This window comes from Mirounga leonina, unplaced genomic scaffold (genome assembly GCF_011800145.1).
Source record: "Mirounga leonina isolate KUSES-001 unplaced genomic scaffold, KU_Mleo_1.0 Mir_115, whole genome shotgun sequence".
NCBI lineage: Eukaryota > Metazoa > Chordata > Mammalia > Carnivora > Phocidae > Mirounga > Mirounga leonina.
Genome location: NW_023270268.1, coordinates 36148921 through 36214603, shown reverse-complemented (window position 1 = coordinate 36214603; position 65683 = coordinate 36148921). Strand labels below are relative to the sequence as shown.

At 41.3% G+C, this 65683-nt stretch overlaps 1 protein-coding gene across 1 annotated transcript; it reads right to left on the bottom strand.

The window, feature by feature from the left end:
* Positions 1-9967: 9967 nt before the first annotated feature.
* Positions 9968-35771, bottom strand: TRIM42 (tripartite motif containing 42). Its single transcript, XM_034989372.1, has 5 exons — positions 34696-35771; positions 30292-30989; positions 25199-26022; positions 22070-22294; positions 9968-10054 (listed from the first exon to the last, which is right to left on the bottom strand). The coding sequence occupies exons 1-5, from the start codon at positions 35034-35036 to the stop codon at positions 9968-9970; spliced, it is 2175 nt and encodes a 724-aa protein (XP_034845263.1). The 5' UTR covers positions 35037-35771.
* Positions 35772-65683: the final 29912 nt, after the last annotated feature.

Genomic DNA, 65683 nt, shown 5'->3' with positions numbered 1-65683 from the left:
ATATATATATATATATATATATATATATATATATATATATATATATAATAAAAGGTGATACTCCAGCATTCATTTTGCTTCTTGTATTTGAATAATACTATTATATTTTAATAACTTTAAAATATTTTAAATAAACTGACTTCTGATGATCAAAGAAGTAAATTCTCTTTCAATAGTAGGGGAAAAGCATAGAGGTGCAGAAACAGATTACTCATAATCCCACTACCTAGAGGCTTATGGAACAAATGTTGGTGTTTTGACTCTGACTTACACAAATATCATTGCTGAGTCTGTGATAATGGAGTATCATCCCCTGGTGGAAGCTTCCTGAATTGCAGGTTATGCAGGTGATCAGTCATTTCAAAGGAAGAAATGAAGGAAAGGGAGTGATAGATTTGTTTACTTTTATTTCAAGACCAAAGCCTTTGGAAGATTAAGTAAGAGGAATGGGATGGGGGGCGGTGGAGGCAGGTGGGGGAGGAGGGAAGAAGCACAGGCTTGGGATCAGAGGAGGAAAACAGATGTGATGGAGAGGGCTTTGAAAGAGTTTCATTCATTCAGCTCTCTTGCTGTAAGGCATCTGTGCGTGTTATTGTTGTTAAATTTCCTCATGTTTTTATTGGCTAAATCATTGTAGTTGAAGATAGCTTAAACCTGCTATTTTGATTGAGTAGCAGTTGGGAGCCAACTGAAACATAGGCTCCCCAAATTTGAAAATCTGGCAAAATGAATCTTTTTATCTAACTTCAGTTTCCGTGACTTTAAGAGAGCAAGATAAAAGAAAAAAACAAAAAACAAAAAACAAAGACAAACAAATCCAACCTAAACCTTCTCCTTGTGTGTAAGAGGCTTGGTGTGGAGAACTGGCAAGTGGCTCTGAGCAGAAACCATGACCCAGGGACCCTGGAAATGGATTTATTTGCAGGAGCTAAATAAAGGGGCCCTTGGTTGTGGCATGATTCTCTTCTGTTTAAATTGTGCTCGGAAAGGTTTCTACTTTAATTATATTAGTTGCCACAGGAGGCCAACTGCTCAGGCATTGCCTAGGCAACCCTCTGTCATGGATGCCGACATGGACTGGGGGCCAGGGAAGGGCAGCTGGACCACAGCAGGGATTTCTGACCTTGTCAAGTTTGAGGGTCTCCCTAAACGTCAAAATATTTCTGGTACCTCCACAGGTTGGTGCTTGTGCTTGGAGTAACTCTCTGTATTTTGTATTTGTTCATTGCTGCGGCAGCTTCCTATGTTTGGAAAATGCTAGCTTGTGCGTGGGATAGGTGCTGTTATTTTCTCAGGCTGCAAACAGTGCTTGGTGTACACCCCCATTCCTGAAGTTCCTTAGTTGCTCTGCGGCCCAGCGTGGCAGCATGGTGACAGGTCTCCCAACACTGCTCTGGGAAAGTATGGAGACCCTCTCGCTTTTTTTTTTTTAAGATTTTATTTATTTGTCAGAGAGAGAGAGAGAGAGCACAAGCAGGGGGAGTGGCAGGCAGAGGGGGAAGCAGGCTCCCCACTGAGCTAGGAGTCTGATGAAGGACTTGATCCCAGGACCCTGAGATCATGACCTGAGCCAAAGGCAGATGCTTAACTGATTGAGCCACCCAGGCGCCCCGAGACTCTCTCACTCTTATCTCAATGCAAAATAAATCAGCTCAGAGATAGGCAAGTGCTCCAGATTCAGGGCCTCGGAACTTGTGGCCTATGGGCTCCTGCAGGATGGGGCATGTTGCTGGATTTGGGGCTTCTTGACTTCACTGAAATCCTGTGCAAAATCTCATGTATTTTGTACTTTTCGCCAGAGTGTGTCATTTCTGCAGATTCTCAAAAAGAGCCCAGTAATTTGGAAAAAGTTCAGAACAGCTCTGCCTTAAAAGAGGCAGCCTGCATCAAGACACAGCTGAATGGAACAATGGCAATAGTGTGGATTATCATTACAATTGTAGCAACAAATCTCAATTGCTGAGCATCTGCCACAGGCCAGGCACTGTGCTTGAGACTGGGGGGATATATTCTCATTTTCCACCCCTGTAGTCTTCACGACCATCCTTCCCAGTGGGAGTTAATATCCCCTTTTACATAGTGAAGTCCTGGGGCCCAGAGAGTGTAAATACCTGGACAGAGTCCTATAGAAACAGAGTGGCAAAAACAGGATTTGGGCCCAGGTCTGGTTGCCTCCATGCTGGTGCTCTCTTGGGGCTTCACCCTGGGAAGGTGACAAATGAGGTGTCCTCCTGGAAAACCTGCAAATGAATCAGGGGCTTCACTTTCCCTTTCTGGTTGTTCCTGGAGAGCTGGGGGCAGGGGGAAGACTTTGTTTTCATAATTAGAGTTGATCCATTGAGAAAATCCAGTCTTCACAGGTGAAGCCTGAGGTGAGGTCCCTCCAATCTCACAGGTAGATTCTCACCTTTAAACCCACAGAGACATTGGGCTGGTGCCAAGAGAAGCTGGCTTAGTTCTCTAAACCATAGCCATTCACTTTTACCCACATAAGACCTGCAGCTTTTTTTTAAACTGGGAAACAAACACTTTAGTTAGGGACATTGAATGTCTGGTACTTGGATATAAGTGGCCTTTCTGTTACTATTCTTTGTGGGGAGATGGGCACCAAAAGCCTCTAGTGATGTGAGGCAACAAGGCAAGGGAACGGTCTGTGTGGACCTTGTCAGAGGATCTTGGTTGGTGTCCCTGGGCCTAGGCGAGGACTTGGGTCCCTAATCCAATGTCTCTGTTCCCCGTGCCACCTGGCAAACTCCATGGCACCCTCCATGCCACTGTGTGCTTCTTCCACTGGGAGCCTTCCTTGACTCCCTGAAGCATCCTGGGCCCTCTTCCTCCCACCCTGCCCTGCATGCTGGGACCCTTTCCACATGGTTTGGATCCTGAGGGTGGGGCAGTGTCTCCTTTAACTCTGTGTCTCCAACACTTAGCAAGGACTTAAGAAGGTACTGTGAGGAAGGCACAGATAAGCCCCAATCCAATACTAATAAAGGGTAAAGGGAGGGCATATTGTAAATGGCAGAACCTCTACTCCCAATTAGCTTACGTCACAAGGAAGGATTTGGGAAAACAGGAATGGATCCTGATCCAGACCCAGGAACATCACCAAACCCCTCTTTACCTCTCACCTCCGCTTCTCTTGCCTTTCAGCTTCATCCTTAGATAGGCACTCCATGAGATAGGGCCCAGGGTGAAGGCAGCACAGAACTGTCACCCATCACAGCCTCCAAGTCAAGGGCTGCATTCCACCTCAATCTCTCTGTGCCACTTACAAGCTGTGTGTCCCCAGGCAAGTTACTTAACCCCTCTGGGCCTCATTTCCCTTACCAGTAAAGTGGAGATCGTAACAGTGCCTATCTCAAAGGGCTTTTGTGAGAATTACATAGCCAGTACATGTAACCTGCTTTGTATAGTGCCTGTAATATTGTCATAAATGTTAGCTATTGCTACTATAATTACTATTATTATTCATTTCCAGCCCAACAACCTATATATGCTTCTCATTAGCCATAGGATAAACTCAAAATCTGTTTTTCATCAACTCCTATAATTTGCCTCAAATCCCCCTCCAGGCTTATCACTCTTGAAGAGGAAAAACACGCGCCTGTGTATTATTTCTCCTTTACTCTTAACACTGCTGCCACACTTCACTTCACTTCTGACACTTCTGACACCACATATGTGGGGGCATATCCCATACCAAGCAATTCTCTGGGACGCTGGCTGGTGTGCTATCACTCACTTCAATTCTGACATGATCTACCTAGAGTCAGCGTCAGGTCCCACAATGTAAGGGCTCTGTCCCTCAAGACTGCCCCATTTCAGACATCACTCACATATCCTAGGCCACCTGTACATCTGACCTACTGGCTACAAATCAGGGTTCCTACAGTGCCTCCTTGGGTTCAGTCATTTGCTAGGATAGCTCACAGGACTCAGGAAAACACATGTGGATCTCTTTATTATATAATAAAGGATATGATAAAAGGTACGGAAGAAGAGCCAGGTGAAGAGGTATCTAGGGCAAGTTCTGGGAGGGTCCCAAGCACAGGAGCTTCTGTTTCCATGGAGCTGGGGTGTGCCATGCTCCCAGCATGTGGACGTCTCCACCAGCCCAGAAGCTCCTTGAACCCCAATACTGTTGGGATTTTTATGGAGGCTTCATCACATAGGCATGATCAATTATTAACTCCATTCCAGCCCTTCTCCTCTCTCTGGAGAACGAAGGGTGGGACTGAAAATTCTAAGCTTCTACTCATAGTTTCGTCTTTCTGGTGACCAACCCCCATCCAGAAGCCCACTGAATTACCTCATTTGAACCAAAGATACTTCTATCAGCCAGCAAATTCCAAGAGATTTAGGAGCTCTGTGTCAGGAACCAGGGTCAAAGGCCAAATATTAGAACAAAAGGTGCTCTTTTCACTTAGGAAACTATAAGGGTTTAGGAGCCCTGTGTCAGGAACCAGAAGCAGAGACCAATATGTATTTCTCATTGTTTTACATTCATGCATCTGACATACTAGCCTGGCTTCTGCATCTTTATTGCTGTTCCCCTACCTACTATGCCTACTTTTCGTTCTCTGCTTCTTCAATTACCTTCAATTTTCATGACCCCAGGGATGTCATGAAGGGCTCTACTCCTGTGAAATCTAGCCTGGACACCAAAGCCCCATCGGGGCAGGACTTCATTTTCTTCTACCATTTCGTGTGTGGAAACCCATGGAGGGCAGAGCTGGCTCTATTTGCTCCCTGTGCCCAGGGCCAGGTGGGTGCAGCACTTGGTCAGTTTTTCTTGAGTGAATTTATTGTCTGCTTTAGTGATCAGAGGGAAACTTCCCACATCTGGCTTTATCAAGATGAAATACTCCCTTAATTCTGATTTTCTTGGAAGGAAACAAAATCAAAGAAATAAATCCTGAAACTGCTACAGGTTTATACAGAAAGCATTATTTCTGAGCTAAATGATTTTTTTCCTGAAGGAAAATTTAGAAATTGTAGCTCCTGATGGAATTAAAGGAATGGAGATTAAGTCATGCTATATTCACAGCATCTGAAGAACTCTGTTTTGGACCCTGTTTGGCTAACTTCTGCAACTTGGTATAAAAAATTCAAGCATCTGGGCCCACTTCAGCTTTGCAATAACATGTGTCCCTTGGTCTTCTCCCCAAATTGCATTTTTTCCTAGTTTCAGTCAATTATTTGCCTTGGAATGTATTAGCTTTTCTGAGAACTTCTACAAAACCCAATTCTTCTGGTCATTTGCTGGCAAAGAAACCCTTTGATTTCAAACCAAAATGTCCTCAGATCATTTGGAGACTAGGGTGGCAGGGAACTACCTCACCTTACCCTCTTCCATCTTGTCTCCCCTTCCCTTCCCTCCCTTCCCCCCAATGTCCTACCTACCGTCAGAGATATTAAAGTGTTCTCTCAAAACTATGCCTATTTGATCTTCTAGTCCTTCAGCCCTCAAGGCAAGTCCCTATTAGTTCAGGAAGTTTTCCCTGACCTCAGAATGGAAGATGTGTTGCAGAGGCAATGAATGTCAAATGTGTGTGTGTGTGTGTGCATGCACATGCACACATGTGTCCCTACAAGTGTATGTGTGTATACTAGTGTGTGTGCATGAACATGTGTGTCCGTGCAAATGTATGTGTGTTTTTGTGTGTGTAAAGCATACATATATGTGTGTGCCTGTGTATGTTGATGTATATGTGCATATATGCTTGTGTGTGAGTCTGTGTGTGTGTGTGTCATAGCTGAGTCTGTGGGGCTGAGTGCTGGTGATGGCTTGTACTAGGAAGACATGACAGTAGGCAAAATAGGGACACTTGCATGTAGGAGCGCTCCTACCATGTTGATATTCATGTTATCGCTCTGTTTTCTGCATATACCTTCTTATTTACTTTGGAGTAGGGCAACTGTTGAAATAATATCAACAATTTAAATGATATCAACATTTCCCCACATACCCTTTCTTTTATCTCTCAAAACAAAAAGGGGGAAATACATATATGGCAAACTCAGAGTTTAACAACTCAAACCAGTGAGTGCTTTCTGTGCACCTATTATGTCTAGTTCCCCATTCATCCCTGTCTTCTTGCTCTTTTGCACACTGTCCTCATGGTAACCTTTTCTTTGGCCTGTGTCTTCCCAGTATCCCTTTCCTGTCATCAGTCCTCCAGTCTGTTTACCAGTTCCCATGTTCAATTCTCTCTGTTAAAAGGAGTGGTACGATTTCTGTTTTCCAGCAAACCCAACTGACACACACCCAACTGCTACTATTTAACTCCGTTCACTTGTCCTTCAAGATCTTCACTCATTTAATGCAGAATTCTGATATTTTCCAAAGTTTGTCCAATCTCCCCTGCCTGGATCTGTCATCCTCCCAGTGCTTAATCCAGAATCTTGGGTACCGTCCTTGATTCCTCTCTCCTGCTCACTCACACCCGCCATTGGTTAGAAAGGGCAATGATTCCACCTTGAATCTGTCTCCCAGCCCAGGTATCCAAGCTTGTGCTAACAGTCCTCTTGTCTTTTCCCTTGGCCCCCCACAACTCATTTCCCACCCAGAACCAAAAGTAATACAACTGAAGGATAAATAGGGTTGTCACATTGCCTAGCTTAACATCTTTCAACAGCCTCCTGAGGCACATGCCCTCTGTGATGACCCACACATCCTGACAAGGCCACTTTCCTGTCCTTCTCTCCTCCTCCTTCTTTCCTGCACACCAGCCTCCCCCAGCTGTGTTCCTGTTTCTTAAACATGCCAAGCCCTTTCCTGCTTCAGGACCTTGGCATCTACTGCCCTTCTATCTGGAATGCTTTTCTCCTCTGCTTGTCACATGGCTGGCTCTTCCCCATTCTTAAGGAAACAGCTTTAAATTCACCTCCTGGGAAGCCCTTCACTGACACACTTTGTCTTAATCTGTGAGGGTGGCTATAACAAAGTGTTATAGACTGGGTGACTTATAAATAACAGAAATTTATTTCTCGTAGTTCTAGATGCTGGAAGTCCAAGATCAGGGTGCCAGCATGGTCAGGATCTAGGGAGGGCCCTCTTGTGGGCTTCAGACTGCTGGCTTCTTGTATCCTCATGTGATAGAAAGAGAGAGAGCTAGCTCTCTGGCTTTTTCTTATAAGGGCACTAATACTCTTCACGAGGGCTCCACCCTCATGACCTAATCACTTCCTGAGGCCCCACCTCCAAATCTGATCACCTTGGGATGAACATTTCAACATACGAATTTGGTGGGAGGGGCACAAACATTCAGTCCATTGCACCCTCTTTAGAGTTGATGCCTCCTAGCTCCATACTCCTTTCCTTCCTGACACTTGTCATCATTTCCAGTCACCTACATCTCTATATCTTTACTTTATCTGCCTCCTTCATTAGACTGTAAAATACATGGGGCAGGGCCCATGTCTGTTGAATTCACCACTGTGTTCCCACACCTTGCACCCAGGCCTCAGTACAGATGTGCTAAATGAATGAATAAATCTAGAGTGGACATCAAAAGAAGAAAAGAAAAAAAGGGGAAAAAAAGGAGAGGCATACATAAGCCATTATTTATTTAGCTAGAGACTGTACCAGCATGCTACAAGCTGTTTTAGAGTAGACATGGCCACTCATTATCTGTTCCTGTAGCCATAGACTCTTCTCTGAAGAAAGACTGATAGGGGTGTTGAAATACGTAGACATACAGAGAGATTATACCTCAACACAGTGGCATATATTTGTGAATTTCTTGCTTCTACTTGGCATACATACATTTATGTATATGTACTACTGTGCACATACATATTTGCATCTTATAAAACCTCATCCTCTTTAACAGCATTTTCCACTTTGTACCATGCTGTCACCTACATTGCTCATTTGAAACTGACAACAATCCTAAGAGTCAAGAAGAGGAGCATTATTCTCATTTTATTAAAGATCATCTGTAAAATCGCATATCAAACCACATCATTGGATAGATGAAGAAGCTGACACCCAGAGTGGGAGAGGGACTTCCTCAGGGTCACACAGCAAGTTAGTGAAGAGCTGCTGTTAAAACCAGATCTTGCCTCCTTCTTTATACCTTGGGATGGGTCCTGGGAGGGGGGACTCAGCATGATGTGCCTGGGGTTCTATGCCATTAAGAAATCGTATCTTGCATTTGATAGAATCCTACTGGTTAGGTGGGCCTCAGAGAATGCAGCCAACTGTTGTGGTCACTGAAGGCAAGGCTATGTGTTCTCCAGAGGGGCAAGATCAGGGTGCTACAGCTTATCTGAATCTGGCCATACTTACTTGTGCTGTGTGTAGGTGTGATCATTGCAATGCAATATTCATACCACTCTATTTTTGTTAGTTTAATTTCATTTTAGTGTATCAGTAGTAAAATCCCTGCTGGCATGTCATTTAATTTGCTCCCTGTGCTAATGATGATTCTGAAGCCTTTTACAGAAATGATTATATGGTAATGCCAAATCTGATGGTGGATTCAAGCCATCATTTACAGTAATAGGATCATAACGAAGCTCCCCAGGGAATTTCTTCTTGTAATACTGTTGGGGAGTGGAGCAGGAATCTGCTCAACTTCATCTCACATTATTAGAAGATCCTCAATGGGGACCTCTCATGGGAAAATGTGTTTTCTGGCTTTGACGCTGAGGCTCAGGGCAAAATAAAGGGTTGTAAAGCGGTGGCCCTATGGGTGAAGCTAGGTGGGGTAGCCATACCTGCCAGCAGGGTAATTCATGAGAAGGATGGGATTAGAGAAGATGGAGACCAGTGACTGCCTGTCTCTTTCCATGCCCACTCCCACTTCCCTGTGTGGACACTTGTCATGCAGATTGACACGTAGGGAGGTTCAGAGGAGGGTCATTCCCTGTGCTTGCCTTCCAGCAGAACTCCCTCCCTCCCTGGTACTGATGTGCAGTGTGAGTCTCACCAAGCCAGGTACTGAGGACAGAATGAATGAGATCCCGTCTCTGCCCTACAGACTGGGGACAAATGCGAGCACCTGAGTTTCAAGGGCTGGACTAGATGTCTCTTTGGGGGCTGGGAGTGGGGGAGGAAAGTTTTAGTGAGGACCCAGGGGAGGAGGGAGATGTCATCCCGACCTAGAGAATCAGCAACGGCTTCCCAGAAGCGGTTGAACTGGGTCTTAAGCACTGGTGGTGTTTTCCTGGCAGAAATGGGGTAGGGTTCAGGAGAAGGTCATTCCAGGTAGATGGGGCCTTGTTAGGCCAGAAACTCTGAGGATTTCCTATTGTCTGAAGGGCCAGGCCAAGTTTTGTGATGAGGCTGGAGCTGCCATGTGACTCTGCCATTCTTTCTTGCCTTGCTTCAAAGGACCATTGAGGAGCCTCCAACCAGGCATTCCACAGTTCCTCCTTTGCTCTGGGGACCAGCAGGAGTATGGAGAGGAGGGAGTGCTCTCATTCTTTATGGCTCAGAGGCAGACCTCAGACCATGGGGTAAAGTTATGGGAAGGCAAGTTCAGGCTCCAAAGTTAGAAAGAGCATTCTAACAACATTGGTTGCTTACTGTTAAAATAGACTACATGGTGAGGTAAGGAGCTCCCCACCAAACAGTGACTTACCCAAACACCGAAAGCTAGTTAGACTAGGGTCAGAATGCACACCTAGAGGGCCTGACTGCAAAGAGAGTGACCTTTTTACTACCCAGAGGTCTGGTGGCTGCCATGTACAAAACACTACAGAATTCTGAACCTAAGGTTAGGCCTGAGCTAATGGAGGTGTAGAGACTTGCTGTTTTACATCTTAGTTCCAAAATAATGAGCAAACAGTAAGCCATGACATCAGGCATTTCCTTTTATTAGCTCTTAGAAGACTCAGAGATCCTGGGAACATCGTCTGCAACCTCACTGAAGAATGTGGTGAGAAAAATACATATATGTGTGTGTGTATATGTCTATCTGTGGTACATCGCTGAAGTTGCTGCCTGCTCTGCGGGAGCTCAGAAGCGCTTCTGGAGGGCAGTCTGGATGTTCTTCAGCAGGCCCCACTTAGCTCGGGTCTTCCCACGCTCATCTGGCGTTACCACCTGCAATCAGAAGCAGAGAGCCATGGCACCAGCCACAGGGGAAACAGTAGCTTCCAGTAGCATGGCCACTGCCATGCACCAGACCCTCACACATCATCTCATTAACTCCTCATGATGGCCACACAAAGCAGGTGCCACTGACCCCCTTATATGAATGAGGACACTGAAGCTCAGAAGGACCAGGTAACTTCTTGCTTTTCTAAAGTCGTACTCCTAAAATGTGGTGAGACTGGGATTTCATAGACCAGTTTCCACTTCCTCTAAGGAACCGAATTTAACTGAGAGTTGTGACCTCAGGTGGGCTTCACCATAGAGCAGCCCTCCAGGGTATCCCCCAGCACCTGGAAATTGCTTCTATCATAGCTGTTATCATTTGTAAATTCCATTAATGTGTTTGGCTCTTAACAGACTGAGCACCTTGACTGGGTTGTAGGGGAAGTGATAGTCTTTCATCTCTGTAATTCCAACATTGGTTAAGGTAAAGAGAAGGTTCTTAGAGAAGTGGATGAAAGGTAAATAGAACCACAATCTGTAAATCTGCCAATTGCCTCTCTCTGATGCTTCACACTATCTTTGATCGCACTGAGCTGTCAGAGCTACCTGGAAAGGGAAAACTGCAGTGAGCAAGTCTCCTACAAATCTAACCAACTCAGCTTACACGTGGATCTCCCTGCTTTACCTCAAAGGTGCTGGGTTTCTCCATGCTTCTGGTCTGGAAGCATTCCTGTTCCTTTCCAGTACACATTTACTGAAGAGGCGTTTAGGGAGTGAGGCTGAGATCCAGGGATGAGGGATAGCCCACTGGAATAGTGGGCTCTGTCTAGACAGATCAGGACTCATGAGGCAGATGGGTGGGGTTGCGGTTTGGGTGGTGAAGAGTGATGTTTGTACAATGTCCCTATATACAAAGCTTTTAACTTTTTATATTTGTATTCAAAGGGAAAAGGCAAAAAAAGAAATAGACACTTATTAAATTATGCCCTTTATTTTTTTTTGCATGTGTGTTTTAAGTTACATTTTGTGATAGATTCTTTTAATTATTTTTTATTTTTTTAATTTAATTTTATTATGTTATGTTAATTACATCATTAGTTTTTGATGTGGGGTTCCATGATTCATTGTTTGCGTATAACACCCAGTGCTCCATTCAATATGTGCCCTCTTTAATACTCATCACCAGGCTAACCCATACCCCCACTCCCCCTCCCTTCTAGAACCCTCAGTTTGTTTCTCAGAGTCCATAGTCTCTCATGGTTCATCTCCCCCTCTGATTTCCCCCGCTTCATTTTTCCCTTCCTACTATCTTCTTCTTCTTCTTTTTTTAACATATAATGTATTATTTGTTTCAGAGGTACAGGTCTGTGATTCATCAGTCTTAACACAATTCACAGTGCTCACTATAGCATATACCCTCCCCCATGTCCATCACCCAGCCACCCCATCCCTCCCACCCCCCACCGCTCCAGCAACCCTCAGTTTGTTTCCTGAGATTAAGAATTCCTCATATCAGTGAGGTCATATGATACATATCTTTCTCTGATTGACTTATTTCGCTTAGCATAATACCCTCTAGTTCTGTCCATGTCTTTGCAAATGGCAAGATTTCGTTTTTTGTTTTTTGTTTTTTTTTGATGGCTGCATAATATTCCATTGTATATATATACCACATCTTCTTTATCCATTCATCTGTTGATGGACATCTTGGCTCTTTCCATGGTTTGGCTATTGTGGACATTGCTGCTATAAACATCGGGGTGCACGTACCCCTTTGGATCACTACATTTGTATCTTTGGGGTAAATACCCAGTAGTGCAATTGCTGGGTCATATGGTAGCTCTATTTTCAACTTTTTGAGGAACCTCCATACTGTTTTCCAGAGTGGCTGCCCCAGCTTGCATTCCCACTAACAATGTAGGAGGGTTCCCCTTTCTCCGCATCCCCACCAACATCTGTCATTTCCTGACTTGTTCATTTTAGCCATTCTGACTGGTGTGAGGTGGTATCTCATTGAGGTTTTGATTTGGATTTCCCTGATGCCAAGCGATGTTGAGCACTTTTTCATGTGTCTGTTGGCCGTTTGGATGTCTTCTTTGGAAAAATGTCTGTTCATGTCTTCTGCCCATTTCTTGATTGGATTATTTGTTCTTTGGGTGTTGAGTTTGATGAGTTCTTTATAGATTTTGGATACTAGCCCTTTATCTGATATGTCATTTGCAAATATCTTCTCTCATTCTGTCGGGTGTCTTTTGGTTTTGTTGACTGTTTCTTTTGCTGTGCAAAAGCTTTTTATCTTGATGAAGTCCCAATAGTTCATTTTTGCCCTTGCTTCCCTTGCCTTTGGTGATGTTTCTAGGAAGAAGTTGCTGTGGCTGAGGTCGAAGAGGTTGCTGCCTGTGTTCTTCTCAAGGATTTTGATGGACTCCTGTCTCACATTTAGGTCTTTCAACCATTTGGAGTCTATTTTTGTGTGTGGTGTAAGGAAATGGTCCAGTTTCATTCTTCTGCATGTGGCTGTCCAAATTTCCCAGCACCATTTGTTGAAGAGACTGTCTTTTTTCCATTGGACATTCTTTCCTGCTTTGTCAAAGATTAGTTGACCATAGAGTTGAGGGTCCATTTCTGGGCTGTCTATTCTGTTCCACTGATCTATGTGTCTGTTTTTGTGCCAGTACCATACTGTCTTGATGATGCCAGGTTTATAATAGAGCTGGAAGTCCGGAATTGTGATGTCGCCAGCTTTGCTTTTCTTTTTCAACATTCCTCTGGCTATGCGGGGTCTTTTCTGGTTCCATACAAATTTTAGGATTATTTGTTCCATTTCTTTGAAAAAAGTGGATGGTATTTTGATGGGGATTGCATTGAATGTGTAGATTGCTCTAGGTAGCATTGACATCTTCACAATATTTGTTCTTCCAATCCATGAGCATGGAACGCTTTTCCATTTCTTTGTGTCTTCCTCAATTTCTTTCATGAGTATTTTATAGTTTTCTGAGTACAGATTCTTTGCCTCTTTGGTTAGATTTATTCCTAGGTATCTTATGGTTTTGGGTACAATTGTAAATGGGATCGACTCCTTAATTTCTCTTTCTTCTGTCTTGTTGTTGGTGTATAGGAATGCCACTGACTTCTGTGCATTGATTTTATATCCTGCCACTTTACTGAATTCCTGTATGAGTTCTAGCAGTTTTGGGGTGGAGTCTTTTGGGTTTTCCACATAAAGTATCCTATCATCTGCAAAGAGTGAGAGTTTGACTTCTTTGCTGATTTGGATGCCTTTTATTTCTTTTTGTTGTCTGATTGTGCCCTTTATTTTTACCAAATTTTTTTAATTTTAAAGAAAACAGGGCTTTGTGCAAGGTAATGACCATATTATATACATGATACTTAGATTACCCATTGCTGGATAAAAATGGAGGTAACACAGAGAGACAGCCTTGGTAAAGATAGTAGATATAGTATAAGATATACACATCGAATTATCAAGGGTGATAATGAAGGGATAACAGTGTTGTGATGGGGTTGGGAATTGACTCATAAAACATAGGGGATTTGAATTTTGCTGTAAAGTAGTCAGGGTCTCCAGAGATAGACTATGTGTGATGTGTGAGTGGGGCAATGAGTATTGGGACATGTTTATGAACAAGGGGATGAGATGAAACAGGACAAAAGAAATAGAGAACAGAACTTGAGATACTAAAGAAATTGAAATGATAGCTGACATTCTTCCCTGCCCAAAATGCTCAGATGGTTTTCCAAATGAATTCTAACCAACTTTTAGGAAAGAGTTGTTCTAGAAAACAGGAAAAGAGCAAAAGCTTCCTACCTAATTTTATTAAGCTAATAAACTATTGATTTCAAAGCTAGATAAAAACAATATAAGCAAAACATTATAGGGCCAGTTCACTTATGACCGTAGATACAATAATGCAAAATAAAATATGAGCTAACTAAAACCAAGTATGTTAAATAATCACATCATGGTCACATAGGGTTTGTTACATTAATGCAAGTCAAGCTTAACATCAGAGAATCAATGTAATTCATTTCATGAAGGCCTAAAGGAGAAGAATCATATGATTGTTTCAAATAATACAAAAAATGCCTAAGATTGTACAGCTCTCAGAAATTTAGAAGTAGAAGGAAATTTCCTTAATGAGAATTATACGTCACAAAAACTAAATACAAAATCATCATAGCTCAATGGAAAAGCATTAAGATCAGGAATAAGACAAAGATATCAAGTATTTCAGCTTCTATTTTCTGTAGGACTCATGCCCCTAGCCAAAGGTATAGGGAAAGAAAAGACATAGAGTTCAAGGATTGTAAGAAAAAGCTAAAACTATTCACTATTCATAAATGATAGGGTCATAGCCTGGAAAAACAAGCAAAATCAGCAGATAAACTCTAAGAATAATAAGAGAGTTTATCAAGATTGCTGGAATCTGGGGCACCTGGGTGGTTTAGTCAGTTATGCGTCTGCCTTCGGCTCGGGTCATGATCCCAGGGTCTTGGGATCGAGTCCTGCGTTGGGCTCCCTGTTAGCAGGGAGTCTGCTTCTCTTCTCTCTCTGTCCCTGACCCTGCTCATGCTCTCTCTCTCTCTCTATCTCAAATAAATAAATAAAATCTTAAAAAAAGATTGCTGGAATCAAGATTAACCTCCAAACACCAATAGTTTTTATTCTAAACCAGCAATATGTTAGAAAATACAATCAAATATAAGATAATATTCATAATATCTACAAAGTCTGCAAACTATTTAGTTTAACCAGGAACGTGTAGTACCTCTATGAGAAGAATTTAAAAGCCCAAGTAAAGCACATTGAAGACGATTTGAATAAATGTCAGACCTATTACAAAAATATCAAATGCCTCCAAATTAATTTAGAGACTCAATACCTTTGTAATCAAATTCTTTTCTGGATTTTTTCTTTCTTCTTTCTTTCTTTCTTTTTCTTTCTTCCTTTTTTTTTTTTTTTTTAGGAATTCAATTTACTTACCCCAAAATTTATATGAAGGAACAAATTCCTATGATTAAATAAACCTTAAAAAAGAAAGAAGGGTAACGGGCAGACTTACCCTAGCAGTTCATCAAGACAGAGCACAAAGCTGAGATTAAACAATAAAACCAGTGTGGTATTGATATAGAAAGACAAATTTCCCTACAGGAGGCTGTAGAGAGCTCAGAGCCCAAAATACATGGCACTTTAATATAAGATGGCAGTGGCACCTTTACTGTATACGAATGGAGAAGACATTGCTTGGTGGATGCCATTGCAAAAACTGGTTCACTAGATGGTCAAAAAAAGTGCATCCCTATCTAGCACTACACACAAAGTTGGGCTCTGGATGGATGAAACTTCTAAATTTGCTAGTAATACTAAAGTTAATAAAAGAATTATGTGGAAGATTACCTTTGTGACCTAAGCCTATGGAAGAACTTTCTTTTTTTTTAATCTGTTTTCTTTCTTTCTTTCTTTCTTTTTTTTTTAAGATTTTATTTATTTATTTGAGACAGAGAGAATGAGAGAGACAGAGAGCACATGAGAGGGGGGAGGGTCAGAGGGAGAAGCAGGCTCCCTGCCGAGCAGGGAGCCGGATGCGGGACTCGATCCCAGGACTCCAGGATCATGACCTGAGCCGAAGGCAGTCGCTTAACCAACTGAGCCACCCAGGCGCCCTGGAAGAACTTTCTTAAACAAAACTTCAAAAGGTCAAACCAGAAGGGAAAAATAATTGATGACTTTGATCATATGAAAATGGAAGTTTTCTGCTGTTTCATGAAATACACTATGAACAAAGTTAATAGACAAATGTCAGAACAGAGAAGATATTAACAATGTCTAAAACCATTATCTGGAATATATCGGCACACACTGAAATTCACCTAGAAAATGAAAAATGCAATAGAAAAATGGGCAAAGGATATTTCGCAGGCTATTTACAGAAGAGGAAATCTTGAAAACTAAGAAGCATATGAAATGAAATTTCAAACAATAAGGAGACAGCACTTTGTACCTTTTGGATTAGCAAAATAGTAGAAAGCTGGATCGTGCCACATACAGGTGGGCTAGGATATAGGTGCCCTTGTTCATTCTTTATGGACCCATACATGCATGCATTGAAATCAAGTGTGCATGTACTCTATGACCCAGCAATTTCACTCCTGGTATATATCTGGTAAGGGCTGAATTGTGTCCTCCCAAAATTTATACCTTGAAGTCCTATCCCCAGTACTTCAGCATGTGCCTATACAGCTGACCCTTGAACAATGCAGGGGTTAGGGGTGCTGACCCCCTGCACAGTTGAAAATCCATGTATAACTTTCTAATGCCCCCAAACTTAACTACTAGTAGCCTACTGCCGACCAGAAGTCTTACTGATAACATAAATTGTCAGTTAACACATATCATATATTTATTATATACTATATTCTTACAATAAAGACAGAGCAAAGAAAATGTTAATAAGAACATCATAGAAGAGAAAAGACAGTCCTGCACTGTAAAAAATCAGTGTATAAGTGGACCCACACAGTTTGAAACTGTGTTGTGCAAGGGCCAACTGTATTTGGAGAGAGGACCTTTAAAGAGGTGATTAAGTTAAAATGGGGTTATTGGGGAAGGCCCTAATCCAATCTGACTGGTGTCCTTATAAAAGGAGGAAATTTGGACACACAGAGACCTGCCAGAGGTGCCCTTGCACAGAGAAAAGTCCACGTGAGGACACAGGAAAAAGTCAGGTGTCTGCAAGACAAGGAGAGAGGCCTCCGAAGAAACCAGACCTGTCAAAAATGTGATTTGGGATTTCTGGCTTCCAGAACTGTGAGAAAATAAATTTCTGTTGTTTAAGCCACCCAATCTGTAGCATTTTGGTATGGCAGCCCTAGAAAACAAATACAATGTTCCAGAGAAATTCTCACGCCCCCATCCTGCCCACAAAATGTCAGGAATGAATATTGTTCACTGAGGCACTATTGGAGGTCACCTGGGTGTCCATCCTGGCTGAGTGGACAGGTAACATGTGGTGCCCAAATGAGGCGGCATCAGGAGTAAGGGCCTAAATGTGCATAACGACATGGCTAGAGCATAAAAACACAGTATTCAGAGAGAAATGGTGAGAAACAAAGTAGGATATGTGGCACAATACTGTTTGTGCAAATTACCAACACATTCAAAATTGTACATACCATGTGAAGAACTCATAAAAGTAATGAGATACACATAAAATGTGTTAGAATGGATGTCTGGGAAGGAATGGTCACTAAAAGGAATACATATGGAGACAAGAAAAGGTCCTTGCATAAACCAATGTTGAAAATGGACCATGAACTGAAGTGTATTGATTAACTCAACCCTCTGTGTACGAGGTTAAAAATAAAAGGTCTGGCTTGACCTAAATTATCCTCACTCCAGGGCTCAAGTCTATCTGCAGAGCAAGTAGGGAAAGACTAATGGGATTCTGTTGGCATGAAGGATCAAGGAGCTCTTTGGCGAAGAATAAATCCTAAGGAGATAGAGAGAGTACAAACCCATTTTTATTTCATTTCAGGGCAGGGAGTCGCTGTGAGTATGTGGGTAGTGTGAGGTAGGTTTGGGGCAGTTACTCTGAGTGTGGGATAGTGTTGGTCACTCTGATTGCCCTGCAACCCCACCTCCTGAAGATGTGGATCTCAGCCTAGACAGGAGGTCTGAAGTAGGGACCAAGGTAAAACCAGAAGGTAAGATGCCCAGAAGGTCGGGCAGCCTGACTCTGTGCCTGGAGTTCCAGCCTGGGCAGGAAGGGAGCAGCACTGCAGAGACTCGGAGTAGCTGACAGGGCTGTCTCCTGAGCACATGGGAGACACACCAGGGGTGACCCCCAGTACAGACTGAGAAGGAATTTGAGAGGGTGAATGGGGGCAAGGGTGGGCACATTTCCTAAAGAGCTATCAGGAAAGACCCAGAACAGTAGCAGTTTGTGACTATTGTTGGGCCTGAATTTTTACTTCCAAATGTGATGTAACAGGGGACATCTGGTTTACAGACTGTGGTAGGCAGAGTAATGGCCCCCAAAGATGTCCACGTCATGACGCTGGGAACCTGTGAACATGTTATGTTACACAGCAAAAGGGAATTAAGGTTCCTAGTCAGCTGGCTTTAAGACAAAGATTATGTTGAATCATCAGGTGGGTCCAATGTAATCACAAGAGTCCTCCAAAGTGGAAGAGAGGGGCGGAAGAGAGCCAGGGAGTGTGAGAAGGTATGAGGTGTCTGTGTGTGTGTGTGTGGTGTGTGTGTATGAGGGACTCAGCCTAATGTTTCTGGCTTGGAAAATGCAGGAAGGGGCCATGAGCCCAGGAAGGCGGGCAGCTGCTAGCAGTTGGAAAAGGCAAGAGAATAAACTTCTTCCAGAGTCTCCAGAAGGAACACAGCCCTGCTCACACCTTGATTTTACTCAGTGACACCCATTTTGGAGTTCTGACCTCCAGAATTATAAGGTTATAAGAAAATGTGTATTGTTTAAACTGCTAATTTGTTACTGCAGTAATAGGAAACCAGTGCATAGATGGAAAGTTCCATTTGTCATGGGAAGACTTCCTGGCAGTTAGCAGAGATTTAAAGTCTGAGGGGACAAAGTAAAGAGGCTATTGTCAGAAATGAAATGGGGATGGTGGTCAGGAGGGACCCTGGGGACTAGTGGAAGAGCAGGAGAAGAAACAGGCTAAAGGATATATGACTTGTCTAAAAACACATTTCTTCATTCCTTCAAAACTATCAGGCTCTTGGATGTTAGAGGCTGTTGGTGGAGGGCTGTGGGCTGAGAGGAGTGAAGAAGACCAGCAGGACACCTGCCCTCCTGGGGCTTACAGCCTAGTGGAGTTGGGGCTAGGTACACCAGGCCAAGCAATGCTCAATCTTGCCTCTCAAAAAAAAAAAAAAAAAAAAATCCCACTCTCACTGCTGTTGGCTTGGACAACATTCTCCCAGCATGAGATGCCAGGTCACCAGGGTGGGGCCCAACAGCCCAGACTTAGCTGAATCTGACTGTGGTGTAGGGGACAAAGAGCTCCAGTTTGGATGACACCTAGGTTCCCACTCAACTCCTCCTTCAAGTTACATGAGGGCCGACACTTTCCCTTCCTGAGACTCAGTTTCCTTATCTGTAAAATAGAGGCAATAACTCCCCTCCTTCAGTGGTTGGTAGATCAGTGATAACGAATAGACAGTGTCTGACATCGAGTTGGCCTTCAATAAATGGGACCTTTAAAAAGCATTCAAGTTGGGCGCCTGGGTGGCTCAGTTGGTTAAGTGACTGCCTTCGGCTCAGGTCATGATCCTGGAGTCCCGGGATCGAGTCCCGCGTCGGGCTCCCTGCTCGGCGGGGAGTCAGCTTCTCCCTCTGACCCTCCCCCCTCTCATGTGCTCTCTCTCATTCTCTCTCTTTCAAATAAATAAATAAAATCTTAAAAAAAAAAAAGCATTCAAGTTAATTTTCATGATTCACATATTATACTTCGAATAAAATCCCTTAAAAATCAGCAAGTCACAGACTATGAAAATCAAATATGAAAGGTGTTATTTCACTTCCTTTTCAAAAGTACATATGATGGAAATATTGTATTTTGGATAAGAAATGATTCGGCTACCTCATTATAGCATTTTAAATGAAACCTTTCAGGAATACCTGCATAGAACTGATGCCAAAGGAAAAGTATTTCGATTTTATAGGAAAGAACTGAAGTCATAACTTTTATGAAGCTTTATAAATGTCATTCAAACACACCATCTTATTTTCATTTGCTATTGAAGCCTTTACTTATGCAAATCATGACAAAAGTTAAGGAAGCCAGTGTTTCCCCTTGAATGCTAATATAATCACAAAGAGGGAGGAAGAATTACTTCTGAAGGAAAAATCTATATTGCAGCTCTGCGAGTCAGATAAAAATGAAGCTTCCAGAAAACCTCATTAATTAGTGCTCTGCTCATTTAGAAATTGTGTTAAAAAGCAAAGAAACTGGAATGGGTTTCCTTCCCATATAGGAAGTACAAATTAATTGCATAAACACAATTTCAGGGGGAATGTTATTTCTTGACTGATTGCATAAAACACTCAGTTTTCAGACATCTTATGGTACTTTGTGATTATTAATTTTATTCATCAATTTATTTCTTCACTCTTTAATTTAGACATTCATTCATATACTCATTTGTTTGGTCATATTTTCAGTCATGTATTCATTCAATAACCATTAAGAACCCGAGATATGCACAGTGCTGTGGTAAGCATTGTGGGAGAAAGAGAGATGAATTAGACATGAAGTTTGTTTTCAGGGAGTTTGGAGCTCAAGATGAAGGACAAAACATCTACCTAAGAAGGGCCAACATGTTTCAGTCTCTCCACCTCTGTCCTTGACCCTAGCATGGAAAAATGACAGGAGATACATTTAAAAAAAATTAGTAAGAGCATTGAGTGCCCTTCATGTTCGAGACATTTTTGAGGAATTTCTAAAAAATTAGAAGGAAGATAGATAGAACTAGAGGAAGGAAGAATCCATAGTCAAAAGGACATGCTGCAAAATATGGTAGCAGCTGTGGGTGTTCCATGCTTGGGAGAGAAGGGTACCAACAAGAATTGGGCTCTGAGCCACCTGCCTGATAGGGGAATGGGCAGGGTAGAGAAGGAGGAGCAGCAAGGCTGACTTTCTCATCCCACTTCCTTCCCAGGGAAGTGGCTGACCTCTGTGGGAGTGGGAAGGGGTGCGTGTGGGTACTGACTCCAGAAGGAGTCCAGATGGACTAGAGACCGTCCACCTACAGCAGACTTGCTACTGGTACACTGGCCAACAGCACAATCCTGCCCCCACCCTGCCTCCTGCTTCCCTTCATCACTAGGGGTAGCAACCAATCAGGGAAGATTCTCTTCTGCAAACACTGGACCTGAGACAAAGGGAGTGTTGCTAGTCAGATTGTGTTGGTCACACAGACATTGGGCCAAGACAATCCAAAACCACAAGCAAGCTGAATTTAGCAGAGGAGATACTACAAACTAGGTGAAAGTAGAATAGATTCAGACAGAAGCAGACATAGAAGCGCGGGCAGAGGGAGGACTGAGACAGAGACAGAGAGACAGAGAGAGGAAGGGAGAGGAACTGATAGTTTTCTAGTTCCCTTGGGGATCAGATGTATATCCTGGCTGGAAGTGGTCTCATGAGACTCCTCTCTCTCTGTACCATAAATCTTCCTTTTCAAAAGCTGAAATGAATGGGCTTACTATCTTTACTCTAAAGAATCCCTGATTAAGCCATAAATCTACTCTTATCCCAAAAAACATCATCATGGTTATACAGTAAGATAGCTATGGGAAGTCTTGATATTTTTCTTCCTTTTCTCATTTGAGTATCAATAAAATTATATTCATGAATGTATATCCCCTGGGGATATAAAGAAGAGTCAGCCTTGCATCACCAAGAAGATAGGAATAATCCTGTCCCTTCTTTTTGGGAGTCCATTCTGACATGCTCAGTGGCTATTCCTTGGCTTTCAGATAAACAGCAGATAAAAATTTTTAGTATAACTATGTCTAGAATATTGCATGGGACATACTTATACTAAAAATTGTTTTCTGTATGTGTCCTGTGTTTATGTTTGTTAAATCTGGCACTATACACTTGCTTTGAGTCACCACCAGGGCTAATAATGAGTTCTTTTTTTTTGTCCTTCTCACGCCACAATTATCTGTTTAATAGACCCTGAGCTCCTTGAAGGCAAGGATTATGTCTTATTTTCCTCTAAATCTCTACATCCTAAAAGAATGCCTGGCCCAAATGTTTTTTGAATCAAACTGAACTAACAATTTTCAGGCCTCATTTGCCAAGTTGGTTAAGGCCAGCAGCCTTCTCTCTGACCTGAGTTAACAAGTTTTCTGGGATTAGAGGGGGCAGCCACACAGTAGGTTCTGTGATCTCGTGATCGTCCTAACAGAGCTGCATCAGAGCTTATAAAGAAAGTCTGTCTGAGAAAAATGTGCACAGTACCTTGCAGATGTCACTCCATTGCCCAGGACCATTGTCATTGATGGCTCTAACTTTAAACAGATACTCAGTGTTGGGGGTCAGGTTGTGCAGCTCCAAACTCTGCTGCATTATATCCCGAATTTGCCCACAAAGCTCTGTCCGCACATTGTTAGGAGGGGTAGTAATGAGTTCATAAAATTCCATCTCAAAAGAATCCACGTCTTCTGTTGGGCATGTCCAGTAAACCTATGAAGCAATGAACATGTGGGTGTGATATCAATATACACCATTCAGCTTTCTTTCCCATAAAGATTTGTGTCATTAACTATCAGTGGGGTGAGTTTAAGCTGACCCCATCTCCTCCAGCTGCTGAGGACTTTGACGTAGACTATGTGCAACAGTCTTGAAAGGCTACCTGATAAGGCCTGACATGATGCTTGTGATGCATTTCAAGAACAGAAGAATGCTTCTCTGGGTTCTATTACCACCAGCCAACATTGGCGGTGACCACTGGTCTACTGACACAACTAAGTAAGGTAGCTGCCATTTATTGAACACCTTCTATGCATCAGATTCTGTGTCTGACATTGCCTAACTCACCTAGTCTTCACAACTCCCTGGAAGGGAGATTTTATTATCCCATTTTACAGCTGAGGCTCAGGAAGGTTACATTAAGCAAATTCTAATAGAACCACAGACTACTAGAAGATGAAAAGTGTATCTATTCCAACCCTCTATTTTACACACAAAGAAGTAGAGTACCAGAGAGGTGAAAAGACTTACCCAAGTCATGGAGAATATATGTTCACACTCAAAACATAAAATATCAACTTTTGGAAAGAGATATACTAACAAGTGTCAATTAGCAGACTGTGCTTTGCATATATTTTATACTGATTATATTGTGTTCTTTAAGTTTTAATAAATTCAAATGTCATTATGTTTATAAAATTAATTTATAATTACTCATAAGTGCATAAATTTTTGTGACTTTATATAATTTGTAGTTATTTTTATATATTTATACTTTTAAAACCTTTTATAAATTTATATAATTCATCAGTGAAAATTAACTTATTTTTTTCTGATTATCAAAACTAACATACTCATTGTAAAAGACTTGGAAAATACAGAAAAAATATAAGGGATGAAAATAAATACCACTTATGATTCCAAAATTCAGTTAATAATTAATTTCTTTCCAATTTTGGAACATACACAGACATGGAGATATATATAATTTGGGTTATATTGCTTTGATTCCTACTTTCTTTCACTTGTTATATTTTACATATTTCCCTATATTATGAAAAACTTAGTAAAGCACAATTTTAATAACTGTCCCATAAGTGATTTAATCCTTCTATAGTTGAACGTTTAGGTTGTTTCTAATTTTACACCCTAATAAATAATGATGCAGTGAAGACTTTTGGGGCATGAATCTTCATTTGAGTTTTTAATCATTTCTCTGGGAAAGATTTCTAGAAATAAAATTGAGTTTTTAGAAAAAACTCCTTAGGATTTTTCAGATACATAATGACAAGTTATAATACTAACTTTGAGAATGTTTTTTATGCCAAAAGCCTAAAGAGGACTGTCAACCATCATTTGTGAGAAAAGTCAACACAGATTTCATCTTGGGCATTACTGAGCACTATGTTTCCCATGTGAATTCCATTCCATGATCCTAATGGGGATCAATAATATCTTCAAATCAAATACCATATTTGGCAGTAGGTTTAGGTGTCCCTCTCTTGACAGGCAATGTCTTAACTAGGTTTTCCTGTGTAGGCCCCTTTCTTGGGCTCATCCAGGGACCACTAACCGGTGGTGTGCGGTGACTGTTTTCCAAGCCCAAGTATGGAGAAGATATCACTAGTTCTTCCCTTCCAGAGCAAGAAACTGCCAAACTCCTAAGCAGTCTAAGTTGCATGGAGAGACCTAAGGCCATCACTGAGCTAATGTCACGTACACTGCAGGCTTTGCTGATCTAGGATCATTTGGAAATGAAGGTTCAGCTGTTTAGTTGTGGACATCTCTTCTGTGAAGGGCAGAGATACTTTGCTGTGTCTGAGAGCCCATGGGAAGGTATATTCTACTTTGCAATGTAAGGTCATTCTTGCTGGCAATGATAGACTCTAAAACATAGATTATGACGTCTCAGGAGAACAGCAAAGTAAAGCTTGGTCAGAGTCTGGTTTTCATTTTCTTGTTTTTTAGACCCTTGATATAAAAGTGCATTTTAACAAGACTTCCAGGTGCACATTAATGTTTGAGAATCAATGGTTTCAACTTTAAGAATGCTAAAAGTCTTTGGGAGTGTTGTCAGATTATGGGGGCAAAAGATGAGTTCTGCCACACGAAAGCAGGCCATGGGCTGGCCTGGGAGATGTCCCCGTAGGGAATCCTAAGAGAGGCAAGATTTGCTCTAATAGAGTATCTAATCGCAAGTTAATCTGTTTCTCTCCCTGAACCTTAATAACACATTCTATAAACAGTTCAATTTATGTTCAGCTGGATTTGAAAGGAATGTTGAGGGAAAGGTCATGTTAGGCCAAGAAGGTCAAGGAGGAGTCATGTCCCCTGAAGTCAGATGATGGCAGTGGTAGAGGTCTGTGAGAGAACCACACCCCCCAAATTTGAATCTCAGGAGATAAGAATTGGGATTCCATTGGGGATTTTCCTTCCATTCTTTCCAAATCATGGAGAGTATGGATAATTTCTTTAGGAAAGGTAGCAATTTAGAGGAATCACAGCTAATAGATAATGGAGCCTGTATTTACAATTTGATTTTCTGTGTTCTCTCTATTGTTACAGGCTTTCCCCTGGGAAATATTACACCCTCCAAGCAGTCTCTTCCAATTACTTTGTTTCCCAAATTTGGGTTGCTCTTGAAACGGGGTTGGGGCTTTCAGATATATTTTTGACTATAAGTTAAATATGTTGTTTGGTTTAAGCCAATCTTAGGGTACTTAAGATTTTAGGAACTTATCCCTTTTGAATGGGCTGACCATGAAGAATCCAGAGGAACAGATTTGAGCGACTGGACCCTAGAGCTCAAAGAGGTACATGCAACCTTTCCTGACTACCCACCTCCATTCCGTACCTCACACCCCCTTGTCTTTGCCATGGGCCCAGAGCCTTTCTTACCTTGGCAGCTCTAGGATACACCAGAGTCTGGTAGATAACAATTGGGCCTGGGGTCTTCACAGTACCATCATTGAATGAGTACCAATTGTGGAAGCTGCTGCTGTTCTGCAGAGACTGGTTGTCTGCCCCTGCACTCCAGTAAGTATAGAGGCCATCTGTGGGTTTGGCAGGTGTGGCGGACTGGGCTCGCCCATAGGCTTCCAGACCCATTTTGGCCTTCTCACCACCGGTGGTGTTGAAGGACAACAAGGAGGAGCTTCGCTGGTATATCTGCTGGTTGCCGAAGCTGTGAGTGCTGAAAGTGACCTTCCTGGCAATCATCAGTTCTGAGTGCATGGGATAGGGGGAGGGCAGGGAGTCCCCTGAGGAGCATACCTTCTTGGGTCCTGTGGGGAAGAGCTCGTGGATAGCACTGGAGAGCTCAGCAAAGTCCAAGGGCATGCAGTGCAAGGAGTGTAGCCGGAGCTGTGGGTCAGGCCTATAGGTGCTCTGGATGCCGTCTTCAATCTGGTCCACCAGAATCTTGGCGGACTGCAGAAATGCCACCTGGCCTGTCTCTTTCAGGGCTTCCTTGGAGTAGGCAATCAGGCCATCCATTTCATTCACTTTCATGGTTGTGACATACACGTATTTTTCAATCTCCTTCTGCCTGGACACCTCCAGATTCTCTATTTGCTCCATGATGGACTTCTCCTTCTCCTGTAGAATGCTGCGCAGCTTGAGAAATCCATTTCGGATCTCTTTTCGCTTCACCTCCTTGTCAGCTTTAAAGCTGTTTTTTAAAATGTTGAACTCCATTAGGTCATTATCAATCTCATAGCGGACTGCAAAACAACCAGGTTAGTTACTTTGGTTAAAATTTTCATCTCCCCAGATGTTAAAGCCAGTAGAAGACTGGAGCAAATTCTTTTGGACCCCATGGAAGTGGGCGGAGAAGGAGGGAAGGCACTTGTAGTTGAACTGAAATAGGCTAGAACAGGTTTATGAGGTGCATCTGGCCTCCCTCAGGAATTCCCTCTCGGCCTCCTTGTCTAATACTTCCCTCAGGAATAACAGCCTTTCTTTCCTGGCATAGTTATATCTGTGGTAGTCTCTGTGGCCCTGGGTTGAAATTGAAAGTTCAAGACCACCCTTGATATGAGTTTTTACCAGACTTCACTTGTCAGCACGTTGGACTTAAGAAGAGGTGATGTCACAAAGTGACTGGTTTTCCCTGTGTGAAAGAACTGAATTTTCTAAGAACTAAATTTCTGATGACTTCTAAATGCTGCCTTGCCTCATTCACCAAAAACCTAATCCTAGACAACAGGAAATCAGCTGGGCTCCCTCTCTTGCCTTTCTCCCATTTCGTTCCAAGAAAGAGTCTGCTGTTGCACTTCAAGGAGAACTCAATTTGTCCTGTATCCTCTTAAGTGGTTTTTGGATTATAAGTTCACTCAGTCATTCAACAAACATTTACTGAACACCTGTTACAAGTCATATGCCTTCCAAGGTACTAGGGATGCATATATGAATATGAAAGGGCACCGACAATCAAGGCACTCATAAATCCAGTGATACTACAATATAGAGAATACTATGAAAGAAAGTATGTGGCACATCTCTGTGAAATGAGCAGCTTTGTTGGCTTTACAGTGATTTAGGCATCAGGCAGTGACAACTATGTGAAGACATGTCAACCTTCTGTGGCCTAGTCTAAAGATAAGATCCTCCCCTGAATGGTCAACTTTGCAGTGAATTGATGGGCTATAACTCTCACCAAATTTCACTCATGAGTAGGGGTGGCCCAGAATTTTTTGTACTTGGTTCTTAACATAGTCCTGGGTACACAGTAAGCTGGACCTCTGTGGGTGGTGGCTATTGTAACAATGATGTGCATTTGAGTAAGAGAAACCCAAGAGTCCTGTTGGACCATGAGAACAGGGACTGTGGCTGTCTTGGTTATCACTATGACTAGGGTGTGTAGAAGGGCTTGAGAGGTATTTATTGAGTGAAAGCCAATCTGTTCTATTTTCTAACATCTTTGGGGTAAATGCCACTCTCTGGCCTATTTTGTGAAGCCGCTGTTTCCTCTGCCCACCTCCTCCCTCATACTGGCACAGAAACAATGCCAATGGGGGCTGAATAGGAAACAATCAGGGTGATTGCAGAGGTGCTGAGAAGTGCTCCCCACTCTCCCCTGACTCAAACCCCACTGTGGCTTATGGCAGTTGAAATTCCACTTTATTCATTAATTTCTTTGACTATTCAATAGTTACTCACTGATTGCCAAAGACACTTGCATAAGGAATTCCTTGCTTTATTAAGGATTACATTTATGTAAAGTCCTGAGAGATAGGATAAAAATTCCTTAGATGAGGGGGAAAGAGGCAGCACCAGGAGAAGAGAAAGAGGAAGCCAGAAGCATCCCTCCCCCTGTCTTATAAATATGGCAACTTTGCAAGAGCTAGTCTTAGAGCAAAGTTAAATCAACATCTTTTTCAGGCAGTACACTTAAAAGTAGCTCTCGTTTATTAAACATTTATTATGGACCAGATCTAGATGATACACATATTATGGATCACATTTCTGTATTATCATATATAACACTTATCTTCCTATGAGGAAGATATTGTTCCCATTTATAGATGAGGAAGCTCAGGCTCAGAGAGGTTAAGTTATTGTCCAATGACAGCAAGTAAATAGGAGAAACCAAGGCCTGTCTCTAATTCTATTTGTCTAACTCCAAAGCCTATGTTCTTAATTGCTCCAACTGTGGTTCTCAGCCCTCTGTGAGCATCAGAATCTTCTGGGTAACTTTAAAGAAAACTCCTCTCTTGGCCTCACTTGCTGAGATTCTGAATTGGCCTGAGTTAGGACTCAGTAATCCAGATGAGGCAGTTTGTAGCTGCGTTTAGAATCTAATCCAAGGGATCTTCTGGGGATCTTGTTAAAAATGCAGATTCCCATGAAATTGGTATGGCTAGGGCCTGATTCTGCATGCCCAGGCTCCTGGGTGGTGCCATTGTTGCTGGTCCTAGTTAGCAAAGCTCTGCATGTGGTTCCAATGTGTAGCTGGAATCAACACCACAGATTCAATCAATTGACCCAAACTTGATCTTCCCTCCAGGGCCCAGAGTTTCTCAGTGTATTGTCAGACCATCTGCTTTTGAATTACCTGAAGATCTGTTTAAAATGCAGATTTATGGCACCTTCCTCAAAAGTGAATTGAATCCTTAAGAGCAAGTTTGAAACCTAGTTAAAAAAGTTTGGGGGTGGTGGTGGTTCCCTTAGCAAGGATGGATAGGGCTAAATTCTTTACCTACGTATAAATGGATATGCCTTGAAGGTGACCCCTGTCCCCTTCCAATTTCTGGGCTGTCTGGAATTTGTACTGGTGTCCCCTTACATTGAATTGAATTTCATTGTCTGACTTCTAGGTGCCCTGGACTCTGAGAAAACTATCTTAGATTTCTCCTCTGTTAAAAACCCAGGCTTCCTGTGGTTACCTGGGGGCCACAGCAGACTGTAGGCAGCAGTCCCTTCCCTATGCTGAGGCCCCAGAGAATCCAGCTGAGCCCAGGCAGTGAGTCTACCTTAAGAAAACCCTCTAGAACCAAAGGGGCTACCATTTCTTTGGCAATATGGCTCCTATAGAGTTTCTTTAATATAGCGATTTCCTTGGTGGTGGTTCTAAAACTGAATAAATATCAATTGATAAACAATGTTTCCTAGTAGAAGCAATTGAGAAGTGAAGGTATTTCTGAAATATGCAAGCTAGTGAGAGGTCCTAGGTGACAGAGTTAGTAAAGCCCATCTCTGACCCATCTGTATGTCCAACAGGACCTTTGTGTGCAGCTCAGAGAAAAACTGCCTCCCACTCATATGTTTAGGCATGTTTACACATGGACACTGAAATATCCAACAAAGGGAAAGGCTGGGGTGATCTGGTGCACTTTGGTCACTTGACTGTCATCCAGTCCTTAAGGAAGTAGACCACAGGTGGTGATGGTGGTGGTTTCTGTTGCTTTTCAATCTTTCAATCTTTAGATTCTGGTCACTGTTTAGCATAGAGTAGGTTGTCAAATGAATGTTATGGATTTAACATGGGTGTTGGAGTCAGATAGTCCAGGTCTGCCCATTTACTAGCTGCCTTGTGCCAATGACTTCTTAGAATCTCTGTTGTCTTATTCATGGAAGGAATTTTAATGCCTGTACTGTAGGATGATTGAGAAAATTAGGCCTGGGCATAGTATGCTTCTATTCAAGGAAGCTATTCCCAGGGGCAAAGAGCCCTAAAAGGATGCCTGAGATCCTCATGTCTAATCAGGTAGATCCACACCCAGAAATTATGGGTGTCTTTGCTGAGCTCTGCAAAATATTGTTGTACCGCATTCCAGCATGGAAACTAGGGTCAGTTACCCTTATACAAACTACCTATTTTATAGGTAAGCCAATATAAGTAACCCTGAGCAGGCATGCAGAAGGAAAACCAGCTGTTGACCAGAATGTTATTGGCTATTTCTGAGTATTTCTGTTATTATGTGTTTGCTACCAGTTCATTTACTTTGCTGTTTACAAGTTTTGGGAAAACACTGTTGAGGAAAATTTAAAGTAGAAATGATTTCAACATTGACTTAATTCTTTCCTTCTGCAAATTGGGAAAATACCAAAGACATCCAACTTTAGTGACAACTTTAGAAAGGTTCACAGATACTAGAAGATCAAATTTACCACTTTTCAAAGGAGGAAACGAGGTCCAAGGTCATGAAGATTGTAACCAAGATTATAGAATCTTTCTGGGTTGATTACGTGCCAGATACTTCTTTGCATGCTACACTTAGAGTAACCCATTTAGTCCTCACAAAGGAGTTACTATTACTATGCCCATTTTACAGATGAAAAAACCAAGGCACAGGGAGGTTAAGAGGCTGGTGGTGGTTGCCAGGCGTGCACACCAGGTCAATGCCTTGCAGCCTAGCAAAGTGTTTCTCAGTGCTTGGATTGCCCCACCAGCTGGGGGAGGCTCTCACCAAACAGACTGCCCAGAGCCATTTTGCCTAACAGTTCCTGAACTAGAAGTTACTGTGCAGGAGGGGGAAGGGGACCAGGACCTGCTTTGAACTTGGCGATGGCGCTGAAGAGCGCGGCGGCCCTTTCAGAGCAGGCGTCGATGAGGCTGATGGTCTCGTGGCCGTTGTGGAAAGCCGTCTTGCAGAAGGTGCAGAGCAGCTGGTTGTCATGGCGGCAGTACTCAATGATGCGGCTGGACGGGTGGTGGATGCAGATCTTCTCATCCTGGTCCTCGGTGCTGGTGTCCACGAAGACGTGGTCCTGCATGGCCACGTCCGAGTGGAAGGTCTTGAGGCAGTCGTTACACAGGTTGAGACGGCAGGTGATGCAGCGCTTGTAGGCGATGCGCCGGTTGCGGCAGACCTGGCAGACGATGGGCCCGGAGGAGCGGTCGAAGCGCCACTTGAGGTAGCCGTGCTGCTGCATGTAGCGCTTGGTGAGGCGCCCGCGCAGGTAGTTCTCGGGCAGCTGCATCTTGTGGCTGTAGGGCATGCAGTGCGAGCGGTTGCACACGGGGCAGATGAGGATGAAGAAGTTCTCGGTGACCTCGGCGTGCTTTTGCAGCTGTCGCAGGCACTTCTCGCACAGGCTGTGGTTGCAGGGCAGCATGAACGAGTGCAGGCGCAGCCGGCTGCACATGGGGCACGAGAGATGGTCCACCAGGTTGCTGTTCGCGGGCGTCGCCTTCACCTCATCCACCTGGGTGTCGCTGCTTCCGATGCGCAGTGCGGTCTTGGAGCTGGAAGGAGAAGCGGACATGGGGAGGGCTTCAGGAGGCAGGCTTCAGAGCTCACCCCGTTTCCGGCTTCTGAAAGAACTAGGGGTTCACCGCCAGGCAGGCCAGTGTGATGGTGGGGAGCATGGGCTCCGTGCGGGGGCACCTGGGTTCTAAACCTGCCTCCGCTATTCTTTCAGCTGGGCGACCTCGGGTCAGTTAACCTCTCTCTGCCTTTTTCCTCGCCATAAAATTAGTAGTCACATTATAGAGTTTCTTGAGGGGATTAAAATTACATTTCATACCTACAAAGCTTGAGAGCAGGCCCTGGAACACAGGAAGCAGTGGACACTGCATGTTGTGAGTTTTTGAGCAAGAGAAAGCAGAAGAGACTGGCCTGGCACCATCAGCTGGGCCTTGGTGTTGGGGTGATGTTGGCTGGGTGACGTTGCCCATCAATAATGTCACAGAATACCAACACCCCACAAAGCCCTTCTGAGACTGTGATGGAGCAAAGCAGAAATAAGACCACTTCATCCTGTTTGAATGCAGGCCAAACAAGAATATCATCCAGACCACAAAAATGACCAAACCTGGCTTCTCCTGTTTAGTGGGAGTGTACTGCTTTTTCACCAGTTGCAACGTTGGGCACCCAGTGTGCTTCCCATCTTGTAGACAAGATTTTTATCTGGTTATCCACTAGGAGAGCTACCCCCACTTCCTCACCTAAAATGAGGTTAAATCCCATAATAACTTGCTGAGGCCTTCTCACCGAGACACTTCACTCTTAACCATGGTGTATGTTCTCACTTGTCGCAATGATTCGGTAAATCCAGTCTTGTCCACCTACAGGTGTGTTCTTGGTGAGTTTTGCTTGGCAGGCATTGACGTCATCACTATTTTTGTATGTAAAATGGATGGGTAACGTGTCCTTCCGAGGACACTAGGAGTTCAGTCCCTGAGCCAAGTCTAGAACCCGAGTGCTCCAACCAGCAGACCAATAGGTAAGAGTTAAGGGTCTTAGGCTCTAGGGGCGGATTGCTCATGGTGGAGTACACCCTTTAGAGCTGCACCTTCGAAATGAGTTTCTTAACCTCTCCCATTCTCAGTTTCCTCATCTGTAATCCAAAGCTCAAAGCTCACAATCCTATGTCTTTCATGAGAATTTTACAAAGTCTACATGAGGTAATCCATGATGAAGTGCTTAACTGCTGGCACGTAGTAAGGACTCAGTAAATGTGGCCACTGCAATTACTCCCCTCTGGTACTAGCCAGCTAATGTCCACAGTAGAGGACAACAATGGTCAAGTCCAGAAGTGTGTGCTTCTACTGTTCGTGTGTGAGTGTGTATGTGTGTGTGTGCGCCTCTGTATGTGTTGATTCTTTGTCTAATAGCTGAGGCTGATTTCATATATTTAATTCTAAGAACCATGGATGAAATAGAAGCATACTTATAAAATTCAAGTGCATGTTCTAAGAGGCTATAATCTAAGAGGGCAAAAGCAGTTTCTGAAAATAAATAAGTTAGCTGTGGGGATAAAAATGGAAGCAGATACACAATAAGAGACAGGAATAGTCACAACTCTTCTGTTCACATTAGTGATATTTGGGTGTTGATCTTGGCATTGTGGATGTATTCTTTTCTGCTTCTGGCTTCTTGTAGTCCCTATATGCCCCTATCTACTTCCCCATCTCAGCCAGGGACCTATATCTTAGAGCCCAGGTAGTCAAAGGTGCTGCCCAAGAATACTGGAAGTATGAAGGGAGTGGCCCTGTGGTGACAGAGGGTGCCTCTGTGGGGACTCAGGCTCCTGGGAAGCTCATCCCTTAGGGATTTGGAAGCTGGGTCCTAGGCCTGCTGACCACAATGTTCTTGGCTCCATTCCCTCTCTGCTTTCTCAGTCTTGTGCCTGGGCCCTGCAAGGAATCACTGGACGTACAGTCAGTTGTACATGTGGTAGCTGGATGAACCTCTCTAGTTCAAGAAGGTGGGATTCTGAGGATCATGGTGTAATATAAAGGGAGACAGCGTGAGAAATCAGGAAGAAGGAGGGAGGGAGGGTGATGCTGGCGGAAGAGAGAGAGAGCAGGGAGGCAGTGATTCAGAAACCAGGAGATAGGCCAGTTGGAAGATAAACCTCAGTGTACCCACAGCCCACCTCCTGACCTCGCAGTAGCATCTCTGACCATCCTCGGAAAGCCTCAGGCTTGGACCTGGGCATTCAGTGGCCATGGTTCCATACCCAAATAGCCACCAAACCCAGCAGCCTTGCCTTCTTGCTAAGATATCAGGCCTCTCCTATTCTGCACAGCCCCCTCCTTCCAATTTAGGGCTATTCTCCCAGTACCTGAGTTCTCACTGTGTCACATGGCAGGTCTCCCAACTTCCCTTCGGTTCCTTCCAGGCCATCTGTACTTTAGAATCACCTGGGGGGGCTTTTACAATTCTGATGCCCAGGTGATACCCAGACCAATGAAATCAGAATGTCTGGGGATGAGGACCTTTGTAAAGATCCCCAGGTGATTCTAATGTAAAGCAAAGTTTGGGAGCTACTGACCTAAGGCATCTTCCCAAAGCACCAAAGTCATCTCTCCTCTGTTGAAATGTGGTCAGTGACTCTCCATTGTGGATATGCAGAAAATGGGGCAGTTGAGTCAGGAGAGAAGAATGTGGATGTTACTTTCTGCACCTGAGAACTGGGCTTTTATCCAAGACCCCTGGGTTCTCTATTCATGCAAACACCACGAGAGGTCCATGAATGGAGAGTAACCTACTAAGTGCTGAACTGCAAAGTGGATCCTATTCTTCTCCTGAATTCACTGAATCTTTGCTCACGGAATTGTTTTTCCAGCCTTGAAAAGCTTTAAACCTGCCTCTCATTTTCTGCCTCTCCAATGCTGCCATCTTGTAGTTCTGATCTTTGATCTTTTCTCATCTAAGAAGTCTGCCTTTGCTGCTTGAGACGCCCCTCAAATGTGACATAAAAGGACTGTCTCTGTCAGAACAGGAAGAGAACATGCAGGACTCGACACAGGTTAATGCCCCATGCAAGTAACTGAGACCCTAAGTTGCATGACTTCCAGATAGAAAGAGAAGGCTGCAGGAGTTGAGGGCCCTCTGGGGTACTTATATAGGACACAGGGGTCAAAAATGGCCTGTGGAAGTTGTTAACTTTTCCAATACATATTAAGGTATCAAAAGTTCAGAGGAGGAAGAAAGGGGGCAATTTATATTTTTATATCACATAACAAGATTACAAAGCACATACATTAATCCCCATACCCGCTGAATCATGGCAGGCGTTATACTCTCCATTTTGCAGTACAGCATTTTTAAGTTAAGACACAGAGTCTGGGTTCAAAATCTGGCTGCATCTTACTAGCTAGGTGATCCTGGGCCGCTGGACCTTGCAAAGGCTCAGCTTCCTCACTGGCGTGGTGGGCATGAGGTGAGGGTTGCCTGGGGTCACACAGGCAGTGCCTGGCATTCAGAAACCAGGAGAGAGGCCAGTTGGAAGACAAACCCCTTACGCGCTAAGTCTTAGCGCCCCCTACTGGGTGCAAGTGAGAGAGCGCCGTGCTCATTCACGGGGCTGGCGGGGAGTGGATTTCGAACTCAGGGCTAGCCGCGGTTACTGGCTGTGTGGGACACGCTTAATTGCTACGGAACCTTTGGCCTCCTCTTCTCAGGTGGAGAAATGGCCTCGGGGTGGGGGCAGCGGGCACTTACGAGGTGCGGATGCTCCGGAGGCGGCCCTTGTGGAACGTGATGGAGGCATTGCGGCAGCAGCGGCTCTCGTAGTAGTAACACTGGAGGTTGCTGCTGGTCGTGCAGCAGCACTTGCAGTCGGGGTCATTGGCCCAGGAGCAGCAGCACCAGTGGCAGTTGGGGTTCTCGGAGCAGGTGCAGTGGCAGCACTGGCAGTTGCGCTCGTCCTTGTAAGGGCAGGGGAAGCAGGTGCAGTTCCGCTCGGAGGTGAAGAGGAACTTGCAGCACAGACAGGAGCATAACCGAGGACAACATCTCTGCCATGTACAACACGGAGAGCAAACACACATAGCAGTCTCCATGGCGCCTACATGATTGCCACCGGCTGTCCAGAGCTCTGGATCCCTTCTCTACAAGAATCTTGTGGTTTCCTAGGGAGGGGGTCCCTCCTCCCCCCCGGCCAATGAGGCCCTCAGCTTGGAGGTTGGCTGTTATGAGGGCTTCACAGGTGGTGTCCCTACTAGGAAGCTCCTGAGCTAGCATTTACATATATCAGCCTGAGGCCATTTGCTTATGTCACAATCCCTGTCTCCCCCCCATGTCTCACCATGCTGGGTGGGTGAGATATGGGGAGGAGTGGCAAGCAGTGGGGGGCTGATGGACACTCCATGCTTCCATAGGATCGGCTTCAGAGGGGGGTTAATGCAAAGAGCATCCTGGAGGTTTAGCTGTCACTTGTCACGTTCTGGGTTATGGGGCAGATTCCAGAAGCTATTTCTCTTTGATGATGTTTTCCCTGCAACTTGAGCTATTTGACTTCAGGGTATGTCTTCATGGGCTGAAAGGACTGGGTATGATTAATTGGAAGTGGACTGACATGATGTTCTCTCCTTGGGCCTTTTCTGCATTGATTGAACTCTTTTTGTGATGAACAAAGCACAAAGTGTTTACAAATCATGGCAATGCTACATTTAAGGGGAATCGCCATTTGGACAAAGAATTAAAGGGAAGAAAGGTAGGAGTTCACTAAGGCACATCTTTCAGTAGTCACTGAGTTTGTCCATTGCTGCATAGCCACCGCTGATTTTCATGAGGCTTCATGCATATGTCACTCTGAATATGTCTTGGCTTTTTTGTAGCTTCATGGGGTTTGGCTGAGGCTCAATCTTGGTTTTCCTACTCCCTCCCCACTCCACGCACCCCATGATCTCTTCTCAAGAGGCTGGAACTCTACATGAAAATCTTTAACTCTGCTTTTAAGTATATACTCGGTATTTCTAGAAATAACCTTATATTTTAGGGGAGAATTTTGCTTTCCACTTATGCAGCTTGCAAAGATTAAAAGAGCAGAAATTTCATGGCCATACTACCCTATGGTATAAACACTGTCTTATTATTTTTCCAAAAAGAAGCAGAAGTGAGAGCTGAATTTGGCTTTAGGAGTTTATTGCATAATTTATTATCTCTCCCTGTGATTATCACCTTTATATTAGGAAATAACATTCACTGAGTGCTAACTGTGCCAGCCACACGTTGATTTTAGATTCCTACAAATGAAAATTCTGGATCATAGGGTATGTTTTATTATTTTTTTTGATAGATTACTACTAAATTGCTTACCTAAATGAATATGCCAATTTATACTGACACCAACAATGTATGGGAGACGTTTTCCCCCCACATTTTCCCAAACTCAATTTTATCAATATTTCTCTCTATCCTCCAGGCACAGAGGTCTGAGTTTCACTCCTGGATTGATAGTACATTTTCATCATTGGTCAAGGATCCTTCTTATTTTAGTTTTTTTTTTTAAAGGTTTTATTCATTTATTTGCCAGAGAGAGAGAGAGAGAGAAGCAGGCTCCCTGCTGAGCAAGGAGCCCAATGCAGGACTCGATCCCAGGACCCGGGATCATGACCTGAGCTAAAGGCAGATGCTTAACCATCTGAGCCACCCAGGTGCCCTTAGTTTTTTTTTTTTTAATTTTAAAATTTTTATTGAGATATGATTTACTTACCATTAAAATCACCATTTTAAAGGGAACAATTCAATGGTTTTTAGTATATTCAGAAGATTGTGCAACTATCACCGCTGTCTAATCCCAGAACATTTTCATCACCCCAAAAAGACACCTCATACCCATACCCATCACTCTCTATGCCCCCTTTCCACAGCCCCTGGCAATCATCAGAGACAGATACTTTTGTATCAATGGATTTGTCCATTCTGGATATTCCATATAAACGGAATCATATAATATATAGCTTTTTGTATCTGGCTTCTTAGCATAATGTTTTTCAAGGGGCATCCATGTTTTTTTTTTTCAAATTTTAGACATGTTTAAATTTATTTATTATTTTTTTATTATATTACATATATTATATATTATATTATAATATATATTATATAATAATATATATTATATATATTATATACCACATTTGGTTTAATCCATTGATGGACATTTGTTTTTTTGACTTTTTGGTTATTATGAATAATATTGCCGTGAACATTTGTGTGCAAGTTTTTGTATGAGCATGTTTTCAGTTCTCTTGAGTATATACCTGGAAGTGGAATTGCTGGGTCATATGGTAACTCTTTAACATTTTGAGGAACTGACAAACTGTTTCCAAAACAGATGCACCATTTTACATTTTTCCATTCCCATTAGCAACATATGAGAGTTAACAATTTATGTACATCCTCACCAAAACTTATTGTTATTTTAAAATTATTATTATTATAGCCATCATAGTGGGTATGAAATGGGATCTCAAAATTACATCTGTTTACTCAACAATTCCAATTATAAGAATCTCTTCTAAAGATATACTGGCAAAAAAAAAAAAAAGAAGAGTTTCATTCATGGTGTAATTTATTTATTACAGCACTATTTTGATAGCACAAAACTTTCTAGATACAATCCAAATTCCCATCAATAGGGAAATGATCAGATAAACTGAAGCACATCCACACAGGTGCATCCACTTTCTAATACAGTTATATAAAAGAATGAAAAAGACCTTTGTCTACGGTTTCAAAATGATTTCCATAATATATTATTGAGCGCAAAAAGCCAGGTGTAGAAATGTGCATGTAATATGCTGCTATTCATTTCAGGAAAGGTCTTAAGTCATTGGTTTATCTTTTCTTATGATATGGAAAAATAAACCATAAGCTTAGATTTATGAGGGAGTGTAGAAACAGGGTTGAGGGGCCTACATATCCTAATTTACAGAACTGACTTTGAAACTACTTAAATATTTTATGGGATATCTGGGTGGCTCAGTCGGTTAGGCATCCAACTCAATCTTGGCTCACTTCTTGATCTCAGGGTTGTGAGTTCAAACCCTGCATTGGGCTCCATGCTGGGTGTGAAACCTACTTAAAAAAAAAAAAAAAGAAACTACTTAAATATTTTACATAATTATAAAACAAAATTAAATTAAAAAGTCCAGTCCTAAAAATTAAAGCAAAATGAAGCAAGTGAATTAAGTTGGTGGCACATAGGAAGAGAAATTATTTTAAGTTAGTTTAAAGCACAATAATTTGATGATACATCCTGGGGGTGGGGGTGTTAATCTCTAAGGAGAAACAAAACAAAACAAAGAGAAATCTTAAACTCTTTCAGTAATCATATTATTAATGGTAGTGTTGGTATTGTTATTCTGGAAGGCTTAGGCATGTAAGACTTATTTGTACAGTAAAGCAAATGAAGAATTATGTTGATGTCAGTGAGAATCACAGTTTTGGGCAAGGGGGAAGGGGCATGCAGATGGACAACTGCTGGAGTCAAGAAAATTTTGTAGTCCTGAATATGAAACTCATGATGTATTTTATCTGAGAAAAAAAAAAAAAAAGTATTTCTTAACTCCAGTCACTGAAAAGTCCCAGAAACCATGAGTTAACCAGTAGTAATGAGTGCCTTTGTCTCCCAGATTGTGGTCCTGAATATCACTAAAAGGAACTAAGGCTCTTTGGAGAAACGGATGATTCCAGGTCTGGGGCAGGACATGTACAAGACAAATGTGTGTTTAGAGCTACATTTCACAAAATGTAGACAACAGTTTATTTAGCTTTGCTAGGGGACATAGGACAGGAAGGACAACATGGCAGTGGGACAGAATCAGGTGTGATGGCTTAGGTGTGAAGAAAGGAGACCAAATGAGTGGGTGTAGTGATGCTGTGGTGCACAGCCTGGGGATCCTTGTTAAGACCGAAATAATCGTTCTCCCAGTTGTATGAGTGCTGACTGCTCACAGTTCATACCTGAATCTTTCTCTGGGGATTGCTTTCAGTGGAGAGAAGCTGTCTGGTCCAAGATTATGCCCCTATTCAGGGAGAAGCCCTGCCTAAACTGGGACTTTAAAGGGCCATCCCAGCTACTGAGGAAATCTGATTGGATTGGACGAGGTTTACAGTTGCAACTGTACTATAGTTTAGCTTTTTCCTCTGCACAGTCCTATCTCCCTCACCCCACAAGAGCCCTCTCCATAAACCTCCTGTGCATAAATCTCCATTTCATAGTCTGTTTCTCAGGGAACCTGGCCCAAGTGAATGAGTATAGGAGCTATTCTGGTTTATAAGCTCCATTCCCCATATGAGCCAATATGTTTTATTTCCTCCCATGGGAATAGCTTCCAGGAGTCCTAGGGACATGCCCAGTTACAAGAATGCACTGCATTCAGAGGAGCTCAAACTATGGATTCTCAGTGGGTATTTATAGTTAATTCACAGTCCTCCCAGGCCAGGTGTAGTTTACTAATTAGAAGTCATTTCTACCATAAGCAATGTTGCCTGGTAACATAGATGGCATTCCACCTTTATTAGGTTTCCAGGGGAACAGAGCTAGAAAGTTCACTCAAGGTCATTTTTTTCCATAGAGAAAGAGAATGAGTTTGTTAACCCTTTATTCAACCCCTTGAAAACCTACAAGTTTATAAAGATAATTGAAACAAAACAAAAATCCCAACAATCTTCATTGAGATGATACTAGGAAACTATTATTTTGAAACCTGGCAAGTAAAGGGAAGGAATAATTTCTCCAGACTTTGTTATATGGATTGTGTCTTAGGATAATGAATTGATAAAGGGAATTTTCTCTTTTTTTTATTTAATTTTTTCTTACTTTTTAATTGTTATGTTAATCACCATACATTACATCATTAGTTTTTGATGTAGTGTTCCATGATTCATTGTTTGTGCATAACACCCAGTGCTCCATGCAGAACGTGTCCTCTTTAATACCCATCACCAGGCTAACCCATCCTCCCAGCCCCCTCCCCTCTAGAACCCTCAGTTTGTTTTTCAGAGTCCATCGTCCCTCATGGTTCGTCACCCCCTCCGATTCCCCCCCTTCATTCTTCCCCTCCTACTATCTTCTTTTTTTTTCCTTAACATATATTGCATTATTTGTTTCAGAGGTACAGATCTGAGATTCAACAGTCTTGCACAATTCACAGCACTCACCATAGCACATACCCTCCCCAAAATCTATCACCCAGCCACCCCATCCCTCCCACTCCCCACCACTCCAGCAACCCTCAGTTTGTTTCCTGAGATTAAGAATTCCTCATATCAGTGAGGTCATATGATACATGTCTTTCTCTGATTGACTTATTTCGCTCAGCATAACACCCTCCAGTTCCATCCACGTTGTTGCAAATGGCAAGATCTCATTCCTTTTGATAGCTGCATAATATTCCATTGTATATATATACCACTTCTTCTTTATCCATTCATCTGTCGATGGACATCTTGGCTCTTTCCATGGTTTGGCTATTGTGGACATTGCTGCTATAAAAATCGGAGTGCACATACCCCTTCGGATCCCTACATTTGTGTCTTTGGGGTAAATACCCAGTAGTGCAATTGCAGGATCATATGGTAGCTCTATTTTCACCTTTTTGAGGAACCTCCATATTGTTTTCCAGAGTGGTTGCACCAGCTTGCATTCCCACCAATAGCGTAGGAGGGTTTTCCTATCTCCGCATCCCCGCCAACATTTGTTGTTTCCTGACTTGTTAATTTTAGCCATTCTGACTGGTGTGAAGTGGTATCTCATTGAGGTTTTGATTTGGATTTCTCTGATGCTGAGTGATCAGAAAAGTGCTGACACTTTTTCATGTGTCTGTTGGCCATTTGGATGTCTTCTTTGGAAAAATGTCTGCTCATGTCTTCTGCCCATTTCTTGATTGGATTCTTTGTTCTTTGGGTGTTGAGTTTGATAAGTTCTTTATAGATTTTGGATACTAGCCCTTTATTGATTTGCAAATATCTTCTCCCATTCTGTTGGTTGTCTTTTGGTTTTGTTGACTGTTTCTTTTGCTGTGCAAAAGCTTTTTATCTTGATGAAGTCCCAATAGTTCATTTTTGCCCTTGCTTCCCTTGCCTTTGGTGATGTTTCTAGGAAGAAGTTGCTGTGGCTGAGGTCAAAGAGGTTGCTGCCTGTGTTCTCCTTTAGGATTTTGATGGACTCCTGTCTCACATTTAGGTCTTTCAACCATTTGTAGTCTATTTTTGTGTGTGGTGTAAGGAAATGGTCCAGTTTCATTCTTCTGCATGTGGATGTCCAATTTTCCCAACACCATTTGTTGAAGAGACTGTCTTTTTTCCATTGGACATTCTTTCCTGCTTTGTCGGAGATTAGTTGGCTATAGAGTTGAGGGTCCATTTCTGGGCTCTCTACTCTGTTCCATTGATCTATGTGTCTGTTTTTGCGCCAGTACCATACTGTCTTGATGATAACAGCTTTGTAATAGACCTTGAAGTCTGGAATTGTGATGCCGCCAGCTTTGCTTTGCTTTTTCAACATTCCTCTGGCTATGCGGGGTCTTTTCTGGTTCCATACAAATTTTAGGATTATTTGTTCCATTTCTTTGAAAAAAGTGGATAGTATTTTGATGGGGATTGCATTGAATGTGTAGATTGCTCTAGGTAGCATTGACATCTTCACAATATTTGTTCTTCCAATCCATGAGCATGGAACGTTTTTCCATTTCTTTGTGTCTTCCTCAATTTCTTTCATGAGTATTTTATAGTTTTCTGAGTACAGATTCTTTGCCTCTTTGGTTAGATTTATTCCTAGGTATCTTATGGTTTTGGGTGCAATTGTAAATGGGATCGACTCCTTATTTCTTTCTTCTGTCTTGTTGTTGGTGTATAGGAATGCCACTGATTTCTGTGCATTGATTTTATATCCTGCCACTTTACTGAATTCCTGCATGACTTCTAGCAGTTTTGGGGCAGAGTCTTTTGGGTTTTCCACATAAAGTATCATATCATCTGCAAAGAGTGAGAGTTTGACTTCTTCTTTGCCAATTTGGATGCCTTTGATTTTTTTTTGTTGTCTGATTGCTGTGGCTAGGACTTCTAATATTATGTTGAATAGCAGTGGAGATAGTGAACATCCCTGCCACGTTCCTGACCTTAGGGGGAAAGCTCTCAGTTTTTCCCCATTGAGAATGATATTTGTTGTAGGTTTTTCATAGATGGCTTTTATGATATTGAGGTATGTACCCTCTATGCCTATACTCTGAAGAGTTTTGATCAAGGAAGGATGCTGTACTTTGTCAAATGCTTTTTCTGCATCTATTGAGAGGATCATATGATTCTCATTCTTTCTTTTGTTAATGTATTGTATCACGTTGATTGATTTGCGGATGTTGAACCAACCTTGCAGCCCAGGGATAAATCCCACTTGGTCGTGGTGAATAATCCTTTTAATGCACTGTTGGATCCTATTGGCTAGTATTTTGGTGAGAATTTTTGCATCCATGTTCATCAAGGATATTGGTCTGTAATTCTCCTTTTTGATGGGGTCTTTTTCTGGTTTGGGGATCAAGGTAATGGTGGCCTCATAAAACGAGTTTGGAACTTTTCCTTCCATTTCTATTTTTTGGAACAGTTTCAGAAGAATAGGTATTAATTCTTCTTGAAATGTTTGGTAGAATTCCCCTGGGAAGCCATCTGGCCCTGGGCTTTTGTTTCTTGGGAGATTTTGATGACTGCTTCAATTTCCTTAGTGGTTATAGGTCTGTTCAGGTTTTCTATTTCTTCCTGGTTCAGTTTTGGTAGTTGATACATCTCTAGGAATGCATCCATTTCTTCCAGATTATTTAATTTGCTAGCATAGAGTTGCTCTTAATATGTTCTTATAATTGTTTGTATTTCTTTGGTGTTGGTAGTGATCTCTCCTCTTTCATTCATGATTTTGTTGATTTGGGTTCTTTCTCTTTTCTTTTTGATAAGTCTGGCCAGGGGGTTATCAATCTTCTTAATTCTTTCAAAGAACCAGCTCCTTGTTTCGTTGATCTGTTCTACTGTTCTTTTAGTTTCTATTTCATTGATTTCTGCTCTGATCTTTATTATTTCTCTTCTCCTGCTGGGTTTAGGCTTTATTTGCTGTTCTTTCTCCAGCTCCTTTAGGTGTAGGGTTAGGTTGTGTACTTGAGACCTTTCTTGTTTCTTGAGAAAGGCTTGTATTGCTATATACTTTCCTCTTAGGACTGCCTTTGCTGCATCCCAAAGATTTTGAACTGTTGTGTTTTCATTTTCATTGGTTTCCATGAATTTTTTAAATTCTTCTTTAATTTCCTGGTTGACCCATTCGTTCTTTAGTAGGATGCTCTTTAGCCTCCATGTATTTGAGTTCTTTCCGACTTTGCTCTTGTGATTGAGTTCTAGTTTCAAAGCATTGTGGTCTGAAAATAGGCAGGGAATGATCCCAATCTTTTGGTACCGGTTGAGACCTGATTTATGACCTAGGATGTGATTGATTCTGGAGAATGTTTCATGGGCACTAGAGAAGAATGTGTATTCCGTTGCTTTGGGATGGAATGTTCTGAATAGGTCTGTGAAGTCCATTTGGTCCAGTGTGTCATTTAAAGCTTTTATTTCCTTGTTGATCTTTTGCTTAGACGATCTGTCCATTTCAGTGAGGGGGGTGTTAAAGTCCCCCACTATTATTGTATTGTTGTCAAAGTGTTTCTTTGCTTTTGTTATTAATTGCCTTATATAATTGGCTGCTCCCAAGTTAGAGGCATAGATATTTATAATTGTTAGATCTTCTTGTTGGATAGACCCTTTAAGTAGGATATAGTGTCCTTCCTCATCTCTTATTACAGTCTTTGGTTTAAAATCTAATTTGTCTGATATAGGATTGCCACCCCAGCTTTCTTTTGGTGTCCATTAGCATGGTAAATGGTTTTCCACCCCCTTACTTTCAATCTGGGGGTGTCTTTGGGTCTAAAATGAGTCTCTTGCAGACAGCATATCGATGGGTCTTGTTTTTTAATCCAATCTGATAGCCTGTGTCTTTTGATTGGGGCATTTAGCCCATTTACATTCAGGGTAACTATTGAAAGATAGGAATTTAGTGCCATTGTATTGCCTGTAAGGTGACTGTTACTGTATATTGTCTGTGTTCCTTTCTGGTCTATGTTGCTTTTAGGCTCTCTCTTTGCTTAGAGGACTCCTTTCAAGATTTCTTGTAGGGCTGGTTTCGTGTTTGCAAATTCCTTTAGTTTTTGTTTGTCCTGGAAGCTTTTTATCTCTGCTTCTATTTTCAATGACAGCCTAGCTGGATATAGTATTCTTGGCTGCATATTTTTCTCATTTAGTGCTCTGAATATATCCTGCCAGTCCTTTTTGACCTGCCAGGTCTCTGTGGATAGGTCTGTTGCCACTCTAATGTTTCTACCATTGTAGGTTACATATCTCTTCTCCCCCGAGCTGCTTTCAGGATTTTCTCTTTATCTCTGAGACTCGTAAGTTTTACTATTAGATGTCGGAGTGTTGACCTATTTTTATTGATTTTGAGAGGGGTTCTCTGTGCTTCCTGGATTTTGATGCCTGTTTCCTTCCCCCCATTAGGGAAGTTCTCTGCTATAATTTGCTCCATTATACCTTCTGCCCCGCTCTCTCTTTCTTCTTCTTCTGGGATCCCAATTATTCTAATGTTGTTTTGTCTTATGGTATTGCTTATCTCTCAAATTCTGCCCTCGTGATCCAGTAGTTGTTGATCTCTCTTTTTCTCAGCTTCTTTATTTTCCATCATTTGGTCTTCTGTACCACTGATTCTCTCTTCTGCCCCATTTATCCTAGCAGTTAGCGCCCCCATTTTTGATTGCACCTCATTAATAGCCTTTTTGATTTCGACTTGGTTAGATTTTAGTTCTTTTACTTCTCCAGAAAGGGTTTCTCTAATAACTTCCGTGTTTTTTTCAAGCCCAGCTAGTATCTTTAAAGTGATGATTCTGAACTTTAGATCCAACATCATACTAATGTCCGTATTGAGTAGGTCCCTGGCAGTCGGTACTACCTCTTGTTCTTTTTGTTGAGGTGATTTTTTCCGTCTTGTCATTTTGTCCAGAGGAGAATAGATTAATGAGAGAACAAAATGCTAACAGGGTAACAATGTCCCCAGAAAATATACTCTAAACAAATCAGAAAAGACCTGAAGCCTGGGGAAAAGAAAGGGAAAGAGAGAAAAAAGGAAAAAGAAAAAAAAAAAGATAAAGATAAAGATAAAAACAAAAACAGAACAAAACAAAACAAAACAAAAAAACAGAATATGATCAAATATGATCAGGCTGGTATATAGATCAGTGCCACACACTAGATTTTGGGTGTATTTTGGTCTGTTAGAAGAAAGTGCCTCCCAAAATTTTAAAGAAAGAAGAACTTATATATGTACAAAAATAAGGGTTGATATGATGAAGGGATGGAATATGATTGTAAAGATGGAAATTATAAAAAAATTTATAAAAGGAATTGAGAAGAAGTTGTTTGAAAAAAGAAAGAAGAGGATTTAAAAAAAAAAGTGAGAGAATGTGATCAGGCAGGGGAGTAGAAAAAAACCATACACTAGAGATTTAGGGTATATTTTGATCTGTTAGAAGAAACTATCTCAAAATTTTAAAGAGAGAACAACTTATATATATATATGCCAAAAATATGGGTAACTACTATGAAGGGATAGAATATGACTCTAAAAATGAAAAATAAAAATGTTTTTTTAAAAAAGGGATTGATAAGATGTTGGTTGAAAAAGGGAAAAAGAAAAATTCAAAAAAAAAAAAAAAAGACAGTTAAGAAAAAAAATTAACTTTGAAAGACTACAGAATCATGGTAAAAAAGCCATGGGTTCTATGTGCAGTATTCCCCTAGCGCTGGAGTTCTGCTGTTGTCATTGATCGGTAAACTTGGTCTTGGCCGGCTGTTCTCGCTGATCTTCTGGGGAGGGGCCTGTTGCCGTGGTTTCCAAATGTCTCTGCCGGAGGCGGAATTGCCCCGCCCTTGCCCCCTCCGGGCTAAGGAATCTGCTTGGGTTTGCTCTCCGGAGCTTTTGTTCCCTGCGAGCTTTCTGTACAGCTTTGGAGGCGGAGAGTGAAAATGGCGGCCTCCCAATCTCCGCCCCGGAGGAGCCAAGAACTTGGGCCCCGCTCCTCAGTGCGCCCCCAGAGAAAGGCCGCCAGTCACTCCCGGCTCCCCGGTCTCCGGCCTCACTCCGTGCTCACCTGGCCTGTGACCCAGCATTTCTATCTCTGGCACCCGACCCCGGGAGGAGTCTCCAAACCCAGCAGATCCCTGCGGTGCACTCCCGCGCGGCTCCTCCCGGGGGAGGAAGGTGAGTCTCCCCGGATCTGCCGCTTGTTGGGTCCCTGCTGGAGGAGCAGGGGCCCGACTGTGCCGCGGATCACGGTTCATGGCCACCCCGAGCTGAGAGCCCGCGCCTCGGCTCCGCCTCTGCAGCCGGCTTCCCCGCTCTGATACCTGGGAGCTCTGCTGCACTCAGGCACCCCCGGTCTTTCTGTGACCCCGAGGGTCCTGAGACCACACTGTCCCGGAGGGTTCCACCCCCCGCTTAGCCACCAGAGTGACGTCCCTCGGCGGACCAGACTTTTAAAAGTTCCGATTTTGTGCTCCGCGACTCTATCACTTGCCAGAAGTGGCGGACGGAGGCCCCTTCCCCACCATCTATCCTCCCGAATATCGCCTCGGATTCACTTCTCCGCACGTCCTACCTTCCAGAAAGTGGTCGCTTTTCTGATGAGAGAGTTGTTGCTCTTCTTTTCTTCGATCTCCTGTTGAGTTTGTAGGTGTTCAGAATGGTTTGATCCCTATCCAGCTGAATTCCTGAGACCAGATGAAATCCAGATCTCCTACCCCTCCGCCATCTTGCTCCGCCCCTTCAATTGGCTTTTCTATGTTTCTATGTTTGCTACTTATTTACTGTTTTATTGTATTGCAATCTTAGAATGTAGTTCTCTGCATTATAACAGCTTCTTGGAATTTATGTCTGAAAGATAATATTTGTAAATGCAACATAGCAACCTAGAAAGGCATAATTTTAATTATATTGTTCACATACTTTATATCCTTTCTTATTTTCATATACTTGATCTGTCAGCGATCTAAAGAGGTGTCTTAAATACTTTTATTCCTTTTTTTGTCAATTTCTCTTTGTATTTCCTATGGTTTTACTTTACTGATATTGATGCTTTGTTATTTGATTATTAATGGTTCATGACAGTATTATCTCCATTGTGGATTGCATGCTTCATCATTGTGAAGTGACCACTTCTACCCCCACACAGTGCTTTTGACCTTGAATTCAACTTTGTCTAATAATAGTGGTCACAAATCCTGTCTTGTTTCCATTCAGTCTTCTGTTCCAGGTTAAGAAGCTGGTTTGGGGAAAGGAGAAGTGCTATGGCTGCCCATCCTTCTCTCAGCTCTGCCTACTTGTTTCTCCATGTGGTAGAGGAACAGCCTCCCACAGGAGGCCCTGCTTCTCCCTGGCTTACCTAAGCCCAGTGTCTCCATCTCTTTTTGCATTGACAAGGCACCTACACATCCCAAGAAGATCCTTCTTGCTAATGTTTTCAAATTTCCCAAGCACTGGGGAGTAAGAGACAGATTCGGGGTCTCAAAGCCCTCTCACTGTAGTGGAGACAGTCAAAGGGAGAAGTCACAGTGCAGAATAGCAAGAGTTACAACCAATACTGCCTCTGTTCTACGTAAGTGGATGCTGTAGTCCAGTCTTCCTGAGGAGGTGACATGGATCACATATAGTCTGAATAGGAATTAGCAATCAAATGGCAAGGAGTATGTGGGCATTTGAAACAGAGAGGATGCAATGATCAAAGGCATGGAGATGGTATTTCTATATCTATTTCACAAAGAAGGTAGTAGAATTTCAAAGAAGTGAAGTAATTAGCCCAAGGTAAAAGTTAGTAGGTAACAGAATCAAGACTTGAATCCAGGTCTTTCTGACTCCAAAGTCTGTGCTCTGCGCACCCCTGTGTACCACTTGCCCAAATACCATTTCCCGTCATTCATGTCCCATTTCCTTGTCTTCCTCATGTATTTATGTTCCTAGTTATCACACTTTCTTCTTTAATAACAAAGTTGTCACACAGAGGAGTAAAAGACAGACAACAGTTTAATGTCTGAGCCACTTTCTCTCCAAAGACATCTTTATCTTAATGAGATTAAAATAAAAAGCTAAAAGAATACAACTCCAGCAGTGGAATTCCATTCTTTGTGTAGAGAAGGAAGTTTGTGGATGTGTAGGTGCCTTGTCAATGCCTGAGAATTTTCACCACTTGAGCAGAACCGAAGACTGGCTATACCCTCTGCAACCCCCCTTTTTTCTCTTTCTTTCTTTCCTTTCTTTCTTTCTTTCCTTCTTTCTTTCTTTCTTTTCTTTCTTTCTTTCTTTCTTTCTTTTCTTTCTTTCTTTCTTTTCTTTCTTTTCTTTCTTTCTTTCTTTCTTTTCTTTCTTTTCTTTCTTTCTTTCTTTCTTTCTTTCTTTCTTTCTTTCTTCCTTCCTTCCTTCCTCCCTCCCTCCCTCCCTCCCTCCCACCCTCCCTCCCTCCCTCCCTTCCTCCCTTCCTTCCTGCTTTCCTTCCTTCCTTCCTTTCTTTCCCTTTCTTTCTTTCTTTCTTTCTTTCTTTCTTTCTTTCTTTCTTTCTTTCTCTCTTTCTTTCTTTCTTGTTCTTTCTTTCTTTCTCTCTCTCTCCTTCTTTTTCCTTCCCTCCTTCCTTCTTTCTTTCTTTTCTTTCTTTCTTTTTCTTTCTTCCTCTCTCTCTTTCTTTCTTTCTATCCCTTGCTCACACTAATTTCCAACTTCTTTGTATAAAGGAGTATCTGACTCATCTCTTAAGTGACTGAAGCCACAAAGTTGCCGTGAACCTCTGGGAGGGAGGTGCAGATAGGGGACATGGGCTTCAGTGGTGAGAAAAAAAACTGCTCAGTTTACAGTTTTCTAAGTCCATTCCTGCTCATGTCTAGGTTCTTCCTTAAATTCTAGGTCTTGTGAGACTCCTCTTTTTGGAGTCCTGTGCCCTCCCTGTCTGAAAAGAGTTTTGAGTTTCTGAGAATGCTTAACTTGCCCATGTCAGGAGGAACCCAGCTTCTTCCTGCCATGGACCTCAGGCTCTGTATGAGTTTCTTCCATAAATTCATGCTGCCCATTTCAGCCCTCACTCTCACATCCCTTTGATGTGGAAGGCACTCTGAGGCCCTGAATCTGATTGTTCACTACTTCAGGGGTGCATCTGCAATGTATAGGTGGGGATGGGAGGGGCCTTTCCTGTTACAGGAGACAGGTGGCCTTGCCCAGAGACGGTCAGGGAGAGTCTTCTTGCTCACAGGCATTTTATTCTATGGCTCAGTCTTTAGTGAGTTCTGCTCATTCAGCATTGATAGGCAGTTGCATATTTACCCTGGAGCTTCCAAATTCCAATGATTGTGCTTTGAAACTCAGGGATTCCCTAACACTTGACATGAATTATTCCTGACAGAATTATTCTGTGTCCACTCATTCATTCAGTTACACACACACACACACACACACACACCATCTTGGAAAGGTAAGTGTGGCCAGGATGTGCTAACTGCTTTAGGAAATATAGAAATACAGGCTTTTTATCCCATCACTCGGTTTATACTTTTACCTACACTGAAAGTATTTCTCAAACCCAAAAGCAGGGTATATGGTGGGGCACTCAGGGTTTTTATTTTTTATTTTTAAAAGATTTATTTATTTATGAGAGAGGGAAAGTGCACAAGAATAGGGAGGGGTAGAGAGCGAGAGAGGGAGAGAGAGAATCCCAAGCAGACTCTGTGCTGAGCAGGACCCTGAGATCATGACCTGGGCTGAAATTAAAAGTCAGATGCTCAACCAACTGAGCCACCCAGATGCCCTTGGTTTGGTTTGGAAGTAAAAGAATGTTGTATCAAAACTTGCTTAAGCAGGGGGAAAAAAAAAAAGAATTTTTGGCTCATTTAACAGAACCATCCAGTTATAGTTTCAGACACAGCTGAATTTAAGGACTCAGTTTCTTTCCACATCTCAGCTCTGCCTCTTTCTCTCTTAACTGTAGTCTCAGGTTTCATGTGGTAACATTATGGTGGCAACAAATCTCAAACTCTTTCTTCTTACAGTTAAATGCAGAAATGAAAATACCTGTCTCTTTCCCAGAGGCACCGGTGGTGGCTTACTGCATTTTTATTGGCTCTGGTTGGGTCATGTGACCATTCTTAAGCCAATGGCCATGGCCATGGAAATGCAGTCTGGTGATTGGCTTAGACTCAAATTATGTGTTCAGCCCTGGAGCTGGGTGTGGGCTGAACCCACTCAGACGACTTGGTGTCCGTGTGGGAGGGGATAGTTCTCCAGAGGGAGGCAGGGGTTAAGTGCAGAATGGCAAGTGGATGGTGGGGGGCAAAAGCTGTAGATATTCACTGCACCTGATCTGACCAACATTTTTGAACTTCTAGACCTAAAACCAGATTGAGAGAAGTAATATGATGCCAGTGTATTGTCATTTCTGGAACATATTTTTTTGTGCAATGACAAGCCTGTCATGGAATATCAGTGATTTATAGTCACTGAACTGCTACCTCAATCCCTATGGTCTTTATAATTATTTGGTAATATCGCCCATGGGAAATCAGCAGAGAAGAAAACAGTATCTCACCCAGTCTATATACTGTTGGCAATTTTAAAAGAGCTTGTTTTGAAAGCTTATTTATTATATGTGCCGAGAACTTAAAAATTGCTTTCAACACTTTCCAGGGAAGTGTGAAGTGCTCTGAAGGCTGCCAACAAAATGCCAAGTCAGCCCATTGATAGAAAAAGGAGGAGAAACCTTTGGAAAAGACATTATTGTTTCCCATTAGCTTACTTTCCATCTGAATCTGAGCAGTTGACCTGAGGAAGGAGGTAGGAGAGGGTAAAGGCATAAATGCTGAGAAAACCCTTTGTTAATGTTTCAGTGGGAGAGATGCCACCTTCATCATTGTAATTCTAAGGGAAACACCCATAGCTTCAAAGATGTTGGAATGCCTCTTCTTGCAGAGCAAAACTTTACAGTGTGAAAAAGAGACCAGCATAAATTTCTTTGGGCATCTTTTATTAATAGAGTCAGGCTAACCAAATGATTCCCCAAAAGCTCATCAAATTTCCAAGAAGGCAAGCAAACTTATTAATCATGAAATATTAATTATTATTATTGCACATATTTTAGAGTGAACATAGAACAGCTAATCTGTTCCAGGACAGTGATCTGATAGTGTTGGGGAGAGAAAGCCATGCTGCATAGACCAGAAAGCAGGGCAATGGAGGAAAGGATACAGGTAAGTAGAAACCATTCAATCCATGAACTCCCATGAAAAACTTCTATTCCAGTAGATGCAGGGTCTCACTGCCAGCTATCACAAACAACATAGTGATAAACATTCTTGAATGTTTCTCCTTGTCCTTGGACTTGTGTAAAAGTTTCTTCCAGGTGGGTACTAAGATATGGGGCTGCTTCTTGTCAATCATATCTGGTATGTGCCCCTTCAACACAGCAACACCTGTTACTCTTCTCTTAGCCAGCTAGTAGACAGTAATTATTTAATTGTTGTTGATAATTGGGTGTTTTATCATGACATCAAATCTTGTATCCCCAAAAGGGAAGTAACCAGAAGCCTGTGACTATTGAAATCACTGGATAAAACATGGTGTTTTCTTATTTCAGTGTGCAATTCTCTGATTACCTCTGAGGTAATTCTCTGAGGTCAAAAATTTCTTCATATACACATCAATAACTTGGGGTTCCCTTCCTGTAATTTGACCATATCTCTTGTTTATATTTTTTAGGTTTATGCCTTCTTATTGCTGATATGATAGAGAGAATAAAGTTGAAAGATATATGTGTAAATCACAATTTTTAAACCATTGTCTTATTGACATATGGGCCATTTTCAGTTTGAAATAAAGCAGCATGTTGGTTTATTATTTGAAAATGTACCAATATAATTCACCATTGCAACAGACTAACACATAAAGAAATTTATTCATCTCGGTAGATACAAAAAAACATCTGACAAAATACAACAACATGATGAAAACTCTCAGAAAGCTAGGAATAAATGGAATTTCCTCAACCTGATAGAGCCTTTATGAAAAACAACCTCCATATTTAATGGTGGAAGATTGAATAATTTCCATTTAGGTTGGGAAACAAGGGAAAGCATGACCACTTTTACCACATCTATTTATCATTTACTGGAAGTCATAGCCAGTACAATAAGGCAGGAAAAAGAAGTAAGAGGCACACAGACTGAGAAAGAAATAAACTGGAAAGAAATAAACTGTCTTTATTCACAGATGACATAATTGTCTCCATAGAAAATCTTAATAAATCCATAAAAAAGCTATTAGAACAACTAAGTAATTTTATGGGTTTATAGGACATAAGGTCAGCGTACAAAAATAAATTGTATTTCCATATACTAGCAACAAAAGCATCAGACTTGAAATTAATAATGCCATTTAAAATAACATCAGAAATATAAAATCATTTAGGGAAAATATGAAATAGGGAAAACATTTAAAAATACATACAAAATCTGCACATACTGAATATATTTTTAGTATACAGAAAAATATTTGCTGAGAAAAAATTTTAAAGACTTAAGGGACTTCCAGTTTATGGTTCCATAGTAAGGAGCTTGGAAATTTCCACTCTGTCCTAACAATACATAAAAAGCTGAATGACCAAAAAATCAACAACTCTTCTTAGATCCAGAAGAGAGGGGAGGACACAGGGCAAACTACTACCCCCAAGATTGGAGAGACAGACATGTGAATGCAGGGAGTCACAACTAGAAACCAGAACAGGAACCAGTGTGGAGGTAGGAAACCCTGAACTATAATTGACAAATTGCTGGTGGCTAAGTGTGGACCAGTCTGAGAGTTAAAAACTCCAGGAGGATCCAGTTATAGGGGAGGATCCCATAGTTCTGTGAGATTTACCTCTAGTTCCCCGCAGTATATATCTAGGAAAAATCCCCTTGTGATTTTGGCAGGCAGAAGGAAAAAGGAATCATTCTGAAATATGTCATGGCACTCTGTCCTTAACAAGATCTGCCCTCAGGGGAAACTAGTTAACCAGAGCTCAACTTGCTGGGGTATTTATCCGACTGACTGGGGGAAAGGGAAATGACCAGTTCTAGCCGGCTCTGGCAGTCCTGTCCCACCTAAGATGGGGAAGAAAAAAACCTTGAGAAACTTCATGTGAGGTTCACAGTCCAGAGGCACAGGCTCATTAAAAGACTAAGACCTAATCATAGGACTGTAGAAAGCTTCCCCTCCCATCACAACTCACCACCACATTGCTAAAGGTCTATTTACAACAGTTCCTTCTACCCAGTACATCATATCCAGCTGTCAAGAAAAAATAACAAGGCATACCAAAAGGCAAAAAACAAAATTTGAGAGACAGAGCAAGCATCAGAACCAAACATGTCAGAGATGTTGGAATTATCAGACCAAGAATTTAAAACAGCTATGATTTATTATGTTAAGGGAATCTAATGGATAAAATAGACACAATGCAAGAACAGATGGTATATGTAAGCAGAGAGATATAAGTCCTAAGAAAGAACCAAAAAGAAATGCTAGAGATGAAAAACACTGTAAGAGAAATTTAAAAGGCATCGATGAGCTTATTAGTAGACTGGATACAGCTGAGGAAAGAATCTCTAGCTAGAGGTTATTTCAGTGGAGTCCTTCAAAACAGAAAAGCAAAGAGAACAAAGACTGGAAAAAAAAACCAAAACAGACTAGGATATCCAAGGACTATGGGACAACTACAAAAGTTATAAAATGCAGGTAATGGTAAATATCAGGAAAGAAGGGAATAGAAAAAAACAGAAAAAATATTTCAAGCAGTAGTGACTGAAAATTTCCCCACATTACTGTCAGATATCAAACCACAGATCCAGAAAGCTTAGAAAACACCAAGCAGGATAAATGCCAAAAAACTACACATAAGCATATTATTTTCAAACTACAGAAAATCAAAGATAATAAAAAATTCTGAAAAAAGCCAGAGGGGAAAAAATCTTACTTAAAAGGGAACAAAGATAAAGGATTATATCTGACTTCTCAGAAACCTTGAAAGCGAGAAGAGTGTAGTGAAATATTTAAAGTATTGAGAAAAAAAGTTAACCTAGAATTCTGTACCCTGTGAAATTATCCTTCAAAGGTGAAGGAGAAATTAAGATTTTCTCAGACAAAAATTGAGAGAATGCATTGTCAGTATACCTACCTTGTAAAAAATGTTAAAAGAAATTCTTTAGAGAGAAGAAAAACAGTACAGATCAGTAACTTGGATCTATATAAAGTAAGGAAGAATACCAAAGAAGTAATACATGAAGGTAAAATAAAAACTTCTATTTTTCTTATTCTTAATTGATCTCATAGGTAACAGTTTGTTCAAAATAATACCAACAATGTATTTGATCATGCATGCTATGTATATACCTTATGTGTATATATAGGCTCATGTATGCTTAAAAAAGACTTAAGAAATGGAGTAATATACTATGTTTATGAATTTGAAGTCTCAGTATTGCTTAAGATATCAATTCTCCTGAAACTGATCTGTGGATCCAAAACAATTCCTATCAAAATCATAGCAGGCTCCTCACAGTTTCTTTTACAAGCTGATTCTACAGTTTTTATAGAAATTCAAGAAATTAGAATAACCATAGCCATTTTTCCAGAGAAGAATAACAGGGGAGAACTCACAGTTCCTAATTTCCAAACTCACTGTATAAAACTACAGCAATCAAGGTAGTGTGGATTTGGAATAAAGATAGATATATAACTCAATGAAATAGAAGGAAAAGTTCAGAAATGGACACATACATACAGGTCCAATTGATTTTCAACAAGGTGCTGTGAAAATTCACTGGAGAAAAGCTAGTCTTTTCAACAAGTAGAGTGGAAGCAATTGGATACTAATTTGGAAAGAAAAATGAACCTTCATCCTGACCTCATATAATATACAAATATTAACCTAAAATGGATCATACTATCATATAAAAGCTAAAACCATAAAATTTCTAGAAGTAAACATAGAAAATGTTTGTGGCTGGCTTAGGTAAAGATTTCTTAGATAAACACAAAAAAGCAGAAACTATAAAAGAAAAAAACTGATAAATTGGACTTCATGGAAACCAAACATTTCTGCCCTTTGGAAGACCCTGTTAAGAAAATGGAAATGCAAGCCTCAGACTGGGAGAAAATATTTGCCAACCATATATTGGATAAAGGACTTGTATCCAGAATATTTAGAGTTCTTAGGGCACCTGGGTGGCTCAGTTGGTTAAGTGTCAGACTCTTGATTTTGGCTCAGGTCATGATCTCAGGGTCATAAGATCAAGCCCCATGTTGGGTTCCATGCTTGGTGTGGAGTCTGCTTGGGATTCTCTCCCTGCCATCTGCCCCTGTTCCTCCCCACCCCAAGTAAATAAATAAAAAAAACCTTTAATAAAAAAATAAAGAACTCTTAAAACTTAGTACTGGGAATCCAAATAACCCAATTTAAAAAAAAAAGGACAAAGATTTGATAAGACTCTTTACCAAAGAAGATATAGGTATGGCAAATAAACATGAAAAGATGATTAATATCAGTTGTCATAAAGGACATTCAGATTAAAATATGCTTGAGATACCACAACACAGAGTAGCATGACTAGATTAAAAAAGACTGGCAATGCGAAGTGTCAGAGACAACATGGAACAACTGGAGCCCTTGTAAATTGCTAGTGGGAGAGCAAAACAACATTGCAACTTTGGAAAATAGTTTGGTATTTTCTTATAAAGTTAAAAATACATCTACTGTATGACCCAGCCACTGCAGTTCTAGCTATTTATCCTAGAGAAATCAAAACATATCCTGCATAAAATATTTTTACATAAAGTTCATAGCCCCTTTATTCAAAGTAGACAAAAATTAGAAACAACAAAAATGTCTATTAACAGGTGAATGGATAAATAAATTGTGGTATATTCATACCATGGAATACTACTCAGCAATAAAGAGGAATAACCTAATGGTAGATGCAAGAACATAACTGAATTTTAAAAGCACTATGGTAAGCAAAAGAAGGCAGGCTCCAAAGACTATGTACTCTAAACTTACATCTTATGACATTTTAGAAAGAGCCAAAGTGTAGCAACAGGATACAGATCAGTAACCTGAAGCCAGGAATTTTTGAACTACATGGTCCACTTACACATGGATTTTTTTTCAGTAAATACAGTATAGTACTGTAAATGTATGTTCTCTTTCATATGATTTTCTTAATAACCTTTTCTGTAGCTTATGCTTTGGAAGAATACAGCATATAATATGTATAACATACAAAATATGTATTATCAACTGCTTATGTTATTGATAAGGCTTGTGGTCAACCATAGGTTGTTCAGTTTTAGGGGAGTCAAAGTTATATGGGGATTTTCAACTGTGTAGGAGTTGGCCCTCCTAGCCCCCACATTGTTCAAGGATCAACTGTATGTCTTAACTGTGGTAGTAGTTATAAGATCGTAAACTTGTGTCAAAACTCATCACACTGTGCACTTAAAATGGGTGACTTTGTAAGTCAGACTAAAATAAATCTGATTTTTTTTTAAAGATTTTATTTATTTATTTGACAGAGAAAGACACAGCGAGAGAGGGAACACAAACGGGGAGTGGGAGAGGGAGAAGCGGACTCCCCGCCCAGCAGGGAGCCCGATGCGGGACTCGATCCAGGGACTCCAGGATCATGACCTGAGCCGAAGGCAGTCGCTTAACCAACTGAGCCACCCAGGCACCCAATAAATCTGATTTTTAAAATTGTTGTAGCATCTGTTGTGTTGGATACAATGTTTTCATGTTGTTGTACAGGGGATCGGGTCCCAGAGTGCTGGAGAGCCTGGGTTAGGGAGGTGGTGGGGTATGGTGAGGATAAGGGAGCAGCCGGGGCTGCCCAGGTACTGGCAGTTCTGGAAGGTGCCAGAGGTACCTTCCTCTAGTACATTTCAGCATCCTCTAGCACATCACAAGAATGTGATGTCACATTTCTTTCTGTTGGAGCCCCCATCACCACCCTGGGATCCACATTTGACTGCACAGGTGAAACTCCCAATGCCCTTCTGGTGAGGAAGTAGTGGGCCCCAGAGCAGATGAAGGAAGTGAAAGGGAAGATATCACTGTTTTTGTTGAGGGGAGAGAACAATGGTCGAAGAGTCAGACCAGAGCAGCACCTGCCTCTGGGACTTGTGCTGATTCTCTGATGTAGGTCCCACCTCTGTTGACAGTCTGATTCAGCCAGGGTTGGCTGAGCATTTTCCCGAGCCTGGCCCTCTGTGATTCACCAGGGCTATGGCAGAACTCCCATTTGTTCCTCATTTTGAGGTTCTCACTGCCCAGGAGGAAAAGCAGACATAGGCATAGGTAATTGTCATAATGCATTTGGTGAAGGCTGTGATACAAAGATGTGTTCAGGAGAGAACAGGGGCCAGGACTCTTGAACCTCAGCACTTTCACCTATTAAACGTGGGTAACAGCAATAGCAACCTCCCAAGATCATTGCGAGGGATTAACGGAATATCTAACCCTACATTTTCAAACTCCACATTGCTTAAGCTGCATAAGGAAGCAGCATTCACAGCATGAATCTGATCTCTATGCCCTGGCTGGCTTAGCTCCATCTTTCCTGAATGGAATATGGCTTGCGTCTGAATAAACTAATCATAATAATAGCTACCAGGTGTTGTGCAAACATTATACAATTTAATCCTCATAAACATCATGCAGGATCTGTACCATTAGCCTTATTTTACCCAGGAGAAAAGCAAGGCTCCTAAAAGTTATAGACTTGTCAGAAGTCACCCAGCCAGTGAGCATTGACTCTGTTGGAAGACAGATAGAAAGGCAGGACCCCTTGACTTCTTTTTCCTCTTCATTATCCTCTTGTTGTTATCAAGGATCACACATCCAACTGCCTGCAGGAGCCAGGTAGGTGATGTAAAAGAGGGAGACAGAGAGTGTCAGGAGGGTGGGACTGTGAAGACAGTGGCGGGGGATGTACCCTGTCTAAATTAGCAGCTCCTCAGCTCCAGCCAAGTTTTGCCAAGCATGAGTGCCAGCTCCATACGACCAGCTCCCCTGGCTTTCCAAGAGAAGCTGAAATCTGAATTCAAAAGTGAACTCAACAGTGAAATATCCTGATTTTTAATTGTTAAATACTTCTAAAATTAACAAAAAATTTGCATCGGGAGCCTAACTAAGCACACTGTAGGTTAGATAAGGCCCAAAAGTTTGCAACATATGGTCTATATAATTTTCTTTTAATGTAAGATTAAGAACTATAAAAGGAATTTTGCCATAGGCTATATTCAAAGATGTGGCATATTTTATTGGATTTTTGGATCATATGCTACTTCAAACCATCTTTGCTGGTGTATTAGTCAGGGTTTTCCAGAGAAACAGAACCAATAGGATATGTGTGTGTGTATGTTTGAAGAAAGAGAGAGATTTATTTAAGGAATTGGCTCATGAGGTAACAGAGACTCAGGAAAGAACCAGTGTTGCAGTTCGAGTCTAAAGGCTATCTGCTGCAGAATTCCTTCTTTCATGGGGGAGGCCTTCAACTGATTGGATGAGGCCCACCCACATCACAGAGGATATTGTGCTTTATCAAAGTCTACTGATTTAAATGTTCACCTCATTCAAAAACACTGTCACAGAAACATCCAGAGTAATGTTTGACAAAATATTTGGGTACTGTAGCCCAGCCAAGATGACACATAAAATTAACTATAACAGTTGGTAATTTACTTATTATTTCCACTATGCTCAACCTAGTCTGTGATACATATTCATAGGGGTACAGTTTGTAATCAGAACTTTTGCTGATAAGTCATTTTACATGCTCTAGTTTTTTATATAGTATATGATCATTTTTACTTATTTTAAGAATCTGACAGTCAGTGGACTTCAATGAGTTTTCCTAGTGAAATTCCCCAGTTTATCCACTGTGGTAGGTGTATTAGGTGTAGTCAGGGTTCTCCAGAGAAACAGAGTTAATAGAAGATATATATATGTATATTAAAAATAAGAATATATATATACACATATATATTATATATAATGAGAATAAGTAAATGAATAAAGATATTTAAATAAAGATATTTATTATAAGGTATTGGCTTATGTGATTGGGAGGCTGAGAAGTCCTGTGATCCATCTGCAAACTGGAGAACCCTGGAAGGCCAGTGGTGTAGTTTGAAGGCCTGTGACTCAGAGAGCCAATGGTATAGATTACAGTTCAAGTCTGAAGGCCTATAACGGAGAAGTAACTTCCTTTGGGGTCTGGAGCACTAATTGAGCTGTGATTAACTGTCTTACATTTGGGGACTATGTTCCATATGCGTTGTCTTAGTACACAACCCAGCAAAACACCCAGGGACCAGAGAAATGGGGGAAACAGCCTGTCTCCCAGACTCTGCAGCCCTATTACAATAATTTTCAAGGGAAAGGCTGAAGTTAAGTTATTTGCTACTGCTTGGAACAACTTTTTTTTTTTTTTAAGATTTTATTTATTTATTTGAGAGAGAGCACATGAGAGGGGGGAGGGTCAGAGGGAGAAGCAGACTCCCTGCCGAGCAGGGAGCTCGATGCGGGACTCGATCCAGGGACTCCAGGATCATGACCTGAGCCAAAGGCAGTCGCTTAACCAACTGAGCCACCCAGGCGCCCTGCTTGGAACAACTTTATCAATCAGTACAGACCTCTGGGTTAAAAGCTAAGAAGCTGATGATATTGAAGGCTAAAACTTTTGAGTCAGTGAGTGAGATTTTACCTGGCTACAAGTCTATGGGTAGTATTTGGTAAATGGACAGAATGCCTTGATTTGCATGCATATTATAAGCAAAGAATCCCTCATTTATTAATTCAGGCTTCAAGGGGGGAGTTCCAGTTCAAGATGGTGTCATAGGAAGACTCAACTCACCTCCTCCATGGAACACACCAAATTATACCTATTAGTAGAACAATTCCTCCTAAAGAAGAACTGAGGGCTGACTGAACTTAATGACCAAAGACAGAGAGAATGGCAAGAGAACAGCAAGAGAAACGGACACATGATAACAAGGAGAACCTCCACCCTCAATGCTGCAAATGGCAGTGGGGAGGGATAGCACTGAAGGATCAGGAACAGATTCTGTGCACTTGGGCACAGAAAAACAAACAAACAAACAAACAAACAAACAAACAAACAAAAACCTGTGGTTTAAAAGAGCAACTTGCATATAACAGAGACAACACTAGAACTCTGCCAAGTGGTGGAGGAGATATGGGAAAGCTGTGTGGGTCAGAGGGACTGAGAATGACAGAGTTTATATTCCCACCCCACCTTGGAAGCCTGGACTGGAACAGGGTCTAGACACTGTGGCAAGCAGGTCTAATCATCTCCATGTACTTGCAACTTCAGTGAGTCCAAGGTCCACAAGTCCAACCAGCCCTAGATGTGCTGGGATACAGAGGAAAAATTGCAGTTTAGAGGTCCTGGGGAACTGTGGGAATGGTCTCTCCCCCTCCACCTCAAGGGCCCAGACCAGAACAGGGTCTGGCTGCCATAAGGGGCAGGGTCAGAGGCCGTAACTGGAGGGTCCCAATGCCATAACTGGTGGGTTAGATCATGACAGAGGGCTTGCAGGCCCACACCAGCCTTGGTCACACTGAGGCACAGAAAAAAAAGCTGTGGTTTAAAAGGGCCAAGGAACTGTGGGAATGTTCTCTTCCCCTACACCTTGGCAGGGTCCCGCTCATGGTGAGCTTGTGACCTCAGTGAGTCCAGGGTACAGAAGTTCACACTAGCTGCCCTGTGGTGCTAGGCACAAACAACAAGTTGTGGTTTTATGTTTTTGTTTTTCAGTCTTTACTATTTTTTTTGTTTTACTTTTTAAAATTTGTCTTGTTTTTTTCTTCTATTTTTTTATTTTTATTTATTTTTATTTTTTATTTTTTAAAGATTTTATTTATTTATTCATGAGAGATAGAGAGAGAGAGGCAGAGGCAGAGGGAGAAGCAGACTCCCCGCGGAGCAGGGAGCCCAATGCGGGACTCGATCCCAGGACCCCGGGATCATGACCTGAGCTGAAGGCAGACGCTTAACCGACTGAGCCACCCAGGTGTCCCTCTTCTATTTTTTTAAAAGATTTTATTTATTTGAGAGTGTAAGAGAGAGAGAGAGAGAGCATGAGCAGGGGGGAGGGGGCTCAATCCCAGGACCTGGAGATCATGACCTGAGTCTAAGGCAGATGCTTAACCAACTGAGCCACCCAGCTGCCCCTGTTTTTATTTTCTCATTTTGGTTTTATTTTTTTCTTTCTTGTTCTCTTTTTTCTTTTCTGTTATTTTATTTTTTCTATTATTATTATTATTTCTTTATTCTCTCTGTAAAAAGTCATGGTTTAAAGAGTAGCATATATAGTCATAGCTCCAGTCAGCCGGCAAAAGTCACCAAGCATACATAGTCTGCATAGGGTCACCATATCTAAGATCATTCCTTCAACTTTAGGAGTAGTCATTTTGCCTAATCCATAGAAACAAACACAGAAAGTCAAGCAAACTGGGGAGACAGAGGAATACTCCAAAAGAACAAGAAAAACCTCAGTAAAAGAATTAAATGAAACAGAGATAAGCAATATGCCTGATAAAGAATTTAAAGTAATGATTGTAAAGATACTCACTGGGCTGGAGAAAAGAATGGAAGAATTCAGTAAGACCTTCAATAAAGAGATAGAAAATATTAAAAAGAACCAATCACAGTTGAAGAATACAGTAACTGAAATTTAAAAAAACACACACAGTAGAGGGAATCAACAATAGATTGGAGGATGCAGAATGTGTCAGCCATCTGGAAGATGGGGTAATGGAAAGCACACAAGCTGAACAGTAGAAATAGAAGAGAATGTAAAAAAATTAGGATAGATTAAGAGATTTCTTGGACAATGTTAAGCAAATAAAACTTTGCATTATAGGGGTCCCAGAAGAAGAGTGAGAAAGATTTAGAAAACTTATTTAAAGAAATAATAACTGAAAAATTCCCTAATCTAAGGAGGGAAATTGACATCCAAGCACAAGAAGCTCAGAGAGTTCCAAACAAAATGAACTTGAGGAAGTCCACACCATGGCACATACAAATAAAATGTCAAAGGTTAAAGATAAAGAGAGAATCCTAAAAGAAGCAAGAAAGAAACAAAAAGTTTACCTGCAAGGGAAAACCTATAAGACTATGAGCTGATTTTTCAGCAAAAATTTTGTAAGCCAAAAGGGAGTGGCATGATATATTCAAAGTGCTGAAAGGAACAACCTACAACTAAGAATACTCTACCTGGCAAGGTTATCATTCAAATTAAAAGGAGCGATAAAGAGTTTCCCAGACAAACAAAAAGATAAAAGAGCTTATCACCACTAAACTAGAGAAATGTTAAAGGGACTTCTTTAAGTAGAAAAGAAATGACCATAATTCAACACAAGAAAAATATGAATAAAAAGATGTAAAATATGACAACATACATGTGAAATGCGGAGAAGTGAGTAAAAAGGGAAGAGAAGAGGAAAAAGTAAAAGAATTTTTTTTTTTTTTTTTTTTTTTTTTAGAATGTGTTTGAACTTAAATGGCCATCAAGTTAATATGGATGGTTATTTACTTGGGATATTATATATGAACCTCATGGTAACCACAAACTCAAAACCTATGATAGTTACACAAAAAATAAAGGGAAAGAAAGCCAAAAAAAACACTATAGATACTCATTGATCACAAAGAAAGCAAGCAAGAGAAGAAGAAAGGAAGAAAGAAGAGCTACAAAACAACTAGATGACAAATTTTAAAAATGGCAATAAGTACATACCTATCAATAATTACTTTAAATGTAAATGGCCTAAATGCTCCAATCAAAAGACACAGAGTGGGAGAATAGATAAAAGAATAAGACCCAGTTATACGCTATCTACAAGAGACTTACTTTGGACCTAAAGATGCATACAGATTGAAAGCAAAGGGATGGAAAAACATTCACCATGCAAATGGAAACAAACAAACAAATGTCCATTGTAGCAATACATATAGCAGACAAAATAGACTTTAAAACAAAGACTGTAACAAAAGACAAAGAAGGGCATTATACAATAATAATGATAAAGGGATCAATCCAACAAGAGGATATAATATTATAAATATCTCTGCACCCAGCACTGGAGTACCTAAATACATAAAGCAAATATTAACAGACATGAATAGAGAAATTGAGGGCAATACAATAATAGTAGGGGACTATAACATACCACTTACATCAATGGATAGATCATCTGACAGACAAGATGTTTGGATAATAAAGAAAAATAAAGAAATAAAGATAATAAGGAAAGAAATAAAGAATAAAGAATAAAGAAACAATGTCTTTGAATGACACATTGTACCAGATGGACACAACAGATATATACACAACATTCCACCCCAAACCAACAGAATACACATTCTTTTCAAGTGCACATGGAACATTCTCCAGAACAGATCACATATTAGGCCATAAAACATGCTTCAAAAAATTTAAGAAGACTGAAATCATACCATGCCCCTTTTCTGACCACAATGGTATGAAACTAGAAATAAATCACAAGAAAAAAACTGGAAAAAACACATTGCATGGAGACTAAACACCATGATAATAAACAACCAATGAGTCAATGGAGCAATCAAAGAAGAAATGAAAGAAAAATATATGGAGACAAATGAAAATGAAACACAATGGTCCAAAAATTTCTTGACACAGTGAAAGCAGTTCTAAGAGGCAAATATATAGCAATACAGTCCTACCTCAAGAAACAAGAACAACTTAAATAAACAATTTAACCTTGCACCTAAAGGAACTAGAAAGAAAAGAACAAACAAAGCCCAAGGTGAGTAGAAGAAAGGAAATAATAAAGACCAGAGGAGAAATAAATGACTAAAAAAAGAAAAGTGATGAAACCAAGAACTAGTTCTTTGAAAAGATAAACAAAATTGACAAACCCTTAGCCAGACTCATCAAGAAAAAAAGAGAAAGAACCCAAATGAGTAAAATCAGAAAAGAGAGAGAAGAAGTAACAACTGATACCACAGAAATACAAAGGATTATAACAGAATACTAGGAAAATTATATGCCAAATGCAAACTGGACAACCTAGAAGAAGTGGACAAATTTCTAGAAGCATACAATCTTCCAAAACTGAGCCAGGAAGAAATAAAGTGATTATAAGTATGAAATGGAATAGGTAATCAAAAAACTACCAGAAAATTAAAGTCCAGGACCAGATGGATTCATGAGTGAATTCTACCAGATACTTAAAGTTAAGAGTTTCTCCTTAAACTATTCCAAAAATTAGAAGAGAAAGGAAAGCTTCCAAATTCATTCTATGAGGTCAGCATTACCCTGATACAAAACCAGATAAAGACACTACAAAAAAAGAAAACTACAGGCCAATATCCCTGATGAACATAGATGCAAAAATCCGCAACAAAATATTAGCAAACCACATGTGGCAATACATTAAAAAATCATTCATCATGATCAGGTGGGATTTATTCCTGGGATGCAAGGTTGGTTCAATATTCACAAATCAATCAACATCATACACCATAACAATGAAACGAAGGATAAAAATCATATGATCATCTCAATAGATGTAGAAAAAGCATTTGATAAAATTCAACATCCATTCATGATAAAAACTCTCAACAAAATGGGGTTAGAGAGAACATACCTAAACTTAATAAAGACCACATATGAAAAACACACAGCTAACATCATATTCGATGGTGGAAAACTGAGAGCTTTCCCTCTAAGGTCAAGAACAAGACAAAGATGTCTACTCTTGCCACTCTTATTCAACATACTACTTGAAGTCCTAGCCACAGCAATCAGACAAGAAAAATAAATAAAAAGACTCCATATCGGTAAGGAAGAAGTTAAACTGTCACTATTCACAGATGACATGATACTATACATAGAAAATCCTAAAGATTCTCCCCAAAACTACTAGAAGTAATAAATAAATTCAACAAAGATGGCAGGATACAAAATTAATACCCAGAAATCAATAGCATTTCTATATACTAATGATAAAATTGCAGAAAGAGAAATTAAAAACACCCATCATTTATAATTGCACCCAAAGTAATAAAATACCTAGAAATAAACTTAACCAAAGAGGTGAAAGACCTGTACTTTTAAAATTATAAAACATCGATGAAAGAAATTGAAGACAACACAAACAAATGGAAAGATGTTCCATCCTCAGGGATTGGAAAAATTAATATGGTCACAATGTCTATATTATCCAAAGCAATCTACAGATTCAATGCAACCACCATCAAAATACCAACAGCATTTTTCACAAAAGTAGAACAAGCAGAGAAAGTCAATTATCATATGGTTTCACTTATTTGTGGAACATAAGGAATAGCATGGAGGACATTAGGAGAGGGAAGGGAAAAATGAAGGGGGTGGAAATCGGAGGGAGAGACAAACCATGAGAGACTATGGACTCTGAGAAACAAACAGGGTTTTAGAGGGGAGGGGGGAGGGAGTATTGGTTAGCCCGGTGATGGGTATTAAGGAGGGCAC

Excerpts from the sequence above, each read along its gene's own strand:
- TRIM42 (XM_034989372.1), bottom strand. The coding sequence starts at position 35,036 with ATGGAGACTGCTATGTGTGTTTGCTCTCCGTGTTGTACATGGCAGAGA. Across the intron at positions 30,990-34,695 it reads CTCCGGAGCATCCGCACCTC|CTCCAAGACCGCACTGCGCA; the intron begins GTAAGTGCCCGC and ends TTCTCCTTCCAG. Across the intron at positions 26,023-30,291 it reads CATCGCCAAGTTCAAAGCAG|TCCGCTATGAGATTGATAAT; the intron begins GTCCTGGTCCCC and ends GTTGTTTTGCAG.